General features: G+C 39.1%; 3 protein-coding genes across 10 annotated transcripts; 1 reads left to right on the top strand and 2 right to left on the bottom strand.

Moving 5' to 3' along the window:
- The first annotated feature begins 336 nt into the window (after nucleotides 1-336).
- Nucleotides 337-5,706, top strand: CREBZF (CREB/ATF bZIP transcription factor). Of its 4 annotated transcripts, none has more exons than XM_068976271.1 (3): nucleotides 337-1,913; nucleotides 3,005-3,073; nucleotides 4,836-5,706. In XM_068976271.1, the coding sequence occupies exon 1, from the start codon at nucleotides 550-552 to the stop codon at nucleotides 1,624-1,626; it is 1,077 nt and encodes a 358-aa protein (XP_068832372.1). In that variant the 5' UTR covers nucleotides 337-549; the 3' UTR covers nucleotides 1,627-1,913; nucleotides 3,005-3,073; nucleotides 4,836-5,706. The 4 variants fall into 4 exon arrangements, with proteins under 4 accessions (XP_068832372.1, XP_068832371.1, XP_068832370.1 ...); XM_068976270.1 differs by having other exon boundaries at nucleotides 3,005-3,804; XM_068976269.1 differs by adding an exon at nucleotides 2,192-2,275 and having other exon boundaries at nucleotides 3,005-5,706.
- A 4,174-nt stretch (nucleotides 5,707-9,880) lies between these two features.
- Nucleotides 9,881-18,628, bottom strand: TMEM126A (transmembrane protein 126A). Of its 5 annotated transcripts, none has more exons than XM_068978306.1 (5): nucleotides 18,522-18,628; nucleotides 15,574-15,672; nucleotides 11,849-12,042; nucleotides 10,644-10,758; nucleotides 9,881-10,102 (listed from the first exon to the last, which is right to left on the bottom strand). In XM_068978306.1, the coding sequence occupies exons 2-5, from the start codon at nucleotides 15,663-15,665 to the stop codon at nucleotides 9,910-9,912; spliced, it is 594 nt and encodes a 197-aa protein (XP_068834407.1). In that variant the 5' UTR covers nucleotides 15,666-15,672; nucleotides 18,522-18,628; the 3' UTR covers nucleotides 9,881-9,909. The 5 variants fall into 5 exon arrangements, with proteins under 5 accessions (XP_068834407.1, XP_068834408.1, XP_068834410.1 ...); XM_068978307.1 differs by having other exon boundaries at nucleotides 15,574-15,707; nucleotides 18,522-18,602; XM_068978309.1 differs by having other exon boundaries at nucleotides 18,527-18,596.
- Nucleotides 18,629-38,072: 19,444 nt separating this feature from the next.
- On the bottom strand, nucleotides 38,073-44,187 carry TMEM126B (transmembrane protein 126B). The gene is made up of 5 exons (XM_068978691.1): nucleotides 44,107-44,187; nucleotides 41,039-41,160; nucleotides 39,804-39,997; nucleotides 38,618-38,729; nucleotides 38,073-38,335 (listed from the first exon to the last, which is right to left on the bottom strand). The coding sequence occupies exons 1-5, from the start codon at nucleotides 44,185-44,187 to the stop codon at nucleotides 38,152-38,154; spliced, it is 693 nt and encodes a 230-aa protein (XP_068834792.1). The 3' UTR covers nucleotides 38,073-38,151.
- Between the last annotated feature and the right edge of the window lie 16,761 nt (nucleotides 44,188-60,948).

The following is a 60,948-nucleotide window of genomic DNA, read 5'->3' as shown; positions in this document are numbered from 1 at the left end:
AAAAGGATTTGATCAGCAGTCTTAAATTCCAGGATAACTTTGATTATTCATAGATGTGGTATCGATCAGTTCTGAGCGAGAGTTGCTTCACTGCAGGTGGAAGCTAGAATACAGAGGACAGAGAAGCGAGGGCCGAGAGGGTAGACCACCGTTCCAATAAAGCCCTGGTTTGTTGTTATTTTTGCCGCGGTTACTATGACATCACTGCAGATCTGGAAATACGCCTGGTCTACCGAACTCTCGCGATACTAGAGGCCAGTGGAGCGCGAAATGCGGTGGGAGGGGCTGGAGCGAGATCTACTGACTTCCGGCCAGGCCGTTGTCTGGGTGGCGCGGTCGAGTCATCGTTGGGCCTCGCTGCTTCCAGCTCCCTTCCCTACCCCCCGCCCCGGCGCGGGGGGTCGACTAGCCAAGCGGGGGCGGGAGGCGACGCGGACCTTCCCCTTTCTTTCGTTCTGGCCTGCTCCCCAGCTACCCGTTCTGGGTTCCTGGGACCCGCGAGGCCCGATCTGAGGGCCCGGGGCCTACGTGGGCCCGCCGCCGGGCCCCATGAGGCATAGCCTGACTAAACTGCTGGCGGCTTCGTGCAGCGACTCCCCGACGCGTAGTGAGAGCCCGGCGCCCGTCGCGACCTGCTCGCTGCCCCCGGACCTGACCGGGGCGGCGGAGGACGAGGGGACGGCGGCGGCCGTATCTCCCGGCCGCAGACAGCCGCGCGGCGACGAGGGCGAGTCGGAGGGCGGGAGGGGGGGCCGCGGCGGCGTGGCCGCGCGCGCGCCCTCGCCTGAGGAGATGGAGGAGGAGGCGATGGCCAGCGTCCCCGGGGAGGAGACGGAGGACATGGACTTTCTGTCCGGCCTGGAACTGGCGGACCTGCTGGACCCCCGGCAGCCGGACTGGCACCTGGAGCCCGGGCTCAGCTCGCCGGGGCCCCTCTCTTCGTCCGGCGGAGGCTCGGATAGCGGTGGCCTGTGGAGAGGCGACGACGACGACGAGGCCGCGGCTGCCGAGATGCAGCGCTTTTCGGACCTGCTGCAGAGGCTGTTAAACGGCATCGGAGCTTGCAGCAGCGGCAGTGACAGTGGCGGCGGCGAAAAGAGGCGGAGAAAGTCCCCGGGAGGCGGCGGCGGCGGAGGCGGCGGCAGCGGCGGCGGCAACGACAGCAACCAGGCGGCGACAAAGAGTCCCCGGAAGGCGGCGGCGGCGGCTGCCCGCCTCAACCGGCTGAAGAAGAAGGAATACGTGATGGGTCTGGAGAGCCGAGTGCGGGGGCTGGCCGCCGAGAACCAGGAGCTGCGGGCCGAGAACCGGGAGCTGGGCAAGCGCGTGCAGGCACTGCAGGAGGAGAGTCGCTACCTTCGGGCCGTCTTAGCCAACGAGACCGGACTGGCTCGCCTGCTGAGCCGGCTGAGCGGCGTGGGACTGCGGCTGACCACCTCGCTCTTCAGGGACTCGCCCGCCGGGGACCACGACTACGCTCTGCCCGTGGGGAAGCAGCAGCCGGACCCGTTGGAAGACCAGGACGACTCGGCCGGAGGAGTGTGTCTGCATGTGGACAAGGATAAGGTGTCGGTGGAGTTCTGCTCGGCGTGCGCCCGGAAGGCGTCGTCTTCTCTTAAAATGTAGGGTCAAGTAATCCGCTCTTTATCCGCGTTTATCCCCCTTCAACTCCCTTACATCATGTAAAACACCTTAGTGGGACATCGTCACTGGACACATTTCAGAGGAGGAAAAAAAAAGTAATATTGAATCTTTAAGTGTTTAGCTAAAAGCATGAATGTGACACTGTAACCAACTCCTAATGATAACATGTGACTATTAAATCTCTCTGACAGTTTCTTTTTTAGGTGATTTCCTTCCTGCCAGGCTCCGTTGTAGGGGTTACAGAACAGTCGTTCCCGCCTCACCACCTGGTAAGGACCCATCTCTTCACGTAACGCTCATGCTCTGCTGCTTAGTCTACTTTAATGGGCAACATCTCAATTTGTGCGTGTGTGTGATTTTTTTTTTGTTTGTTTGTTTGTTGTTTTCTTTTTCGGAAGTTGGGAGGGGAATCTAATTTGGGCCCTGTCCACCCTGGAAACAGACTTGTGCTGGTCAATAATGTACTCAAGATGCTTCTTCTGGTTGAAATAGCTGTTAATGTGTCCCCTTGTTCAGACTTGCGTGTACCTAGCTCTTCTGTCCCCAGTGTGGACATGGCCTTGGATGACATCGGTTCCAACTGTACACTGAAAGCTGCTAATAGAGATACAGTTTGGAGACAGTGACACAGGTGAAGTTGAATGGAACTTCCGAGTTGTACAAGGTGCAAATTGGAATTCCAATTTTAGAGCAACTTTTCAGAGGTTGACAATAAGTACTTGGGGCATGCACAAATGTGATAGTTACTTTGCTGGAGATGACAGAAATCTCTTAAATATAAGAATGCCTTTCAGTTTTAATAGATCTAGACATACAGTCTATTCAGATTAATAGATTTTTATATTTCACCATTAGAGAAGTTGGAAATTAACATGCATACCAGACTCCTGTGTTAGTTACTTGAAGGAGGAATAAGAATGGTTAATGAAATGTTTCTTTGAGGACCAGCACAGTGATTACCCTATCACTGAGTATGAAGAAATTGTTGAACACCTTTATTTTTGTTGTATTAAATTTTTAGGTTAAATTTATGTATGATTAGATATTGAAGGTTATGAAATGTGAATGAAAACGTGTAAAGTGAGGCTTCACAAAGAATCTTACTCTCCATATTTCAAAGGTATTTGTCCTATTTAAAAATGACTTTTAATGTTGAGTGATTCTGGCTACTTAATGACACGATTGACACTTTTCCAAAGTTGGGACATAGTCTTCCTTTGAAGTACTCTGTCATCCGATTGTATATAGATTTAGCCATGATGTCCTTCAATGTAAGGGACATGAAGAAATTCTTTGTGAAACATCACTGTTTGATAAAGTATATACGTATTTAGCATCCTTGTTTTTCTTTGTGCTAAAGTGGATACAGCTGTTGGGGCAGAAGAGACGGGACCAGCTGCTGGCCACATTTCCTGCTTTATTTTAAAAGGTAGTATAAGAAATGAGGAAAAAGAGGTAATATCAGGGCTTCTGCTTTTATTTTAAAATGTTCATAATTAAAAAGTATTTTCCAGCAGTCCAAAGATGTAAGTTATCTTACACATAAAATGTTTTATTTTGTTGTTATTTGGTTATGAAAATGGAATCTTGTTCTTGCACAACTGTAAATGTTTTGTTGCTAGATAATACACTCTGAGACCTAACTTGGTCTCTGGTTTCCAGTGCATTACAGCATATTTTGTAAAATCATCTACTGCACTTGAGCATGAATACGGATAGTAGCCAAACTCACAACCTGGAGTGATGAACCTGCTTATACCTAAGTGCAGGAGCAAGCCCCTCACAATGCAGCTGCATGGATTTTTAGTGCCTACTGAATAATATATAATATATATAAACCAAAAGTAGTTGGAAAAATTATTTGAAATGACTAATTTGTGCTATCTTTATGGAATATGTTAAATGTAGCTTTTTGAAACAGAAGCCTTGAATTGAAATTTAATTAATACTTGAACATTTTGTATATATATATATATCTTTGTATATAATTTTGTGCAGTACCAATGACAAAAATATGGTGTCATAATAAAATCAGGTTTGTTGATCTTTCAGTTATGGGCTCAAAGAATTTATTCATCTCTAACATGACATTGGAAAACAATGGATGAAAATAGGAAAAATGATTGTTGTTAATGCTGTGGGTCTTAGGTTCTGGAAGCAGTAAGTGCGTTTTTCTAAAAATTATACCATTCCTTTGGAATATTTTCTTCCTAACGTCAATGATTTTCCTGCATTATTTGAAGTTTGGGGGCTGGGGAGAAACAGTCAAAGCTTTCTGAATTGGATGCTTTGAAATTCCAAGTATAGATTTTTAGAATGTCATTTTATAAATGGCAGTTTTTGGAAATACTTGATTAAGAACTTTTGAAAATGGAGATTAGTATCAACTATTTTAAAAGCTGCTTTGTTAGGTTCCTTATGTTTTAACTGTCTTTCTTAGTTTCCATTTCATTCTCTTTTTTTCAAATTTTGGTGACTTACAGTGATTTTGTCATTTTTTGCATCAACGTCATAGTCTTGTTTTTACATGGTATTGCATGTATTTAAGACCTATCTAACAGGGACTTTAAATAAATTTGGTCATATTTATGTGTAAACACATTTTACTGTAAATGTTTGGGTTTCTGAATTTACAACAGATATGTTTATTTCAGTATGTAGTAAACAATATCTTAAAGTGTCCTATTCACTACTTGTTAATTAAAAAAGTTATGATTAATATGAAACTGTTGTCTTACTATTATTAGAAAATTGTGTTCTGAATGATTAGTAGCTGGATAAAGGAGATTTCTGGAATATAATATGGATTGTTTAGAAATTTTCAGGTTTGGCTCTATTTACTGTAATGGATGAAAGAAGTTTAGTATTTGGGGAGTCTTTTTTTCTTTTCCTAATTGTGCCTCTATGGCAAAATGATACAGAAAGAACTAAAGATGTACCTTTTTATAGTTGTCTTCTGATTGTGACAGGAATTCATACATTAATTGAACTAACACATCATATTGACCTACTATTTCTATCATATTGACTTAATGTTTCTGCACTTCTTGACCAAACCTAACTAAAGAGTCCACGGTTGTTAAAATGTAGTCACACCTCTGATATAATCCAACAAAAAGTGTTCAAAATATTTTAAATATTTGTTCATTTAATAATCACTAAATTAATCTCTCTCTCTTCTCTTTAAACAGCTTAGCAGTGTCTGCAAAAACGAATCTTTTCCTACAACCTGTTAACTGACTGGACTGATGGTAACAAAGTAATTGTGGGAGCCATGTCGGTCAAAAATTTGGCATCTGCTGAAAAAAATGAATGCCATTTTCAAGTTCCCAAATTACTTCTATACTGATTTCACTTTCCAGATTTCACTTTCCAGAAATGGAGATATGAAAAGATTGTCTGGAATCCTTGAAAGACTTAATAGGAAAACATGAGACTAAGTTAATTTTGGAACAAAATTATACATTTTTTGTCTTTCATGGGAGGGATACTCAGTTCTTTGCATACCTTTTAAAAATTGTAACCATTGGAGAAGAGATTGATAGTATTTCATCAAGGAATATTAGATTCTTTTCATAATCAAGAGCACATTTTATGGAATTACATTTAGTCCAGTAGAATTACATAAATAGGCCATCAGTGATCACAAGGCTGAATCATGAGTTTGTATTTATTTCCTGGAACATGAGAGCTAATCTGAAGTATAGACAGACCTTGCTGAGTAGAATATAAGAGTTAATGTAAAGTCTTTAAAGAGTAGTCTTTTTAAATAGATGCATTGATTTGTCTGTATATCTTTGAAAAATTTATTATGATTAAATGTGTGGGTAGTTAATTGCAATTCAGGGTAATGCCAAGATGTGTGGATTCTGAGGTTTTGGCTTATTGAGCTTCTTCTGAGGACATATTAAAATTATTTTGAGGTTTCTAATGAATGGTATACTAGTTTCTACTGTTTTGTATTAAAATTTCTCCAGTGTGAAAGGCTTTTTAGCATTCTGGATGATGGGAGTGGTGTTTTTTTTTTTAAACAGAATATGGTGGTTTTACTTATTTGAAACATTTTTCGAATTCATTACAAGTGTGAAAAAACACTGAAAACTCTGATTGTTTTATTTCATTTTTGTTGGATTATGTTAATACATTGTTTCACCTGGTCTAGACCGGGTCATTTTATCTTCTTACTCATTTCAGAGGTGTGCAGATGGTAGAAGTGGGAGGGAGATAGGCTTTTATTTCTTCTCTCTCCAAAATGATTCATCATCATAATTATTCAGTTTGATTATTGTATGGTGATACACAAGATTGATTAAATTCACTCAGTTTCAGGTTTATTCAGAGTCTGAGGCCAGGCAGCAAAGAGCGTTCTCAGTTATACTTAGGTGATTGATGGATGCTCCTACATATTGAACAGTACAGCTGGTTGTGTCGTAACCAAAATCAGGTAGGCATCAACACTATTTGGTAACCATAAGTGCTGCTTTGATAGAGTGGATAATTCACTGATGAGTGACTGTTTTAAAATACTTAATTATCCAGTTCCGCATTTGGGAGGTATACTTTTTCACTAGTCACAGTTTTAAGCTAAGTAATCTGATGACAATTTAAAGTTGAATACGTTGTAAAATATTTTCAGGTGTTTGGTTTTCCTCCCTGGCTATCGACAGAGAAGTTTTTGAGATCTTCCCAAATGGTTACGTTTTTATATTTTACTGTGCTGTTTTTTGTTGAGAAACCAGATGGTTGCCATCTAAGCCAGGAATCAAAAAGGGGATGTCCTCTATTAGATACTTGTAAAGTGTTTGCTTAGCTAGCACAATATTTTGTACATATTTGAACTTGAATACCTCAATAATCTGCCTGTTACTCCCTGTTGTCTTATAATAAGACTGAGCTCAGAGCTCTAACCTAGACAGCAAGTGGTTATTGACATTCAGTTTTAAAGTGCAGAAAAATGAAACTGGAGATACTTTAAGTTTTATTCCAAAAGTAAATTACTTTATCATTAGCAACAAATCCTGTAAGGAAAACTATGTATTTTTTAAAAAAGGTTAATAGTTGCCCTTTTCATTGCTTTGGTTACTGATAATAGTGTTTTTATTCCTGTTTTTTTACCTTTCTCCAGTTTGTACGTTCAAGATTTCTTAGCCATTTTCCCCACTTTTTAAAAAGCAGGTCACAGTGCTTTATTAAAAATTTTCTAATTATATATATATATATATATATATATGTTTTTTTTTGCTGCGCTGCAGCCTTGTGGGATCTTAGATCCTCAACCAGGGATCCAACCTCAGGACCTCAGCAGTGAAAGCATGGCGTCTTAACCACAGGACTGCTTGAGAATTCCCAGTTCTTTTGTAGTTTGTTGACCCAAAATTTGTTGAAAATCTTTTGCTCAATTTTCAGTTAATCTGATTTAAAAATCTAGCCACTTGGTGTTATGAACATCTGTGTAGCTGTTAATATATACAAATTTGAATTTTATTGGTGGCTGAGAATCCTTTAGAATGTGCCATTAAGTTCTGTATCTCTCCTTTATAGTTCCTGGACCCTTTTGGCATCTAATGTACCAGTTTGGGGTTTACAAATTAATACCTTAAGTACAGTATAACATGAGCCTTCTTTTTTAAAGCCAAATAACTACACAGAACAAAGAAAAGTTTAAATAGGTTTTTTTTTTTTATTGTGACAGAACTGTTGAAATAAACTATTTTCCTCTCTGAGGCAGTGTTCTTTAGGTCTTAGCTAAAAAGGACTGTTTCTTTAAATTGTAATGCAGATCATAGAACGTTCTTGCTAATTTGCCCCTGATCAAAAATTTTGGTAAGGAAATTTGTAGCAACAGGCTTAAAATAACAGGTTCTTTGGCCTATGTTGCCTGTTTCTACTAATTGAGAAGATGATTTAAGAAAAATATGGTAGAGGACAGGCATAAGAAAGAAAATCATTTTTGGTTGCAGAAACCATTGTAAATTGTTGTATGTTTACAGATGGTGGTATGCTAGGGAGTAAGTACTGTGGAAATGTTTAAGTAAGGAAACAATTTGTACTGAATTATCAATATAGTTAAATCAGTGGGTTTTGAACTATCTAAGTTGATTACACCGTGCTGTTTTTAAGAAGTCTGATGCAGTAATTTGGGTTTCTTATTTTTGAAGTCAGGAATTTTATTGGGGTTTTCTATTGTGATGAGTAGAACCATGCTTTCAATAAAAGTGAGAATGCATATAAAATTATATAACTTTGGGTCAGAGCTTTATCTAGATATTTTATAAAATAAAGGGTTTGTTTCCTTTTTAGCCTTATATATATATATATATATTTTTTTTTTTTTTCCTCCTAGTTTTAAAAGCATATTCATTACAGAAAACTGGGAATATCCAGAAAGGAATCAAGATGAAAAGAAAAATCAGCCATAATTCTGTAACCCGGAGAATATCCATAGTAAAATATATTCTTTTGCTTCATAATTGGGATCATTTCTTACCAAATGTAGTTTGATAGGGGATTTTTTTTTTAACGTAATCTGTTTTTATTAGGTTTTTGACTTGGTTTTTACTTAGCCCTGCCACATGGCTTGCTGGTCCCTGGATTAATAAACCTGCACCTTCAGCAGTCAAAGCACTGGTGTTTGTGCATGCTAAGTCACTTTAGTCATGTTCAACTCTGTGACCCCATGGATTATAGCCTCCCAGGCTCCTCTGTCCATAAGATTCTCCAGGCAGGAATACTGTAGTGGGTTGCTTTGTCCTCAGGGGATCTTCCTGATCCAGGGATTGAACCCGCAGCTCTTGTGTTGCAGGTGGAGTCTTTACTGCTGAGCCACCAGGGAAGCTCCCCTAACTACTGGACTGCCAGGGAATTCCCTTGTATTTTATAAATTGAATTTTAAATCTTTGGCTGTACTGCTTTCTTTTCTTTACGGGACGCTGAAAGTCTATCCCACTCAAAGCTGCTTTTTTTAGGTGACAAGCTAAATGTTTTTATATAATTTTAAATAGCACAAGACTAACAGATGTATCACCGCATTTGAAAAGGAATAGTTAAGATGCTTGTGAATAATATTCTAGGGTGACACAGTAATTTAGTATGACCAGCTTGTTTCATAAGCAAGTGTTGATATAGATCTTCATTGTCTAATGCCGAGGATACTAGCTAGGTATGGCTAAACAAAATAAAAAATTCAGTTATTCAGGTGCACTAGTCACATTTTGGGTGCTCAGTAGCCACATATGGCTATTGCTAACGTTATCAGTCATATACAGTATAGAGATATTTCCTCATCATAGTTTTGTTGGCTAGTGATCTATCATTGTTTAGTTGCTAAGTCATGTCCGACTCTTGCAATCCCATGGGCTGTAGCCCGCCAGGCTACTCTGTCCATGGAATTTCCCAGACAGTAGTAGAGTGGCTTGTCATTGCCTCCTCCAGGGGATCTTCCTGACCCAGGGATCAAACCCACATCTCCTGCATTGGCAGGTAGATTCTTTACTGCTGAGCCACCAGGGAAGCTCAATGCTAATTTAGATGCTGTCAAGTAAAATGGTTTCAAGAACTGAGATGAAGTTTTAGGAAGGGAAAACAACTGGTCATTTCAAAAATATAATCTATCTTAGGAATTCAGGAATAGACTGATACTTCAAAAAACAAAACTAGAAATAGTAGGAAGAACATGGCTACTCTTTCAGGGCTTGATGTCAGGTGCTTTAACACTGAACTACCAGGGAAGCCTATCATTAGGACAGCTTGAGCTAAGCCTGAATAATCTTCTGGCAAGAATATTGGAATTGATCACTGTGAGGAATGAGTTTTTGTTTTTAGCTGACCAGGGTTTGAAGTGTGGCATCTTAACCAGTAAACTGCTAGAGAAGTCCCAGGAATGTTTTTAAATATGTTCTAAGAATCTATGAATAATACCTACAGAAAACAGTGAATTAAGAAAATGAATACCATTTCTGTAGTGTGTTGATACCTCTCCACCCCCTACCCGCCATTTTCATTCCTATTTGGATATGAGGTTTTTAATGAAAACTGCTGTATGTTTTTTTCCTGTGTTACAAACCAAAGTGCTTAATATAAAGGAGTAGAGCAAGTGAATGTGGGAGAAAGTATTGGGAAGACGAGGAAGTTAGGTTCTTATCTAAGTGGATAGTGTTGAATACTGTAGATCCCAGAAATGTACCTTTTGTACAAGTCTCTGTTTATTCATAATCAGATGTAGGTTATTTTTATAGTTTTATTTTTGTGTACAGATTTGCTTAACAATCACTCAATTTCTAGGCCAGGTTCTGGTAACTGAAGAGCCTTTATAAGTAGTTTATATTGTCTAGACCCGAGGTATGCAGCAAACCCAGTCTGGAGCAAAATGGGAAATAACATCTTTCTAAAGACAGGCTTAGAAATCCTAATCCAGTAATTGAAGATGTTTCCTTTCTCTGGTAGCAGGGCTGAATTATACCTGTAAGAAAACATTGAAACAGTTCACTAGAAGAGACAGTTGTATTAAGTGATAAATTTATGTACAACATATAGTAATTCCAGAAGTCTTAAAACTAGCTTAGGGTAAAGATTAAGGTAATAGCATTCTCTTCAATGTCTGTTAGTCCTAAAAACTAGCCTTTTGTTTTGTCCCTTTTTTTCCGCCATTTCACCTCTGGAAGCTCATAGGTTGTTTGGTACAAGACTTCATCAGAGAATAACTAAGTTATTTTGGCTTATAGCTACACATTTTCTGATAGAATTTTCTTTAGTACACAAACTCTTAAGAACGTTACGCATAGTCACAGTAGTACTGTTTGCAGCTTTATGTTTCGAACCTGAACCTCACACCCAAGAGGTTAGTGAGATAAATTTCCAGAAGTGTTTTCAGATTCTTGAAAAATATTCTTTGATTACTTGGAAAAAACAAGGCTTATTAATGCTTTCAAATCAAACAGGTAACATTCCCTAAAAAGTAGAGTGTACTTAAGTTTTTTACTAATTATGGAAAATAATCCTACCTAGCTGCTAGGCCACCATTCACAGGGATAGCCAAGAAAACAGGGTACAGGCCACCAAAAACAAGACCAACCAATCCGCCTCGTGTTACGGTGCATGTTTCACAATGCAGATCACCTAGGAAACAAATTAGTTCTGCAAATGGATATTCAAGCTAACACTTAAAGAACTCAAGGTCCCCTTATATGTATCACAGATGGGCAATTTTCAAGCAGTAATACAGCAAATGTATTTCTACAAGGCATGTTAAAAGGTATACATATGGATAATTAAAACGAGTAACTGATAAAACCATTTTAGGGAAAATTCCCTAATTTGTTTTCTATTTGAATATAATAGTTTGCACTGCCTCTAGTTTTCTTCATTTGTATTAGCAAACCTGGGCTAGTATTTTTGTCTTTAAGAAACTTTTTTACACCCATGGGAAATCTGTTTTAACAATTTAATTCATCTTAAATTTTTTACATTATATAGTCTGGTTTTATTTTTATAAAATTATTCATTTTCAAATTAGTACATGGTGCTAGAAATTTAACTTATGTTTTCACTCATTCTGTTCATTGTTTCCCTGCATATCAAAATTCTTTGCACAATGTTCTTGGGGATTCAAACAAAATACTCATCCAATTTAAACAAATTTGAAGTAGCACTTAAGAGAATTTAAATGGACTGCCTCCTTCCCTACTACCACCTGTGGTAATTTTTTTTTTGGAAGTCATAAATTTTATCTTTCATGATTTAGCTGTACTTGGAGTACTCAGCAAATACTGTGAACTGTCCAAAGGGAAATCAAGTCTCCATGTATTTGATAACTACTGTACATACACACATTTGGTGCTTTTTGATTTACTACATAAAGTCTTGTTCCCACAAAATGTTTTTTCCCTTTAAGAAACTCCTATAATGTTAAGGCAGTCAACATTTTTTAAAAAAGTTTCCAAGTATTTCTTACTAAGCACTGTGGGAAAGATAAGTTAGGTAGAGGAAAGTAGCATTACTGTGCATGTATCTATTTTACTTGTTTGGTAGAACATGCTAATATGAATTAATTGCTGCGTTACAGAGGCTAGCAAGGTTCAGTCTTACCCATCCGAATCTGACAGATGTACGCACGTCGTGACTACCTTAAATCATATAGCTACTTTAAGGATTGACATAAGGTGCAAACTGTATACCAAAGTGAACTTACTGGCGAAATAGAACTTACCTGTATTCAAAGGTAAACTTACAAAACCTTTGTAAGATACATTTGCTGTCAAAAATGGGATCACTGCCATTGGTAAGCCAGCAGCTATACGAGCCTGTGTCACATGTAAGATGCGTCGAAAAAGGCTATTTGCTATTAGGCCACAGAGAGCAGCATTAAGTCCAACATAAGTTGATCCATTTTCAAGCAGATTCCTGAATGGGTGAGAAAAAACAGTAACTTTTTGCTCTATCATGTACGTAAGCTCTCCAAGAACAATTCCGGCATATGTTACAGAACTTAATCAGGATTTTAGGATTATATTTATATCTTACAGCTCTGTAAAACAAACCTAAAATCATTGTTTTACATAGAGATTTTTATTCTGAAAGGTTCTGAATTTGGCAACACATTACATTAAGGATGCAGTGGAACAATTTGTTTTGTGATTTTGTAAAAGGTATTGGTATGGGAATTCCTCCTGCCCCGGGACCCCTACATAGCAGGGAAGAGCTTCTGAAGAGTCTGACTTAGATGCCTTTCTAGGCTCCTACAAAGCCCAGTACTTACTTCCTGTAGCACAACACATTATAAAGTGGTACTGTCTTATAGATTTACATGTTAGCCTTCCCAACTAGCCTGTAAACAACTTGAAGACTGGCTACAAAGATACAAGTACCTTGGTTTCAACAGCACCTGACACACAGAAGGCATTCAATAAGGTGGAATTGATGTTTCCTATTAATCTTGAAGCATTGGCGTCAGGGTTAGGGGGGTGGAACAATACTGACATTTAAGGAATCCTCTATGCTAGGCAATTCACAAGAACTCATTGAAATAAAAATGATGTTTTGGGATAGTAAATGGTAAAACTGGTTTTTAAGCATGGTATGTATAAGTTTTAAAGTGCACATTCTATCCATTCTTTAGTTTCAGGGGAAAAAACAACCCTAAAACTGCTGAATATTGAAATACTCCAATTCAGACTCTTCTGAGAGTTTTAACTACTGTTTTAACTCTTACACCACCTGCCTTGCCACCTATAACACAGGCATTTCAGTCTCTCAATTTTCTTATTACACTTAATTAGCCAGACTAACCCTCTCACTACTATGGTTAATTAACAATCTTAAGACAGCTTTTCTAGGAATTCCTAATTGAGCTTTCTACATTGTATATTACTTCTTTTACTGGTCACTTTGTAATCATAATGGTACTTGGCATTTCGTCACTGAGCACCTTACTGCATACAACACACTTGGCTATGAAGGTACAAAAATTGTCTACCTTCAGTGTTTTCATAGTTTATTACTGGAGACTGAAAGATGCATAAACTTGAAATTTAACAGAAGTGTACTAAAACAGTGAGGGCAGTTTAGAAACTTAGGGTACATAAGACTATTTGTGATGAGGGCCTGGAGAACTACCGAACAGTAACGACATAAAACATATGAATAGGAAAAAACCTGTATATTTTTGTGGGAGCTAAGGGAGTGGGAAACTTAAGCATTTCCTCTAAAATACTGTTATTTTCATAATAATACTGTGAAATACCTATTATCTTCATTTTTAGTCATGGGAACAAATACTAAGATAAATAACTTGCCTGTATATGTAGTTATTATATACATTATAATATGTTGATATATTAATGTTGCTGCTTCTAAGTTGCCTCAGTCATGTCTGACTCTATGACCCCATAGATGGCAGCCCACCAGGCTTCCCTGTCCCTGGGATTCTCCAGGCAAGAATGTTGGAATGGGTTGCAATTTCCTTCTCCAACGCATGAAAGTGGAAAGTGAGAATGAAGTCGCTCAGTTGTGTCCGGCTCTTAGTGACCCCGTAGACTGCAGTCCACCAGGCTCCTCCGTTCATGGGATTTTCCAGGCAAGAGTACTGGAGTGGGGTGCCACTGCCTTCTCCATATTAATGTTAAATATTGAAAATTACATAAATAAGTCCCTAAATATATCAAGGAGTGTAACTGGAATATGAATAGCAAAGTCTGTTGTCTCCCAACCAGATTTTAATTTCCTGTGGCTTAAAGTCATGTTGTTTAGTTAATAATTCAATAGAAAATTGTTATCTAGCAGCACCATACCTGGTCACTGTTCCCAAAAAGTTTCTAATACAAATTAGAAACGTGAACTCAGGATTTTTTTGGAAAGATAAAAAATAACTGGATTACATGAACAAATGAAATATAAGATCAGAAATAACAAGTGGCAATGAAATTTGTTACATGAAATTATTTTGTAGATTAGAAAGTGAAGTGTTTGATATTCAAGCCTAATACACTTAAGAACTTTTCAAATAACAAACCCATGCCTGGGAAATCCCATGGACAGAGGACCCTGGGGGACTACAGTCTATGGAATTGGAAAGAATTAGACATGACTTTATCGACTAAACAACAACTGATAATATAAGAAAGAAGGATTCAAACAGAACTAGGATACATAAAATAGAAACAGGAAAAATAGGGAACAAAGGAAAGATATGGAGGTGCTGCCATCTGCCCTTCTTAGGTGCCAGGGCCTGAACACAGTTTACTTCTAAACTAAATCTTGCTTTGCAGTTCTAGCTCACTTCCCCATTGCTTATTCTAATTTGGTGAAAGTCCCAATAGCACATCCCACTTCCTCCTCTTCAAGGCTGTCACATCTACCCTTCTTTGTGTTAGTCTTTGTGGCATTCCCTTCCTTACTGGCCTGGAAACATGGGTGCATATCTTTTATTTGCTTAAAAAGGTTTTTCTGTTTACCTCTGGAATACTGTATGTGTATATGGTGGTGGGGTAGGAGAGTTGGCTATACAGCTTAAAAAATCTTACTAAGTTCTTATTACTGGCCTTGGGTTTAGGTTCTCCCTTGTTTAGCTGGTGTCAGCAAGATTGGAATTTGTACAAGATAGTAAGATTGTACTTCCAAAATGTATTTCAAATCCATCCTGTTTTTCACTTCAAACTGCCACCACCATTCCCTGGGATTACTATGCTAGTTTTTCTACTGGTGGCCTTACTTCCTTTTCTCTCCTACCTGAAAGAAAACAACTGGAATGTTCTTTGGAAATGTTAGCTGGGTCATTCCCTGCTCAAAACTCTGTGTCTCCAACCTTATGCCCACTTCCCTTATACTTTAGTAACACTGGTTCCTCAAATACGACAGACTCTGCTGTCCTGTCGCCTGTGCACATGCACATGCCACTCCTCTGATTTTCAGTGTGAATGGAAGGTCAGGGTGGCTGCCTCCGAAGGAGACCTAAGAACTTTCTGTAGGGACCGCAAATCATTCACTGTTGTCTTCAAAGGTCAGCCTGTTTCCTATATAAATTAATAATATCTCAGTGATCTTTTAGCCATGATCCCATTTCTCTGAAATTTCTTGTCTAGCTATGTGTGTTACACGGCACTCTCAGACTGGTAAATACAATGAATTGAGTGTGGTAATGAACTGAGAAGACAGTTTTAAAATCTAAAATTTTGTTATTTAAATTAGTCCATAAATAAATACATTAGTCCCTACTCTAAGACAAATGGAAAAACCGAGAACTATTAGATGTCCAAAGAAACGAATTTTAGCCTTCAAGTAAAATGGCTAATCTCTCTGGGCCTTGTCTTTCGCATCAATGCAAGAAAAATCTCAGTTTCTTTCTGATAGTGTATGTTATTTATAGTCAAACTAAATTGAATCAATGATGAAAATCCACCTGATACAATTTTTTTTAAGTATAAGAGGGGATCTTACCTTTCTGCTTCTGGGAGTTGGTTAATTTTTCTGGCCATGATATCAATTAAGTTCTCCTTGATGATAGTACCATCTGGTTCATGATTTTCCATCTTGAGCCTTAAATTAAAATGTCATTTTTCAATAATGTGTATCTATAGAAAAACAGCAAAAGGGCTTATAAAAGCCTTCTGAAGACCATAAATATTTAGTTTAAAAAAAATTAGCTATAGCTTAATTTCATAATCATCAATTTGACTATGAAACTGATTAGCATAAACACCTCTGCCCCCAAACTGCCACAATTCTATATGAAACAGAAACCAGAACGTGGATGACAACACATGAAACTTTCAGAAAACACAGAACATTTTTGTGACCCTTAAAAATATTGTAAATCTGCAAAAAGCACTAACCATAAAATACATAGTTAATTTTTAACTAGTATTAACCAGTTAAAATGAACTCATTCATAGATACCATAAAGATAAGTCAGTGGTAGAGAAAATGTTTGTAATGTAACTGACAAAGGAGTCATTGTTGGTACTCAGAATATGTAAAGTACTAGAAATTAGTAAGAGAAAGGCAACCAACTCAATAGAAAAATTGACAAAAGGTGTTAACAGGCACTTCTCTTTGCAACCCTATGGCCTGTAGCCTGCCAGGCTGTTCTGTCCAAGGGATTCTCCAGGCAAGAATAGTGGAGTGGGTTGCTATTTCCTCCTCCCAGGGATCTTCCCTACCCAGGGGCTGACCCTGTGTCTCCCATGGTTCCTGCCTCCTAGGCATATTGTTTAATACTGCTGAGCCACCAGGGAACCTGAATTTGAAATTGTAACAGAGGAAAGCCAAACAGCCAATAAATATGAAAATATGCTTAACCACTATAATCAGGGAAATAGAAATTAAATTTCAATTACTGGTAAGAATGTGGGGTAAGGGAAACTCATGCTGCCGGAAGCATAAATTGTATCCAATTTGGGTACAACCAGGCTTACCTGGGGCTTCCCTTGTTGCTTAGGTGGTGAAGAATCCGCCTGTAATGCAGGAGACCTAAGTTGGGTGGCTGGGTTGGGAAGATCCCCTGGAGAAGGGAAAGGCTACCTACTCCAGTATTCTGGCCTGGAGAATTCCATGGACAGAGGAGACTGGTAGGCTATAGTCCGTGGGGTTGCAAAGAGTCGGACACGACTGAGCGACTTTCATTACAACCACTTTGGAAAAGAATTTGTTATTTAGTAGGTAGAAGACACTTGCAATTTCACCTCTACCTTAAAGCAGAGGTCAGCAAACTTCTCTAAAGGGCCAGATAGTATATTTTAGGCTTTGTGGGTCACATAATGGTCTTTGTTGCATACTTAGAAAAACAAAACAATTTTAAAAATTAAAAAATATAAAACTCATTCTGGCTGGCTGCAAAGAAACAAATGATAACCTTCCTCTGATCCACAGGCAGGTAGTCTGTTGACTTAGGCACTAGTTGAAGTGAGTAAGAGAGTAAGGGAATGGGTGAATGATGAATTTTATCCTGAAGATTTAGTTCATTAGATTTAGCCCATTATATTTCAGGGCAGCAGAGTTAAGAAAAGCAAAAGTGCAGAAAGAATGTAATACATTATTAAGTAATTTTCTTGGTTCACTATTCATTTGCTAGAATATTAATTTATAACACTAACAAATTTTACTGGGTAGCCATTAGATGCCTTGGGAAATGTTGAGTGCACTGAATTTCATAGCCTTCGTTAGGGCTTCGCTGATGGGTCAGTGGTAAAGAACCCACCTGCTAAGGCAGGAGATGTGGGTTTGATCCCTAGGTGGAGAAGATCCCCTGGAGGAGGAAGTGGCAACCCACTCCAATATTCTTCCCTGGGAATCCCATGAACAGAGGAGCCTGGCAGGCTACACAATGTAGCAACTAAACAACAAAGTTCAGTGCAGGCTTGGAAATTTATGTCTAGGTTTCCTGGACTCAAACTTTTTGAGGGCCTTGGTTACAATAACATGATAGGATCTCTGATCTACAGGAACGCTGAATAGTTTTGTGTTGGCGGGGTGGTGGAGAGAGAAAAACAATCAAGTTCAGTATATACAAGTTGTACAGTGTATATGTCTGAAATGTTTCTCCAAAAAGTCCTGCCAATGGCACCCCACTCCAGTACTCTTGCCTGGAAAAATCCCATGGATGAAGGAGCCTGGTAGGCTGCAGTCCATGGGGGTCGCTAAGTCGGACATGACTGAGCGACTTCACTTTCACCTTTGGCTTTCATGCACTGGAGAGGGAAATGGCAATCCACTCCAGTGTTCTTGCCTGGAGAATCCCAGGGACGGGGAAGCCTGGTGGGCTGCCGTCTATGGGGTCGTACAGAGTCGGACACGACTGAAATGACTTAGCAATAGCAATATCAATGCTATCACTAGTTTCCTGTTCTATGCTCTGCATACTGCTGAGGTTTCCGCTGTGAGCTAGCCATTTCTAAAGTGTGGCTATTAAAAGTCACCCTTAATTTGGTCCGCAGTAGGTCACTGTATGTATCCTGGTTATTAATAATATATCCACACCTAAGATAATCAATGTCACGTTTAAATATTACAAACATTTCGAAAGCCTTTTGCATTAGTTATCTAAGATAGCTCACGAGACAGACAATGAGGAAAGTGGGGCCGATGAAAATTAAATTAGGCCAAGGTCACCCGGTAAATTGGCAGTAAACCTGGGATTAAGTTCAAGCATGGGTTTCCAACCTCTTCCCCTCCCCCCCCCCCCCCCCCCCGCCAGATGCTTAATTTAAATATAAGATTTTTTCTTCTAGGGTGGAAAGGATAGGGATGGTCGGACCGATGGAACCGACTCCCCTCCTCTCCTTGTGACTCAGTCCTGGGATCTCATTACCACGCTGCGGCAGAACAGCGCGTCATCCGCTGGGCATCTCTCAGTCCCCGCCGGCGCCCCACTTCCCGAGCGCTGGTACCTTACGCGCTCCTCCGTGCAGCCGCGGCCTCCGCGGCTCTTCCCTGGCCCCGCGAGGGCTCACGCCACGCTCCGCTCGAGTCGCCCGGACGCGGCCATTTTGGGCGCCACGTGACCGGTCGGAGGCGGGCGCCGGGTCGGAGCCGGCGGCTGATTGGGTTTCCGGGGCCGAGGCTGCGCTCGGCCTTCTCGCAAGTGGGCGGCGCGGAGCCTCAGAGGCCAGAGGTTTGGGTAACGCGGAGGGTACCGGTTACAACCTGTCTCCGCTTCTCAGGATACGGTCTGCGGAAATTGTGAGATTTCAATGTGAAAACTGAGTGACCTGAAACCCGTCCCATTCGTTGAAACTCTTATTTGGTACGTTACTTAAAATTTCCTGGCCAATAGTTTACACGTCGTGTACTGACTCGAGGGATATATATATGAAATTGCACAGCCCTCGGCATACGAGATAGGTCGTCGGTTAAAACGAAGTCTAAAATTACTTGAGATTTCTTTGCTCCATCGATTTTCCGTTCTCCCGTGGATCTTGAGCTCCTGGTGCGGTTTGGTTGATCATGCCACCATAATCTGAGCGCCTGAAGAGCAGCAGGAGCTTGTTTTCCCTGTATTGTTTATGAAAGGAGGATTAGGTGAATGAGGCTAAAGAAAAACTAGAGAGCGAGAGTCTTGTGGCTCCATCAGTCAGGACAATTGAGGACGAAAGTCTTGAACCAAACTTCTGAAGACCTCTGGTTCCTGTCTCCTCGCATCCTCTTTCCTCACTTCCCAAACAGGAGGGGGGCTCTTTCCTCTATTAGAAAGCAGGAGGAGAAACAGTCTCATTGGTTATTTTGAAAAGCTGTGAGGATCCTGTTAGAGTTCTTGTAGAAGTTGTTGGGAAAATAATTGAGCTTTATCTAAGGAGAAAGTGGTATTCAAGATAAAGGCGGGGGTGGGGGGGTGGGGGGGGGGGGTGGGGGAGGGACTTCATAGGAAACCTGAGCAGAAGACCTCTCCCCACTCCCTTCGCTGAGAGGGCTTTCAGTTCAGACGCTCAGTCGTGTCCGACTCTTTCCGACCCCATGAATTGCAGCACGCCAGGCCTCCCTGTCCATCACCAACTCCCAGAGTTAACCCAAACTCATGTCTATCGAGTCGGTGATGCCATCCAGCCATCTCATCCTCTGTCGTCCCCTTCTCCTGTCCCCAATCCCTCCCAGCATCAGTGTCTTTTCCAGTGAGTCAGCTCTTCCCACGAGGTGGCCAAAGTATTAGAATTTCAGCTTCAGCATCAGTCCTTCCAATGTACACACAGGACTGATCTTTAGAATGGCCTGGTGGGATCTCTTTGCACTCCAAGGGACTCTCAAGAGTTTTCTCCAACACCACAGTTCAAAAGCATACATTCTTTGGCGCTCAGCTTTCTTCATAGTCCAACTCTGACATCCATACATGACCACAGGAAAAACCATAGCCTTGACTAGATGACCCCTGTTGGCAAAGTAATGTCTCTGCTTTTGAATATGCTATCTAGGTGGGTCATAACTTTCCTTCCAAGGAGTAAGCGTCTTTTAATTTCATGGTTGCAGTCACCATCTGCAGTGATTTTGGAGCCCAGAAAAATAAAGTCTGACACTGTTTCCACTGTTTCCCCATCTATTTCCCATGAAGTGATGGGACCGGATGCCATGATCTTCATTTTCTGAATGTTGAGCTTTAAGCCAACTTTTTCACTCTCCTCTTTCATCAAGAGGCTTTTCAGTTCCTCTTCACTTTCTGCCATAAGGGTGGTGTCATCTGCATATCTGAGGTTGATATTTCTCCCGGCAATCTTGATTCCAGCTTGTGCTTCTTCCAGCCCAGCGTTTCTCATGATGTACTCTGCATAGAAGTTAAGTAATCAGGGTGACAATATACAGCCTTGATGTACTCCTTTTCCTATTTGGAACCAGACTGTTGTTCCATGTCCAGTTCTAACTGTTGCTTCCTGATCTGCATATAGGTTTCTCAAGAGGCAGGTCAGGTGGTCTGGTATTGTCATCTCTTTCAGAATTTTCCACAGTTTCTTGTGATCCACACAGTCAAAGGCTTTGACATAGTCAATAAAGCAGAAATAGATGTTTTTCTGGAACTCTCTTCCTTTTTCGATGATCTAGTGGATGTTGGCAATTTGATCTCTGGTTCCTCTGCCTTTTCTAAAACCAGCTTGAACATCTTGAGAGGGCTTTATCTACTGTCAAACTGTCGCTTGTCAGTGAACCAGAAAATAAAAACAGGCCCTCATATATGGAGGTGAAAAGTGGGTGTGCATCCCAGCTGGAAAGTTTCCGAGGTAAATGAGAAAGTTTGGGAAAACCAGATTGTGTGTGTGTGTATGTGTGCATGCATGTGAGCGCGTTTTCCCTCTAACACTCTATACTCTTATTCCAGTGTCATTTTCAATTCTTTGAAGCTAATTTGAAATTAATAAGTGTGTGTGCTGTACAATATCTGAAGCAAGCCATTCTAGAGTAATAAAAGCAATTTTGTACATTGAGATTTTATTAAGAAACTGTTCTTTCAAGACAGGATGAAATGTCAAATTTATTAGATTTATTGTCTTAAATTGTTCATAGGTTTTCTTTTATTTTTCTCTAAAATTTGTAGTGAGGCCACATTGCTTTCTTATTGGTCATTGTAAAGTGGTTTGTAATTTTTTAAATCTTCTCAACTAGTTTCATATTTAATTGATTTGTTTGGTTTGCTTTTTTCTGTTTTCAGTTTGATTGTATTCTGCTCAGTTCTATATTTTTTCCTTTCTTATTCCTACCTGAGATTTTAATTGGTCCTCTTTTTGTGATTTCTTGAGGAGGAAGCTGAGATCATTGGTGTGAAATCTTTTTGTACTCCATATGTGAGTTTAATGCTATGAATTTCGCTCCAAGTACTGCCTTAATTCCCTGGTGGCTCAGTGGTAAAGAATCTGCCTGCTAATGTAGGAGACACGGGTTTGATCCTAAAATTGGGAAGATCCCTTGGAGAAGGAAATGGGAACTCACTCCGGTATTATTGCCTGGGAAATCCCGTAGACAGAGGAGCCTGGCAGGTTACAGTGCAGGGGCCCCAAAAGAGTTGGAGACAGCTTAGTGACTAAACAACAACAACAGATTTTGAAACACTGTTCACTCTTTTAGTTTAGTTCCAAACACTTTCTGTATTCTCTCTGCTATTTTCTTTGACCTGTGAATTTCTCAGAAGTGTGTTACTTTCCTAATAGTTCAATTTTTTGAGTACCTTTCTGTTATTGATTTCTAATTCTATTCCATTGTGGTCAGAGAATATACTTTGTATGACTTGATCCTTTTAAATTTATTGGTATTTATAGCCCAGATTCTGGTCCATCTGTGTAAATGTTTCATATGTGATTAAAAATAATGTATATGCTGCTGCTGTGCCAAATTTTCAAAAACATCAATACCATAAGTTGATTGATAATGAAGAATTCTTTATTCTTTCTGAATTTCAACCAACTTGTTCTATCAATTATTGAGAAAGGTTATTGAAATCTCTATTATAGGAATTGTTGTGTTTCTCCTTTCATTTCTATCAGCTCTTGCTTCATGTTTTTTTGAAGCTTCATTATTATATGAATAAAGCTTTATCTCTGTGTCATTTGAAATAACCTTAATAATTGGTAATATGCTTTGCTTTGCACTTTATTTAATATTAACATAGCCACTCCAATAACTTTTCTTTCTTGTTTTTTTGTTCATACCATGTGGCATGCAAGTTCTTAGTTCCACGACCACGAATTGAACCCTGTGCCCCCTGTGCTGGAAGCATGGAATCTAACCACTGGACTCCCAGGTAGGTCCTTCCAATAACTTTCTTTTGATTAGTGTCTAGTCAAGGCTATGGTTTCTCCAGTGGTCATGTCTGGATGTGAGAGTTGGACTGTGAAGAAAGCTGAGTGCTGAAGAATGGATGCTTTTGAACTGTGGTGCTGGAGAAGACTCTTGAGAGTCCCTTGGACTGCAAGGAGATCCAACCAGTCCATCCTAAAGGAGACAAGTCCTGGGTGTTCATTGGAAGGACTGATGCTAAGGCTGAAACTCCAATACTTTGGCCACCTCATGTGAAGAGTTGACTCATTGGAAAAGACCCTAATGCTGGGAGGGATTGGGGGCAGAAGAAGAAGGGGACCACAGAGGATGAGATGGCTGGATGGCATCGCCGACTCCATGGACATGAGTTTGGGTAAACACCAGGAGTTGGTGATGGATGGGGAGGCCTGGCGTGCTGCAATTCATGGGGTCGCAAAGAGTCGGATGCGACTGAGCAACTGAACTGAACTGAACATGACATAGTTTTTCCCATTGTTTCACTTTTAATCTATTCGTGTTTTTATGCTTAATGTAGGCTTCTTATAAATAGTATATAATTGGATATTGTTTTTTAAAAATCGAAATGGACAGTTTCTTTTAATGAAGAAGGTGTCTAGCCATTTATATTTAAAGTGATTTTTATATTCTAGGGTCATAAATCTATCGTTTTGCTGTTAATATTTGTTTTCTATTCATTTCATTTGTTCTACATTCCCCTTCACTTTCTTCTGCCTTTATTTTTTGAACTGAATATTTTAAAATTCTATTTTATTTCTCCATTGGCCTATTAGGTATAATTCTTTAACAAAATGGTAACAGTTGATTTAACATATACTGTCTACCTCTCTTTTAGTTTACACATGGTACCAGGAAAGTACCACAAGCTTTGTGGCTTAAAATAACAAACTTATTCACTCACTATTTTGGAGGCTAGAAATCTGAAATCAGTGTATTAGCCAGGTTAGCTCCTTCTGGAAGTGCTGAAGGACAGTCTGTTCTATGCTCCCTTCCTTCTGGTGGTTTCTAGCAATGCTTAGGGTCTCTTCACCTGTAGAAGTATTGCCGCAATCTCTGCTTTTATTTTCATATGGTGGTTCTCTTTGTGTCTTTGTGACTTACTGTGGCCTTTCCCTCTGTGTATGTCTGTGTACCCAAATTTCTCTTATTGTATAAGTGGACACCGTTGGTTAAGCATTCACCCTAATCCAGTATACCTCATTTTAACTTAAATCTTCAAAGATGCTAATTCCAAATAAGGATACATTCACAGGTACTGGGGACTAGAACTTGAAAATATATTTGGGTAGGGGGTCACAATTCAACTCACAACAACATCTTTAACTTGTCACAGTCCATCTTATCTGCCTCCTGAGAAATCTGTATGCACGTCAAAAAGCAACAGTTAGAACCGACATGGAACAACAGGCTGGTTCCAAACTGGGAAAGGAGTACGTCAAGGCTGTATATTGTCACCCTGCTTATTTAACTTCTATGCAGAGTACGTCATGAGAAACGCTGGGCTGGAAGAAGCACAAGCTGGAATCAAGATTGCCAGGAGAAATATGAATAACCTCATATATGCAGATAACACCACCTTTATGGCAGAAAGTGAAGAGGAACTTGCTGAAGAGCTTTTTGATGAAAGTGAAAAAGTTGACTTAAAACTCAACATTCAACAAATGAAGAACATGGCATCCGGTTCCATCACTTCATAGCAAATAGATGGGGAAACAATGGAAACTGTGAGAGACTTTATTTTTGGAGGCTCCAAAATCACTACAGATGGTGGCTGCAGCCATGAAATTAAAAGACGCTTGCTCCTTGGAAGAAAAGCTATGACCAACCTAGACAGCATATTAAAATATTAAAAAGCAAAGACATTACTTTGCTGACAAAGGTCCATCTAGTCAAAGCTATGGTTTTTCTAGTAGTCATGCATGGATTTGAGAGTTGGACTATAAAGAAAGCTGAGCGCCAAAGAATTGATGCTTTTGAACTGCGGTGCTGAGGAAGACTCTTGAGAGTCCCTTGGACAGGAAGGAGATCCAACCAGTCCATCCTAAAGGAGATCAGTCCTGAATATTCATTGGAAGGACTGATGCTGAAGCTGAAACACCAATACTTTGGCTACCTGATGTGGAGAACTGACTTATTGGAAAAGACCCTGATGCTGGGTAAGAATGAAGGCAGGAGGAGAAGGGTATGAGAGAGAATGAGATGGTTGGATGGCATCACTAACTCGATGGACAAGAGTTTGAATAAACTCTGGGAGTTGGTGATGGACAGGGAGGCCTGGCGTGCTGTAGTCCATGGGGTTGCTAGGAGTTGGACACGACTGAGCGACTGGACTGAACAGATCTTCAAGTGATATTTTACCACTATACAAGTGAGAATGTTACCATGGTATACTTTCATTTCTTCTCAGTCTTCGTGTTATTGTGGTCATACATTTGCTTCCATACATGTTATACACTACACACCACATAACCATTTTTTGATATCAGTAGTGATTTGTCTGTGAAATAACTTTAAAACTAAGAAAATTTATATTTATCCACATATTTTCAATCTCTAGTGTTTTTCTTTTTCTTTTTTTTAATAGATTCATTTACATCTGGTATCATTCTATCCAAAGTATTATCTTAGAAAGCAAATCTTTTGGTGGTGAAATCTTTTGCATTTTGCAAGTCTAAATAGTATCTGGCTCTAGTTTTAAAAATTGTGGTAAAAAACCATATCACTAAATTTACTATGTTTTTCACCTTAAAGTGTATAGTAGTGTTAAGTATGTTCACATTGTTAAGCAATATATCTCTAGAACTTTTTCATTTTGCAACCCTGAAACTCTGTACCCACTAGATGCTAATTACTCCTCTTCACTCCCCTCAGCCCTTGGTAACCACCTTTCTGCTTTCTGTTTCTATGAGTTAGACTACTTTATATACTTTATGGGAGCAGAATCATACATTATTTGTCATTTTGTGACTGATGTATTTTATTTAGGACAGTGTCCCTGAGTTTTATCCCTTTTATAGCATGTGACAGGATTTCTGTTGTTTTTTAAGAGTGAATAATATTACAATTTGGGCTTCCCTGGTGGCTCAGACAGTAAAGAATCTGCCTGCAATGTGAAAGGCCTAGGTTCGATCCCTGGGTTGGGAAGATCCCCTGGAGAAGGAAATGACAACCCACTCCAGTATTCTTTCCTGGGAAATCCCACGGACAGAGGAGCCTGGCAGGCTACAGTCCATGAGATCACGAAGAGTCAACACAACTGAGCTACTAACACTTTTAACTTCACTTTCAGTATTATAGTCTATGAATATATGTGTGTGTGTATACATATATCAAAATATCTTTTTTAAATTATTTATTTTGACTGTGTTGGGTCTTCGTTGCTGCATGTAGTTTGTTTGTTGTGGTGTGTGGGCTTCCCTAGTTGCTACTCATGGGCTTAGTTATGTGGGATCATGGCATCACCGACTCAATGCATGTGAATTTGAGCAAACTCTGGGAAACAGTGACGGACAGAGAAGCCTGGCTTGCTGCAGTCCATGAGGTTGCAAAGAGTTGGACATGACTTAGTGACTGAATGACAGCAATATGTCCCTGTACAGAGATCACCCTGGACCCCCTACACTGGGAGCTCAGAGTACTGGGCCACCAGGGAAGCCACTGCACCAGTCTCTTTATCCATTCTTCTCTTGGTGGGTGTTTGCACTGCTTCACTTGGTTGTTGTGAATAGTGTTGTCATGGATATTGGTGTCTAAATATATCTTCAACATCTTGCTCTGAAATCTCTTGAGCTATATACCTGGAAGTGATGTTGGTAAGAAAGTAAATCTTAAAAGTTCCCATTCCTAGAAAAAAAATTATACATGTACATGGTGATGGAGATTACCTAGACTTATTGAGGTAATCATTTTGAAATATATACATGTATTAAATCATTATGTTGTGTACCTGAAACTAATATGATGTTGTATGTCAACTGTGTCTTTTTTAAAAAGCTTTTTAGCCGAAATATAGTTTACAATGTTTCAGATGTACAGTGAAGTAATTCAGTTATACATATATATTAAATACATACATGCTCTTTTTCAGATACTTTTCTACTGTGGTTTATTACAAGGTATTGACTGTGACTCCTTGTGCTCTGCCATAGCTCTTCATTGTCTGTCTGTCTTATATATAGTAGTGTGTATCTGTTAATCCCGAATTCCTAATTAATTCCTCCCCTTCTTCCCTCCTCGGTAACCATAAGTTTTTATGTCTGTGAGTCTATTTCAGTTTTATAAATAAGTTCTTTGGATCATTTTTTTGGATTCCACGTAGAAGTGATATCATATGATATTTGTCTGTTTCTGACTTTACTTAGTATGATAATAATGATACTATCAATTTTGTTGTAATGAAAAAAGAAACAAAAATGTAAATACATGATTAAAACTTTGTCTTTTACCTTAAAATATAAATACATAGGAGTTTCTGTGTACAAAGAGGGAAAAAAATAAAGACTGTTTTTGTCAGCTGTGGTGAATGTGACTTGTATGTAACTCGCCATACAAAGGGTGGAGCGTCAGAGGAGCGGTAAGTCTTGCAGTTGGATATATTCAGCAAGGACATGCAGGAAGGTCCATGGTGCTTTGCCTCTACCAACAGTGACGTGAATTGGTTCAAGTACAGTAAAAGGGGTTTGGTTTATACTAAACAAAGTGAATGTATTTGGATTGAAATTTGAGTGACTTTAGTTATACCTATTGATGAAACAGACTTAAGTTTAATTTAGTGTAATATATACTGACAGAATATATTTGAGTAATGTACACATATATATTGAATAATCTTGAAAAAAGAGTACTGTGTTTAATTTCCATATTTTTGTGGTTTTCCTATTTTTCTTCTACCATTCATTTCTAGTTTCATTTCATTGTAGCCAGAGGAGATACTCTGTATAATTTCAGTCTTAATTGTGTAAAAGCTTGTTTTGTAGTTTAACATGTTATCTGTCCTGAGAATGTTTTAATATTTTGATTCTCATCTCATTTTCCTTTGTATAAATTATAAAGGTATTTTCTTTGTGATTACCATTGCAATGACATGAAACATCTTAAAATTATAACAATTTATTTTAAACGGATACTTCAGTTTCCTGTAAAATCTCTCCTCCTCTATATCTCTGCCTTTCTCATTACAGGCACACCTTGGAGATTGTGATTTTTGTTCTAGACCACCTTAATAAAGCAAATATCACAGTAAAGCAAATCATACAAATTGTTTGGTTTACCAGTGCATATTAAAGTTACATTTACACTGTATATAGTCTATTATAAAGTGTGCAATAGTATTATGTCTTTAAAAACAATGTACATGTCTTAAAAATACCTTATTGCTGAAAAATGCTAACCATCATCTGAGTCTTCAGTGAATCATAATCTTTTTCAGGTAAATGGTTTGAAATATTGCAAAAATTACTAAACTGTGACAGACACGAAGAGAGTAAATACTGTTGGAAAAATGGTGTCTGACTGGTTGCTACAAATCTTCAATTTGTACAAAACAAAGTATCTACAAAGCACAATAAAGCAATAAAATGAGGTATGCTTATATATGTTATTGATGATATAGTTACTTCTTTTATATTACATGCCATTAACAAATTTACAACACTTTTTATGCTTTTGTATCTTAAATTCTATATTAGATTGTATAGTGATTTACACATATACATTATCACACTACAGAATACTTACCTTTACCAGGGAGTTTTATACTTTTGTATGGTTTTGTGTTGTTGCTTATAGTCCTTTTGCTTTAACTGGAAGGATTCCCTTCAGCATTTTGTAGGGCAGGTCTAGTGGTAAGGAACGCCCTCAACTTTGGTTTTTGTAGGAAATTATTTCTCCTTTGTTTTTTGAAGAACAGTTTTCCAAGTTATACTATTCTTGGTTGGCATTTTTTTCTTTCAATACTTTAAATATATCATCTTACTCCTTTCCAGCCTACAGAGTTTTCACTGAGAAATCTCTTAGAATCTACTAGTAGCTTCTTTGTACATAACAAGTTGCTTTTCCTTGGCTGTTTTTAAGATCCTTTGCCTGTGACTTTTGACAATTTGATTATAATGTCTGTAGATTTGCAAACTGGCCCCCACACAAGGAGGGCAAGGAGAGACTGATGAATGAAGCAGACCACTTCATCTTGGTGGGGGGCAGTTTTATTAAGCAAGGGAATTTAGATACAGGGCTTATCTTGGACAGCTGCAAGGTGAGTAGATCTCCACATCACCTGTCAGAATCTCTAAGTTTACAGAGTGGCCTTAACTGGGTTCAGTCATATATATGCTATCTGGATGGTCTCAACAACACTGCTGTCTCAAGGCTGTGTCCTCGTAAATGGTTCCTATGTTCTAAGGACAGAGAGTGAAAGAGAAGCTGTTTTGCCCTGATCCAGTGTTCTGGTCAACCAGTGGTCATATCTTCTTGATTTTCTCTTTCAGCAACATCTCTCATTGCAAATCCCTTTAGATTTTTCCTTACTGGAGTTTCTTGAATATCTTGAATTTGTATGTCCACTTCCCTCCTCAGATTTGGTAAGATTTTGACCATTATTTCTTCTTTCTTTCTTCTCCTGCTAGGATTCACATGATGCATATATGGTTCCATTTGATAATGACCCCAGAGTGTTTTATGCTGTCTTCATTTTTCATCATTCATTTTTTTTCTTGTCTCTTCTGCAGTAAAAACAAACAAAGAAAAAACTAAACAACTTTTGCAGTCAAATGCTTTACCCCTGAGCTATATGCCACCCCCCCAAAAAAAAAAAAAAAAAACTTTTGGAAGTTATGTCTTCCACTGATTATTTCTTCTGATTTCTTGCCTTTGCTTTTGAGTCTCTTTAGTGAATTTTTCAATCTAAATATTTACAGCATTCTTAAGTTCTAGAATTTCTGTTGGTTCTTCTTCATAGTTTCCTTCCTTTGTTGATTTTCTCATTTTGTTCATTGCATAATTTCCTGATTTCAGTTAGGTGTCCATGTTCTCTTTTAATTCATCGAGTATCCTTGTCACAATTTTTATTTTTTTGGTAATTAATACATTTCTGTTTGTTTCATTAGGGTTAGTTTCTGGAGATTTAATTTCTTCCTTTAAATGTGCCTCTTTTCTTGTTTCTTTGTATGGCTTGTTACTTTTCGTTGGGACTTTAGCATTTGAAAAGTCAGGCATCACTCCTGGATTTTTCATTCTGCAACTGTATAGGGAGAAGTTTTTCCACGTAGCCTGGCTAGTGATTCTGGAGGCCACTCAAATATTTTCTGGGGATACATACTCTCTGTGCTTTAAGAAGTTTGCTAATTCTTCTTGAAAACTCCTGCTGGAGGGTCTCTTTGATACTGTGGCCTCTTTGGTGCTGTAGTAAGCTGCAGCTTTGGATCTCTACCTAGTCTGTCTGATAATGGAGACTGGTGCACACTGATGGTTGAGTTCTTAGACATCCCTAATCTGGCCCCTTCATTTCTGTTGGTATTTGGATTCAAGTGAGATGGAGAATGGTCCCTCAGGCCCTTAAAAGTCTGAGTGATGGACATAAATTCTACTTGTTTCCCTCACCAGGAAGAGTATGCAAATTGAGGTTTTCCTCCTAATGGTACCACACTGTGTGGGCAGTAAGGGTTCTGGCAAGAGAAAGTGCAGTGAATTTTCCTGCCAACTTTGAGACAGTTGGCTTGGTGTGCACCTGGGGTGCAGGATCTTTTTTAAAAAGCTCATTTTATTCATGTATAGTTGATTTATATATATATTGTTGTACAGTTGCTAAGTCATGTCTGACTCTTTGTGACCCCATGGACTGCAGCATGCCAGGCTTCCCTGTCTTTCACTTTCTCACAGGGTTTGCTGATACTCAGTGATGCCATCCAACCACCTTATTCTCTGTCACCCTCTTCTCTTCCTGCCTTCAATCTTCCCCAGGATCAGGTTCTTTTCTAGTGAATCAGCTCTTTGTATCAGGTGGCCAAAGTATTGGAGCTTTAGCTTTAGCATCAGTCCTTCCAATGAATACTTAGTGTTGATTTCCTTTAGAATTGACTGGTTTGATCTTTTTGCAGTCCAAGGGACTCTCTAGAGTCTTATCCAACACCACAATTCAAAAGCATCAGTTCTTCAGTGCTCAGCCTTCTTTATGGTCCAACTCTCACATGTGTACATGACTACTTGAAAAATCATAGCTTTGACTATTGAGAACCTTTGTCAGCAAAGTGATGTCTCTGCTTTTTAATACACTGTTTAGATTTGTCATAGCTTTCCTTCCAAGGAGCAAGCATCTTTTAATTTCATGGCTGCAGTCACCATCTGCAGTGATTTTGGAGTCCAAAAAAATAAACCCTGTCACCATTTCCACTTTTCCCCCATCTCTTTGCTGTGAAAAGTTAGGACCAGATGCCGTGATCTTAGTTTTTTGAATGTTGAGTTTAAGTGAACTTTTTCACTGTTGTTTCACCCTCATCAAGAGGCTCTTTAGTTCCTCTTCAATTTCTGCCATTAGAGTGGTGTCATCTGCATATCTGAGGTTGTTGATATTTCTCCCAGCAATCTTGATTCCAGCTTGTGAGTCTTCCAGCCCAGCATTTCACATGATGTACTCTGCATAGAAGTTAAATAAGCAGGGTGATAATATATAGCCTTGATGTACTCCTTTCCCAATTTGAATCAGTCTGTTGTTCCATGTCCAGTTCTAACTGTTGCTTCTTGACCTGTATACAGGTTTCTTAGGAGACAGGTAAGGTGGTCTGGTATTGTCATCTCTTTAAGAATTTTCCCCAGTTTGTTGAGATCCACCCAGTCAAAGTCTTTAGCATATTCAATGAAGCAGAAGTAGATGTTTTTCTGGAATTCCCTTTCTTTCCCTGTGATCCAATGAATGTTGGATGTTTGATCTCTGGTTCCTCTGCCTTTTCTAAGGCAGTTTGTACATCCAGAAGCTCTCGGTTCACATACTGTTGAAGCCTAGCTTGAAGGCTTTTGAGCATTACCTTGCTACCATGTGAAATGAGTGCAGTTGCATGGTAGTTTGAACATTCTTTGACATTTTGCTTCTTTGGGATTGGAGTGAAAACTGATCTTTTCCAGTCCTGTGGTCACTGCTAAGTTTTCCAAATTTGCTGGCATATTGAATGTAGCACTTTAACAACATCATCTTTTAGGAAATGAAATAGCTCAGCTGGAATTCCATCACCTCCAGTAGCTTTTTGGTAGTAATGTTTCCTCAGGCACTTCACTTCACACTCCAGGAAGTCTGCCTCTAGGTGAGTGACCACACTGTTGTGGTTATCCAGGTCATTAAAACCTTTTTTGTGTAGTTCTTCTGTGTATTCTTGCCACCTCTTCTTAATCTCTTCTGCTTCTGTTAGGTCCTTGCCACTTCTGTCCTTTATCATGCCCATCCTTGCCTGAAATGTTCCCTTGATATCTCCAATTTTTTGGAAGATATCTCTAGTCTTTCCCATTCTATTGTTTTCCTATATTTCTTTGCATTGTTCACTTAAGATGACTTTCTTATCTCTCCTTGATATTCTTTGGAACTCCACATTCTGTTGATCTCTTCTTTTCTCAGCTATTAGTAAAGCCTCCTCAGACAACCACTTTGCCTTCTAAATTCTTTTTCATATTCTTTTCCATTATGGTTTATCACAGGATATTGAATATATAGTTTCCTGTGCTCTTCTGTAGCACCATATTGTTTATCCATTCTGTATTTAATAGTTTGTATCTGCTAATCCCAAACTCTCACTTTATCCCTCCCCAAACCCCAGATCCTTGGCACCTACCAGTTTATTGTCTGTGAGTGTGTTTCATAGGTAGGTTCATTTGTGGCATATTTTAAATTAAGCGTATAAGTGACATCATATATTTGTCTCTGTCTGACTCACTTCACTTAGTGTGATAATCTCTTAGGTCCATCCATGTTGCTGCAGTGGCATTATTTCATTCTTTTTTACGGCTGAGTAGGAGTCCATTGTATATATGTATCACATCTTGTTTACCCATTCATCTGTGAATGGACATTTAGGTTGTTTAATTAATCCTTACAGTATCCTCAAGACATAAATATTACTCTCATTTTACAGATGAATAGTAGGAAAATTAAACAAATTTAGTTGTTTTACAAGTCCTTCTTCAAATGTTGGGACACTATTCCTTCTCTCCTCAGAAATAAACTGGGATTTTCAAGTTTCCCCTGATAGTGTGTCATTCAGTTGGCAGTGGGTCTTATGGCAATACTGTTTCTCAGCTTTTCCTACATATTTTGTTGTGTACATTTTCTTGTTTGCCTGATATGTAGGAATTGCTCAGCTAGTTTTCTAGATTTCTTTTTTAAAATTAATTTTTATTGGCTGTAGTTGCTTTGCAATGTTGTGTTAGTTTCTGCTCGTCAATCAGTTATACATATACATATATCCCCTCTTTTTTAGATTTCCTTCCCATTTAGGTTACTACAGAGCATTGAGTAGAGTTCTCTGTTGTAGACCAGGTTCTCATTAGTTATCTATTTAAACATAGTAGTGTATATATGTCAATCCCAATCTCCCAATTCATCCTACCCCCTCTGTCCACCTTGGTATGTTCTCTACATCTTTGTCTCTATTTCTGCTTGGCAGATAAGTTCATCTCTACCATGTTTCTAGATTCCTCATATAAGCATTAATAAATGATATTTGTTTTTCTCTAACTTACTTCACTGTGTATGACAGTTGCTAGGTCTGTCCAGGTTCTCTGCAAATTGCACAGTTTCTTTTTATCACTGAGTAATACTCCATTGTATCTATGTACAGCATCTTCTTTATCCATTCCTCTATTGATGGACATTTTGGTTGCTTCCATGTCCTGGCTATTGTAAATTGTACCGCAATGCATATTGGGGTGCATGTATCTTCTTGAATTATGGTTTTCTCTGGATATATGCCCCGAGTGGGATTGCAGGCTCATATGCTAGTTCTAGTTTTAGTTTTTCGAGGAACCTCCATACTGTTCTCCATAGTGGGTGTACCAATTTACATTCCCACTAACAGTGTAAGAGGGTTCTCTTTTCTTCACACCCTCTACAGCATTTATTGTTTGTAGATTTTTTGATAATGACCGTTCAGACTGATGTGAGCTGATACCTCATTGTAGTTTTGATTTGCAGTTCTGTAATAATTAGTGATATTGAACATCTTTTCATGTGTTTGTTGGCCGCTGGATTTCTTTCAGAGGGATTTGCTCATGTGTAGCTGTAGATTCAGTGTGTTTATGGTGGGAGATGAGTGTAGGGGCCTGTTGTGTCACCATTTTGATCTGGAAATCATTGAATCTGGTTTTATAGATTTTATCAAATTTGGAAAGTTTTGGCCATTACTATTTCAAACTTTTTTTTTATCACTTCTTTGTCTTCAATTATAGATATATAAGTCTACTCACTAATACTGTGCTAGTTTTTTTCAGTTTTATTTTGAAGTTGCTATTGTTATATCTTTTAAGTTCACTACTCTTCTGCTATGTCTAATCTTGGGGAGGCTTTTAGGGGGCCTTGTTACTTTAGTGAAGCTGGTGGTGGTCAGGGCTACCAAGATTCAATTATTCATACTTATTAATGATAGTGTGACTTTGAAGAGGAGAAGATGTTGAAAGTAGAGGAATATGCATTATGTATATTTGGAACAATTTTTTTTTTTTTAATGAGGCCTAGAAAAGTAAGTGATCAGGTTCTGTGAAATTCAACCACATCTGTAGAATATAATTTCCTTATTATTAGATTACTGCTTAAGCTTGGAAATTAAAATGCTCAATAGTTTATACATGCCAATATAATTGTTCAAAAGCAGGAAGAAAATCAATATTATACAATACACTGCAAGCAATACAGTGTGATACAGTAAACACAAAACAGGATAATCACATGGCTAATAAGGCAGTTGGAGGAAATGGAGGGGAAAAATCCAAGAGAGAAGGTAAGAGCTTATAGTTGGGACCATATCTTAGTCATTGTTATATGACTCAGGGAAAATATCAGGGAAAACAGACAAATGTAAACACATTTATTGAGCACCTTCTATAGGCCAGGTATGGTGTGGTTCCATTTTTATAACCTTACTCCAAAGCAGTCAGAAAGTTTAGGTAAATTGCCCAACACGTGGTATACAATGTTTTTCATACACTATGTCTTAATATTAGCCAAATAAATGAATATGTATTCAAACGGAAGTTAGAAATTTTCTTTGCTGTGCTTCTTTCTAATATTTTCTAGAAAAATGGTAAACTGAGAACTACAGGCTAGGGAAAGGACTGTATTAGTTGGTGTGCGGTAATGGTAGTAACATCCTGTGAGTTGGCCACAATTTTGATTTACATGTATTAACTCATTTAGTCCTGACAACACTATGAGGTAAGTAGTCTTTATTTCTCATTTTACAGATGAGGAAACTGAGGTGCAGAGAGGTAAAATAGCTTATTCAAAGTCATCCCATTGGTGCATAGTAAGGCTAGGATCTGAACTTTGAGAAGGGAGGTCCAGGCTGTACGTCACACCTCTGAACTATCTTGCCTCTAGAGACTTGCTGCCTCTCTTCACTGTGGTTCACCTAGTTTTACCTTTGGGCTCAGGCTCAGATCAAGATTTCCCTAATTCCCCTTTATGGCCTCTTACAGAGACTTTGACAAGTACTGCTTCCCAAAGCCAAAGGAAAATATTGACATACTTCCCTACCTTTTCTATTGTATAAAAGGCAAATTGAAGTCATGGAGTAAGGGACAAATCTCTTCTGTTTTCAGTTGGCAAGGGAAGTGAACATATAAGTCAATCTCACTATTTCCCAGATGACTGTCTTGGCATCTGAAGAAACAAAATACCCAGAATTTACAGAGAATTTATTTGATTTACAAATCAAATGGGTCAAAGACTTGAATAGAAAACTCACAAAAGAAGAGGCCAGTACCTTTATTTCATAATCAAATTTAGCTAGATTCACTTTTATGTTTTTCTTTTTTCCTCAAGATTGGGAAACTTTAAAAAGATTGATGTAGCTGAAACTGGAGGGGGACAGTCAGGATGTGAGAGGGGTGAGAGATGGTGGAAAGGTAGTGGGATTGATGGATTATAGATTCTGGTAAAGCCGGAGTAATGTGGTGTGAGAAGCAAAAGATGGGAAGGACAGGAAGTAGTGATCAGAATATGGAGTTTTATAACTGAGAATGTGAAGTGCTTGAATTTATTGATAATGATAAGGTCTAGAGAAACATAATTCGATAAAAATACACGCCACGTTATGTAGGACTTCCCAGGTGGTGCTAGTGGTAAAGACCCTGTCTGCCAGTGCAGGAGACCTAAGAGACGTGGCTTTGATCCCTGGGTTGGGAAGATCCCCTGGAGGAAGGCATGGCAATCCACTCTAGTATTCTTGCCTGGAGAATGCCATGGACAGAGGAGCTTGGCAGGCTACAGTCCGTGGAGTCGCAGAGTCAGACACAACTGAAGTGATCTAGCATGCACATGTGTATGTAACTAAAAATTTCCTAGTTGCCAGATTAAAAAAAGCAGCAGATAAAATCAATTTTAATGTATTTATTTAACCCAGTGTATCCAAAAGAGTAACATTTCAACATGCAATCAGGATTGAGATATCTTACATAGTAAATCTTTAAAACTTAATGTGTATTTTACATACAATGTATCTCACTTTAGACTAGTCACATTTCAAATGCTCAGCAGCCACAAACAACTAATGACTATTATATATTGGATGGCACAGGTTTAGAGTATGACCATGGGAATAAGTGGTATGATAGAGACGAAGGTGTTGAAAGAAGGGTCACCTTTGTGAATACTGGAATCACTAAGAATGTTTTTTAGGCACTAAAAAGCACATATTAGACTTAGATGAAATGAGTTGGAGAGCTCTCTAAGATATACAGTGAAGTGAAAATTAATTTCTATTATATGTATGGATAATACCACTTATTTAAAAATATGTAAATTATAAAAGAAGACTATTAATGAAAGAGTCATGCTAACTTAGTTATCTCTGGAGAATGGAGTAGAAATAGGATGGAGTGGATGTAAAGGGGACTTTCATGTCTTTTTATTCTTCTGGATCATTTGAATATCTCACAATGAGGTTTTCATGTACTTGTTGCTTAATAATTTTTGAGTTAATATTAAATATTAATACCATTGATGTAGTCATCTACTTGACTTGGTTCCCTTTCCCTCCTTTCACCTGCCTTTTCCTCAGTTTCAAGTATCATGAGTTATTCTGAGAATATAAGTTGAATGGCTTACTGGCCGTGTTTTTTTTTTTTTAATTAGCAGGAGTGTATGTGTTTCAGATTGTTACATTTAATGCTGTAAAGAACCTCGTTAAGATTTCCATTTCTGCTCTAGGTTGCTTGGGGCCTCAGATGACCAAATCCTTAAATCTCAAGATGAACATGATTAAGACAGAGAAAAAGCTATGAGATTCCATTGCATGTCTTGTTTATCAGTGTTCATTTCTGGTACTAAGTTTCCTTAATTAAATGTGTAGATCAGGAGTGCTAATAGCAGACTTAAAGCAGCCTGCTGTGACCTCCTTGTTTAGATTAATCTTCTTAAGGGCAAGGACTGAATCTTTGTATCCCTGGTACCTGTATTAATTAATAGAAAATAGGTACTCAATAAATGTTCTTTCTTTCAAAAATATTTATTTGGCTGTGCTGGGGCTTAGTTGCTGCACATAGGATCTTTAATCTTCATTGGAGCAAGCAGGATCTTTAGTTATGGCATGTGAACTCTTTATAAGTTCCAGCATGTGGGATCTAGTTCCCTGCTGCTGCTGCTAAGTCGCTTCAGTCGTGTCCGACTCTGTGTGACCCCATAGATGGCAGCCCACCAGGCTCCCCCATCCCTGGGATTCTCCAGGCAAGAACACTGGAGATGGTTGCCATTTCCTTCTCCAATGCATGAAAGTGAAAAGTGAAAGTAAAGTCGCTCAGTTGTGTCTGACTCTTAGCGACCCCATGGACTGCAGCCCACCAGGCTCCTCCGTCCATGGGATTTTCGAGGCAAGAGTGCCCTGACCAGGGATCAAACCCAGACCATGAAATATTCCAAAGGTTGTCTGCCCTGGGAGCATGGAGTCTTAAAAGTCCCTAGACCACCAGGGAAGTCCCAATAAATGTTCTTTAAATAGCATAGTGAAGATGATTTGTTAATGATTAAAGAGCTACTAAGTATACTGAACTAGGGTTTAGAGGAATGGGCTGTTACTTTATTTCTATATTGATTTCTTGTGAACTTTCAACTTTCCCTTCAAAATTTAGGACAAAGTCACTTTTCCCCATAGCCTTCCCTTCTGCACAAGTATTTAACAGCTACATCCTCAATATGCTCACACAATTAGAGGTATACCTCTCAAACCCTCTCATGCTGTGTGTTCACATTTCTAATTGTGAGTTTCTTCTGGGTAAGGACCATTTCTTATTAAAAGTAACACAATGCCTGAGACCTAGCAGGTGCTCCATAAATGTTTATGAATAAATAAATATATAAATGTATAGATTAGACCTTGGGGCCTCAAAGCCTATTTCCACATATAATAATGAAACAGAGACAAAACATACATTTATTTACTATTTATTGAGCACCTGCTGTATACCGGGCAAAAGGAAAAGAGACAAACTGTCTATCCAGAATTATTTTTTAACTCTTTCGGCAATGCCTGAGTCCTTATAAAAAAGTTCATTCAGCTGATTTAGTGTCCATTCATTCTTCAGTTAATCTTCATGTACAGTTTTCTCAAGTGTACTTTCAAATATTGCATAGTGCTGCAGACCATGAAATATTCCAAAGGTTGTCTGAAGGATGAGAGGGATCACCATTGCTTTTATCTCTCTATGACAAAGCAGCAGCCAATAAAGTAAAACCCTTCCTTTTGGTGGCAGGGGAACAGTATGATACCTAAAAAGGAAAAAGAGTTAAGGACTTTGTCTGGATGTAAATTCTATGGAACATTTGTTGATTTCTCCTAAACTGATCATTTCTGTTCTAGATCTTTCATGTAGAAAGCAAAAAGGGTTAAAATTAGCTATTTGAAATATGAAACCATGATATTTTAATTAAAATGTGTCACTGGCAGCCAAAGAATAAGGAGAATTTATTAACATTAAAAAAAAAAAACGAAGTAAGGAGGTAGGGAAGGGAGGAGGAGAAGGAAGAGAAGGAACAAGACGATGGACTCACTTGAATGCTAGACGCCCATTTTTAGAAAAAGCCAAAGCAGTGGGATATAAAACACCACATGCTATGCCAATCAGTGAACTTCTAAGAACACAATTTTCCTGGCTTATGTTACCTGGAAAACAAAAGTAAATTTGGCTATTAAGAGTCTTGGGTTCTTATACTGTACTTAGTTGCATTGTCCTCAACACAGCGAAATAGTTGAAAGAATGCTAGAAATTCAGTGTATGGCACAATATACTGAATGCATCAAAATTTTTAAATGTTTTTATTATTACTTTATATAAGGGTAAGTTTACCTCTTACTTATACAGCTGGTACAAAAGCAATTTCACAATGAAGAATATTAAACTAGCAGACCAGATATCTGGATTCCAGATTAGTACATTTATATTATCTGTATGTCAGTCATGTGCTAGGGATACAGTGTAACACAAGAGACCCAACCACTGATCTTCAGGTCAAGTATACTAAGAAAGAAATACATTAGACAAATATTTAAACAAATATCTTAAACGTGCATATGCTTTGAAGGTAAAATGAATAGAGAATGTATGGAGAAACTTAACCTGAGGGAATCAGATTTCCCTGGAGATGAGGTATTTAAGCAGGTACCTGATGAACAGGGATCACGGGTTCCATTAAATACTAGCTGTGAAACTTAAAGTACGGGAAGTAACTCAGGAAGTTCTTAAAGTTCCTCAGGAAGTAACATTAGATGCCCATAATATACCAGATACTATGCCAGGCATTCAGCATACATTATCTTAATTTTTAAAACAATCCTGAGGTAAGTACTATTAGTCCTAATTCATAGATATAAAACAACTGAGTCTCTTAAAACAAGTAAGTCTCTTAAATGACTTGCCCAGTGTCACAAAACTTAAGTGAAATATGTAGTATACCAAAGCCTGCTTTTTTTCTAGTATATTATGTTGCTTCTTAGTGTACCTGAACATGTCTCAGCTTAGTATCTTACCTGTTAAAAAAAAAGCCACAATACTATTTTCCCTGTCTGATTAGGAAGATTCTTGTGGCGTTTAAACAGGATAATATATGTGAAGGTACTTTTGTTACTGGTAAAGAAATATACACATGCAAGGGATTATTATCAGCAGTAGCAACAGTATATGTTAATAAGTAATTTTACTTAGACATAAACACGATATGCTAATGAATTTAAAATTACCTGAACACAAAGCATCTGTTACAAGAAGCTTATAAGAAACTATGGTAGACAAAAATGGAAGTGCAGTCAATGATGCATATGTCTTCAAAACATCATGTGTGACCTTTAAGCGATGTCTGAAAATGAAGTTTGTCAACATTCCAGAGAAAGCAGCTGTTGTTCCAAAAGTCAGTGTTCCATATATATTTAAAGTCCTAATTGGAAAAACAGAGTGAAAGTTAAGTTCAACATAATACTCTTCTAACAGATATATCCTTTCCTATGTAGTCATTCGTTATTAACATATTTATGCAACATCACATTTTTCTTAAGCATTTACTCTGTGAAAGGTATTTTGTTTGTGCTAAGGATGGAGCAGTGAATAAAGCGGGGAAAAGAAAAAAATTCCACTCCTCATGGAAACTGCATTCTAATAAGAGGATAATATAATTCTCTTTCTGAGAATAGTGTGGGTTCTAAGATGGAGCTCTTTTAAAGAGAAATAAATTTTGGCCAAAAATAAGTATCAGTACTTCCAATGTAGCCAAATTTTATGAGCTAGCTAAATCCAAGAATACTGTTCTTTCTACTGTAAGAATTAATTTGCTTAAGGTCATCTGAAAAAAGTTGTTGACATTTGGTTAGGTCTAGAAAATAACTGTTTCTTAAGTAGTCCAGATACATGTAAAGTATATCCAAAACTTCAAAGAAATTTGAAAGATATAGTTTTGCTTACTCTGACTCATACCTAAATCCAGAAATGTTGGACAATTCAGATTAACGTCCATTGATTTTATTCTTGAGCTCTATTAATCTAAAAGTCAGAATGGTAATGTGAGACTATATGTACATCATGGAATCCTGTATTCCTTTTTGCTGAGTTCAGCAGTGTGGCTGAGGTAAGAAATTTTAAACTGAATTTAATTATAACTGATAATCAGTTAATGTAAGTAGTCCTCAAAATGGTGTTCTCTTGATTACCTTTAATTAAAATATGCTTATTGCACAGATAACATTTCAACAATTTTAGAAACAAAGGAATTTCAAGAGACGAAAGAAATTATCCAGTCTCAGTATTCTAACAAACGTCTATTTTCATCTGCTCATGTTTCCCTCCAGTTATTTTTTTTTTTTTTAAAAGCTTTCTTCATAACCAACTCAGTACAGTTAATAGGATCTTAGATACCTAGAAACCATTGCAATACAGAAGATCTACAAATAAAGTTATTGACTTTCAGTCTGGGTGTGTCTCTTACTTTTCTTCTCTAAGGCATTCAATTTTTTTTTCTATGATTTCGATGACTACTGGTTTTCTGAGTTTTGCATCTCCTAGAGAAGGCCTGGACTGACCATGTGTGTATGTTGGTATCTTGATGTCCTGGAAAACACAAAATTCAGAACCATAATAGCTAATGATGTTAATATTAAATCTTATAAATTCTAGATTCAGATTAAAAACCGTTTAGACTCTAGTAAAGTATCAAGTACTGTCATCTGCTTTCACATCCTTTGTTAATGACTTGTTCATTGTTTGGCGGACAGTGGTTTTTTGATTCACGTAATAACTTTGAGAAATTGGTAGGAAAATGGTCATCTCTACTTTTATGGATGAGACAAACAAGGTTCAGAGAGGTTGACTTGCCTTAGGACTTGATGTAGAAGGATTAAGTTACTCAGCTATTTTTGTTTTCCTTACAGTTTTCCCTGAAGGTAGCCAGGCCCGTTGTAGTTCTCCACACTGTAGCTTTTTCAGAGCTGAAAGTAAACAGTAGGTACCTGTTGACAACCATTTTTATCCTCTGTCTCATGAAAGCCCGAGTTTTGGAGATTATGCTGGGTTTGCTGGAGAGGTAGAAGCAGGAATTTCCTTGGAAACCAGCGAGAGAGAACATCAGGAGGAGGGACACCTTCCAGACTAGGAAGAGGCAGTGGATGGCTACCTTGGATTATATAAGTTATATATCTAGCTCGTGAGGAGCACCTGGAGTGGAAGTAGGGCCTCTGCTGGAAACTGCTATATGGTAATATCAGGGGGCCTGGTCCTAAGGCACTGCACTCCAAGGTTGGAAAGTTCCTGTCTCCCAAGTGTGATGCATAAATAGTCAGCTGCTAATATCAAGGGACCATGAGGTATGGCCAGTAGCATCTTAACAGAAGGTGAAAGTTGCTCAGTCATGTCTGACTCTCTGCGACCCCATGAACTATACAGTCCATGGAATTCTCCAGGCAAGAACACGGGAGTGTGTTGCCATGCCCTCTTCCAGAGGATCTTCCCAACCCAGGGATCAAACCCAGGTCTCTCGCATTGCAGGTCGATTCTTTACTGTCTGAGCCACCAGGGAAGCACAAGAATACTGGAGTGGGTAGCCTATCCCTTCTCCAGCAGACGTTCCTAACCCACAAATCGAACCGAGGTCCTCTGCATTGTAGGCAGATTCTTTACCAACTAAGCTATCAGGGAAGCCATCTTAACAGAAACCAGTGATTAAAAACAACAACAACAACTAGGCTTTCAGAAAGGATCCTTTCTAAATATTTTGCTCTGGGTAAGACTCAGATTTTTATGAAAAGTCTTAATAGTATTTGTTACATCATTTGGCATACTGGCATTATGGGATTCCAGATTAGCTAGTAAATAGATTTTAAAAATCTATGTCCTTCACAATTTATATGAATCCCTATGTTAACAACATTTGTGGTCAAGGGCAGACTCATAGGTCTCAAATTTCAGGAGTCCTGGGCAAGAGAATCAGAGTGGATTAAACATAAAGGACATAGAAGAGACTTAGTAAGATTCTAAACCTTTCATATGCACAAGAATCACATGAGAGTGTACCTGACATGCTGTCTCTTGAGCTCCCTATTGAAATATCTGGGTTCAGCAGGAGTAAAGTCTAGAAATCTGCACCAGTGATTCTGATGCTGGTAGGTAAACGGACACACGTTGAACATCACTGTAATATTCACTTCTTGAATAGTGATATGTGCCAACCCTAACCTAACTAATGAAAGGTCGATTCAAATATTACATCAACATCCTGAGGGCAACTGGATGAGATGGTTGGATGGCATCACTGATTCAATGGACATGAACTTGGGCAAACTGGGAGATGGTAAGGGACAGGGAGGCCCTGTGTGCTGCAGTCCATGGGGTTGCAAAGAGTCCGACATGACTTGACCACTGAACGACAACAATCAATGTTGTGAAGGTATGGGCTCTCTTGAATATTTGTGTGGTATTAAACAAAGAGTAATAATGGACCAGTTTCTTTCCCTATCAGTGAAGAACTATAATCGAGCCAGTTTTTTTCTTTAAATTGCCTGGGAAGACAGGAAAAAAAAAAAGCAAAATATTTTATAAATTCCGATTTCTCACAAGCTAGATTTAATCTTTTGCCTCTCTCTGACATCTAAATGGCAAATGGAAGAAACAAGATAGCAATATAGAAAGGAGATTCTATAATCCATCTAATATACATGAAGGCAGATGTCAGTAACATAATTAATCAGAAACTTGGGAAAACTTTTTGTTTCCCTGTCATCCAATTCACTGAAGTCCCGTATTACTCACAAAGAAAACTTTCAGGCAATGCCGTGTACCAACTTCCTATCTCGTCTACACCTCAGTATACAGTAAACACAAACATCCAGAATTATGACCCTAAAATACTGAAACAGGACAGCAAATGTTTACTGCATACCTAGTTTTCCTCAGGCACTGTTATTAAAGCAGAGAAATATACTGGTAACTTCCTAACAGAATTTTTTACAAGTACTGAAATGTACAGATTTTGCTATAACGCACATTTCATCTAAAAAGTAACCAGTTCAGGCCACTCAACTGGTCACCACGATTCAATTACACCAGTAATACTGCATCGTGCAAGTTTATAACTTTCAAAGTATCTTACGGTTTTGTAGTGCTTTTATGTGTGTTATTTCACTTGACTTTGAGAATTTTATTCATCAATCATTCATCATTTACTCAAACATTCACCTGGTATTTGAGGTCCCCCAGTTAAGCAAGATGTAGTCTTGTCCTCAGAACCCACAACCAGGGCAGAAGTCAGGATAGAATGGCAGGGGGTTTAAAGTACAAAGCTCCCGAGGCAAGAAAAAACAGGCTCCCTCATTCAGGACTAGGTCTCCTACTTTCTCCCCACCTCTTTTCACAGCAACTGGGGATTTAAACGTGCCTTGCATGGAGTTGGGAACTGTCCTGTTTAGACTTTCAGATCCCTTTTATGTGCATCATTTCAGAAGAGTGTGCCAGCACCTGAGGTCGCAGAAATCACGGGCCTCAGAACCCTGGGTCTCCGCCTACCTTAGGCACTTCCGCAGCTCCCCCCGGTACCACACCGGCAACCCGCACGTCGTCTCCAGCCTCACGCCCGAGCGCCGCCATCTTGGCGACTCACGTGACTGGCGGTGGGCGGGGACGCAGGGCTCTCCGGTCCGGAAGGGTCGCGGGCTCACGCCTAGCGCCCGCAGACCCGGCCCAGTCAAAAGCCGCGCCCTCTGTCCTGGCTGTGATTGGGCGCGGTATCTGGAGGCGCTCATTGGCCTCGAGGAGGGCCGGACGCCCGTGGGTCCGCCCCCCGCCAGGCCCTCATCCCCGGCTTCTGCTATTTGTGAGCCTGGCTCCCTCGTTCTCGCAACCCGAGGGAAACGTGGGCCAGTCCTCGCGCACGAATGTGGTTGCGCGTGTTTCTCCTCAGGACACCTCCGTTAGCTGTGCCCGAGCTGCCCGCCCCCTTCACTTCTTCAGGGTGCTCGCCCCTCTGGCCCAGCCTGTGTGTTAAGGCTGCAGCTTCGCGGGCACTTCCTCCCTAGAGCCCCCAACCGGCCGCCGGAGCAGCCCAGAGTAGCCTCCTCCTCTCACAGCCGTCAGCGTCTCCTCTTCAGTCTTTAGTCCCCTCACATGCCATCCGTTCACCCCGCTTGGGAAGGGGCCGGAGAGAAATTTGCCCCTCCACTCCCCTAGAAGACCCCCCCTTGCCAGCCGATGTTTCGAGTTGGGGGTGAGGGGGCCGCTGCGCGAAGGCCTGGCCCCCTTTTGTGCACGTTCAGTGCCCGGCAGTGTCTCCCAGACCAGCAACCCCCGACCCTCCCGTCTCCGCGTCTTAGAGAAGCCAGAATCGCGAGTTATATAATTTCTAGTGCTGCTGTTTCTCCTGCCTGAGGAAACACTTCATCGCGTGGAGGGGTGCGGGACGTTTCTGTGCTCATCTCTATAACGGGGTGTGGGCAGAGGGGTGGCCGTCGGTAGCAGAGGGATTTCTGGTCTTTTCTGCGAAAGGAAGGTGGGTAGTTTGGAGAGAGAGACAGAGAAAAAGGGTGGATGTGGAAGCCACGCAGCCGAACTCTCTCCCATTTAGGAAACCGCGAACCGTTTGCCCAGCTTATGCTCACATGCCTAATACTCCTACAGCGTCTCAGAAAACACCTTTGAGGGAAGGTCTGACTTGTCTCGAGCAGTCTCAGTGTTTTTCCTCGCCGGATAGGGAGCTGCCTGGATGCGAAGAGATGGCATGATTTGACTGACTCCAGTGTGAAGAAATCTTCGCCAACTCATCCTGCATCAAGTGCCCATTGAGTAGCACTGTCACTTTAATGTCTCCATGCCAAGGGATTGCTTTCCTTCTTTTCAGTCCTCTCGGTTAATACATGGGAGGATCAGAATCAGAGGGGCATTAAGGATCAAGCCTGAGGGGCTTGGAGAGCACAGAAGAAAAAAAAAAGTGACAGCAAGCTGGATCCTGTCTCACTGAGGGGGTGAGATCCGGAACTTCGGGTCCAGTAAATAGAAAAGGGCCTTTCAGTCTGGGTTCTGCCCCCAGAAAACTGTCCAAACTCACCCCACCTTTTTAAGAGACCATTAAAGAGGTTTTAAAAAGTATTTTGGAGAGGTGAGAGTTTTAAATTTTTCTCTAAAGAATTTGAGGGTCTTTATCATCAACCAGTTCATCTTTGATCATGTGTTGAATAATGAGACAGCTGTGTAAATTTGTTTTGTGCCTTAATTGAGTTAGTCATTGAACTCCAGAGAGATTGCTGCCTAAAGAGGAGTTTTAATAATGTTTTCTGTGCTTACAATAATTTTCTTTTTAAACAGAATAACTATTTTAGAAGCATTGAAAAACTTGAAAAACTCAAAAGCTATTTTTCTTTAAACTCCTTGGGCACTGTCAAAGTTTGTGGGAAAAAATACAACATTTTTTCTTTATTTGAAAGAGAAGACAGCCTGGATTTCAAACAACCAAGAGGTTTGCAACAGTTACCTGGGCCTTGGCCTCCATCCAGCTGGATCAAGTTGAGATCTGAAAAGAGCTCTTGAATCCTGTGGCATTGGAAAGACCCAAGAATGCCAGTCAAGAAGAAAGGTGGGCTATGAGGTTTCCTGTATATGTTTGTCCTTTTTCTTGGTTCTGGTATTTGCAGTTTAAATTGTATTCCATTTGAGAGTAAAGTTTTACTTGGGGTGTAGTTCTTATAATAATGTCTTTTCTGTGGTGCATCATTCAGTAATACTGTTTTGCTAAAAGAAAGTGAAGTAGGGCTGTCCTATTTAATTATAGACATTTGTGGTTTCCAAATCAGGTGGTCTAAATCACCATTTTGTAATCAGCGTAAATTTGATACCATAGATTTGGGACTTTCACTTGTTTTCTTAGCTTGTTAAAGGTGACTTTTACATGGTCTTTAAAAAAGAAACCTGCGCAGTGCAGCTCTTCTTTATGGCTTAAATATTTATCAAGTGAATTGCATAGTTGTAAAAGATAACAAAGTTGCTTGCAGTGTACATAATTGTAGATTATCTTTTGATTAAGAGTAGATTTTATGTTTGGATTTACTCTGGTGTAAGTCTTCCCTTTTGTGGTAAATCACAACTTTGGCAACTGCTGTTTGTGCATTATCCAATAACATTACTGGCAAATTCTCCAAATAAGGTTAACGCTGGACTCCTCCCTCACTTGATCAAGATCTGGTGAGTTGCTGAAGTATCGTATATATACCTTGGGATTCTCTTTAGCCTAGATCTACCCCAGGTGAACCTTATTTCTAAGGATCCTTGTGAACCTAGGTTTTTTTTTTTTTTTTTTTTGACGTGGTATAGAAGACCAAATCGACTATAAAATAGTTTTTTTTTTTAAGAGTTTAAAACTAAAATTTGTGTCAACACTTTTGAACTCCACTGTAGTAGACTAGTGTAGATCCAAATGTTGACTGGTTATGGGAGTTCCTGCAGTCTAAAACTAAAGCTTAGGAAGAAGGTTAAGGTACAACCTGGCTCTGTATGATGTTTAATCATTCCTGTGGATTTGGAAGGTGCTTTGAGGATTCTTTATCCAACTGCTGTCTCTGGAGATGGGCAATGATATATAATACCTGTGAAACACCTAGACATCTAGTACACTGGGATTTTAAGACTGGGCCTGTTTCCTCCTCCTGCTCTCCTCCATAATTACTGAGAGAAGTAAACTCTCCACGAAGTATTGGAGCTACTTTTGCCCAGACCTGACATCATTGGTTTATTTGGAACAAGGATGGTTTGGGGAATGTAGCCAATAAATGGTATGTCTCTTTGACTTATTTGGCATGCAGGGTATTTTTATTCTTTCTACCATTTATTGTGCTGTAGTTAGTGTTCCTTTTGGATTTGTTTTAAACTAGTAATTGAATTAAACACTGTGTGTGTGTGTGTGGTGTGTGTGTGCGTGTGTGTAGAGAATGAGGGGGTGAAAAGGTATCTGGCAAGAGAGATGAAGGGCACTATGTTCTAGGTAAAACTTAACTAATCAGGGTGAACTTAAGGTTTCTAAACCCAGCAGACTGAGTTTGTTAAAAGTTCCTGCCTTTAAAAGAAGTTATAAAAATTGTTGATACGTTATTGAAAACTGTACTTTAGGAGAAATAATTTATTTCCTTCCTCCTCTCTTCTTTCCTCCCTTTCTCTTCTCTTAAAACTGTTAGTACTAAGATATATATTTTAAAATATTATAGACCACTAACCAAACAAGTTATGACACGTACATTATATTTTTAATTAGCTAAGCTTACTGTCTGTACTGTTCTATAACATACATAAAACAGATACTTGAAAGTATAACCTAGATTTATTCTGGAGGGAGCACAGTACTCTCATCTTAAATCTCTTTTTCTTTCTTCATTGTTGTTGCATGTAGATAGGATGGAAGAGTTGGCTTCATGTAATTTTAAGCAATAACTATCCTCATAGGACCATATGTTTATACATTGTTGAATATATTCTTACTACAATAAGAAAATTTCATAAGACAGATTTCTCACTTGTGAAATATTTTGTATGTTATTGTGAAAATAGAGAGTGGTTTCTCTGATTGGTAACGTGAACCATGGTGGGAAGTGGGAATGGGTGTGATATCTCATTAAGTATATTTTTCTTTTCTTTTCTTTTTTTTTTTTCCCCATTCCCTGACCAGGGATTGTACCCATGCCTCTGCAGTAGAAGCATTCTTAACTCCTGGGCCACCAGGGAAGCCCCTAAGTACATTTCTAGCTGCTATTCTTGACTGTTCTTAGATAAGCCAAAGCTACTGAATCTCAAACCCCTATATTCACTGCTAGTTTGTTTTATGACATTACTTAACTGCATCTTCCACTCACTTGCTTCACATTTTTATAGATTTCAGTTTTATCAACAGAACATGTCATTTCTTCTTCAGAGAGATTTTTCTCTGAACAGTTGCTTTTCATTCAGAATTCTTTTTTCTGTAGTAGTAATTTGATTTGCTCCCAGCTAAGCCTTTTTGATATCTTTGACCTATTTTAAATTCTGAAAATTCAGGGCTGATCCAAGATAAGTATCAGCATTCTCTGATATGATGCAAGATCATGATGTATAGTAAGGGGCTATTTCAGCAAGACTTATGAATTGATCTGATTTCATGTTAGATTGATGCAAGAAATAAAAGTTAATGATAGCTGTGTTATCCCCTGTTTGCAGAACACTGCTTTTTAATGATAACATATGTTTCAACAGAATTTTTTAGTACATTGCAGTACATTTTTTCAGCAATTTTTTGTTCTTTTTATTGTCATTAAACGTGGGAAAAAAATCAGTGCTTTTAAATAGTTTGAAGCCGATGCTTATTTTATTTCTCTGTTTTTAAAATATTGTGCTATTCTGTGCTTCTTTTAAATTGGTATAGAAGTCTATCTGATGTTATTAATATACATGACATTTTATTTCCTTTGATGACTTCTTTTGCAACTGTTCTTAGTGATGTAATGGAGTATGTATGCTATCTAGTGAAACTTAAACATGATCATTTTCATAATTCATTGTTTAGACATTGTTCTTTTTAAAGGAAGTTGAAGAATGTTGTGTAATTGGAATCCCAAGACATGATATTGCCATGTGCCATTCTTGAAATTGAGATTGTTGTTTCCTGGGCTTACACTCTTTCCAATTGGTTGACTATATACTTCATAAAAGTGTCATTTCTGTTTTTCTTCTTTCCCCTCCTTCTGGGAAGGAAACTTATAACTCTTAAGTTTATTGTTTCCTCAGTTAAAATTTTCTTACTTGTTTCCTGCACTTCATGGCTTAACTTCTTTTTTGTAGGATCTCACTATTTTATGTTTGCCTTTCATTATCTGGGTATGGACTTCCCTGGTAGTTCAGTGGTAGAAAATCTGCCTGCCAATGCCAGAGATGGGGGTTTGATCCCTGGGTCAGGAAGATCCCTTGGAGAAGGAAATGGCAACCCACTCCAGTATTCTTATCTCGGAAAGCCCATGGACAGAGGAGCCTGGTGGGCTACAGTCCATGGGGTTGCAAAAGAGTTGGACATGACTTAGCAACTAAACAACAATAATAATCTGGGCATACTCTTTTTCCATCTGTAGCTTTTCTTCAATTATTAAAATAATTTCATCAGATTCTCTAAAAAGGGGAAAATATGTAAGTAAATTTATTGGCTCTGAGTAGCTATTTTATCTCTTTTATATATACTTCACCAAGTTTTTGTTTGAATTTTTGTGTTTGCCATACCAGGGTTATATCCAGATGCTTTTTCCATTTCAGTAAAACTTGATGCTTTTTCTTTTTCCAAGCTAGTAGAATTCAAGAGTTAAGCCCCAAATCTTCCCAGGGATGGGAAAAGGCAGTTTTCAGACTTTTGTAATTTCTGTAAATTAAAATAAGATAACGTCCTGAAGATTTTCTTAAATTTGAAATCCTTCAAAAGGATCATCTTGAGCTTGGTTGAGAGAGTTATTAAAAGTCATGAACCCACAGACTCTTGATGTTGGAAAATAATTATCAATCCAGGAGGCATCTTGGAATGATAAGAGATCATTCTGGAGAGAAAAATAGAAGAATATTCTTTGTATTAAAGTACTCATTGGGAGTATATTATGAAGCAAACAGTAGGCGTGGTGCTAAAATTATTGTTCATTGAATTTATTTTGTAGTTCTTATGTATAGGGAAAGTTGCAAATGATATGCTAATAAATTGATATCATATACTATTTGAACTGTTAGGTTTTTGGGAAACTGTCCAAGTGCTCCATTCATGATAGAATATTTGATCTTTCTTTTAGGCCTTTGATTGGTTACATCTTTGGATAGAAAAGTCTAATCAATGAGAAGATGTACACAAAATATTGGACTTTTAAAACATTGAATTCAGATGTTTCGCTCATTTATGCCTTTGCCAAACAATTAATTCCTCACTCTTCTATAACAATACATTCCATAAACTGTAAGAATGTTCGTTCATCTTATTTAATTATATACTCATTATATTCTCTTATTTCTTAATATTTACCATGTAGCCACACAAGAGGCTACAAAACAGATATGTTTTTAGTATAATGCTGAGGTGCAAAAAATCTTTTTTTTTTTTAAGTGGGGCAAGAGGACGTGTCCCCCAGCTATAATTCCTGCTCAGGAATTTGTAGCACCAAGGCACGAGGGCTCTGTATCCTCAATGTAGGTTGCTTTCTCAGCAAAGGATCATGAGTTTTACCTCAGTCATTCTGAATTCCAGGTAGTAAGCTTTCTGCATAGGTTTAGTTTTTAGTTTTTCAAAGCTATTTCAAGAATTATGGCCCGATACCTCCATTATGAAACATTTCTCCTGACCTCGTTTGTTTTAGGATTGAAGATTCAAGTGGAAATGATGTATTATAAAGTAGAAAATCCTGTGAAAATAAATTATTAAGTTAAAACTTCCAAAGATTATGAGTAAGATTGTGTATCCTATTTCTCCTGATGGCACATCTTACCAGCCATTAAGGCCCTAAGTCTGTTAGTGCAAGGCTCTGAGGGGTCTGTAGGGTATCTGTCATTTTGGAGAGCTATGACATCTTTATCAATGAATGTGTGGTGAGACCTGAAATAAGCCTGTTAAGTCCTGTTCTATTTAAAATACCATATAGATAATAAACTAAAAATTTATTTTAGAAGGTAAACTTGTGTACATATTTAAGGAAATAGCTTTCCTTCCATTTAATTATTCAATCATTTATCCATTCAATGGAGATTTATTGAGTGCCTATTAATAGGCACAGGCACTGTGCTCCGTGTATGTTCTGCAGTGGCAAATGGTATTCAGTCTGACTTTATGATGCTTAAAATTTATTAGGGGACAGATAGGGAAAGAGACAATTTCAGTGTTGCATTTCATGTTCATTTCTTTGAACCATGTCCTCCATCATCATCAGTTGCAGTGATGTTGTGGGAGAAACCTAGACCTGGCTTAGAAGACCTGGCTTCCAAAAGAAGGGACAAGATTAGATAATCATTGACCAGGACTCTCATTCTGTAGATTTAGGTGTGTAAGAAATATCTTCATTTTCCACAGTTAAGCTTTGTTTCTGACTCTTAATTCCTAAGTTATGGAAGAATCACTCCAATCCTTTTTGAGGTTTTCTGTCTTTCGTGGGCTTATGGTAGGCCTCCATCTGGCATGAGGTCTACTCTGGTCATTGATCATCTGAGTGTAACAGTTTACCTCTGAGTCATGAGTTGTTTTGTCTAGATAGTTCTTTCTTTTCTAGCAACAATTGCTACTTCCAAGACATGGATTTAACATTCCCCATCCCTCCCCAGCCCCCACAGAATTTCTGTGTTTCTGTTTGCCTAGCTGCATAATGTTGCTTTTCCTCTCTGGGGTCTTTCTGCCTCTCAGGCAGTGCTGCCAGGAAACAGCCTAGATACCTGCGGCCTTGGGTTCCAAAAACTTCTCTTACTTTTCAGCTGAGAAAATCTTTTCCTAGACTAGGGAGGGGCTGGAAGATATTCCTCTCTCTGCATGTACCTGAGAATCTCTCTTTAATCTTTGAAACAAACTCTTTTATTCAGAGGGTTTAGGCTTTTGGAAAGCAAAACTGGAATAACTATAAAATTCCTTCAGTTTTCTGTTCTAGTACATACCTCTCCTGAGGCAATACAACACAAAATCAGTTACCAGCTTGAAGGATAAGAAAGGAAATGGGAACATGTAGAGAGAGAAGGCAATGGCACCCTCTCCAGTACTCTTGCCTGGAAAATCCCATGGACGGAGGAGCCTGGTGGGCTGCAGTCCACGGGGTCGCTAAGAGTCGGACACGACTGAGCGACTTCACTTTCACTTTTCACTTTCATGCATTGGAGAAGGAAATGGCAACCCACTTCAGTATTCTTGCTTGGAGAATCCCAGGGATGGGGGAGCCTGGCGGGCTGCCGTCTATGGGGTCACACAGAGTTGGACACAACTGAAGTGACTTAGCAGCAGCAGCAGAGAGAGAAAAGATTAAGATATCAAAGTACCAATCTCCCATATGTGCTTCTTCACATGCTGCCTTATGACAGTGCCACCAGGTGACCTTGTGAAAATCATATCTTTCTGAACCTCAGTTTCCTTTTCTGAAACAACATTAGTAATATGTTGTTTCTTTTCCTCATAAAATAAGATAATGTATATGAACTTTACTTTTATAAAATAAAGTTAGTGATAGAATTAGGACGGGAAGCTTATCCATTGTTCTTTGCACTGTATGAGTATGGTGTTCTTAGATCCACTGAGTGGTGTCATGGTGCAGAGGAGGAAAGCTCTGGGAGTGGAGGAGAGCCCTGGGATGGAATCCTACCTTTTCCATCAGCTGGATATGTTATCTAAAAATCAACAGGCTGAGCTTCAAACTTCTCATCTTAAGTTATAACTGCCACAAATAATACCCAAGGGGCTTCCCAGATGGTGCAATGGTGAAGACTCTGCCTGTCAATACAGAGATGCAAGCAACATGAGTTTGATCCCTGGGTCGGGAAGATCCCCTGAAAAAGGAAGTGGCACTCATTCCAGTGTTCTTGCCTGGAAAGTTCCATGGACAGAGGAGCCTGGGGAGCTGCAGTTCATGGGGTCGCAAAGTCAGACACGATTGAGCAACTGAACACACACAGAGTAATACTCCACTCTTAGGATTCTTGAGACAGTCAAATAAAGATACCTAGCCATGTGAAAATTGTTTTGAGAATAGGGAGGTGCTACAAGGTGCTTTTTTGAGATTGCATCCAAGTACTGCATTTTGGACTTTTTTGTTGACCATAATGGGTACTCAATTTCTTCTAAGGGATTCCTGCCCACAGTAGTAGATATAATGGTCATCTGAGTTAAATTCACCCATTCCAGTCCATTTTAGTTTGCTGATTCCTAGAATATCGATGTTCTCTCTTGCCATCTGCTGTATGACCACTTCTTCCAATTTGCCTTGATTCATGGACCTAACATTCCAGGTTCCTATGCAACATTGCTCTTTACAGCATCAGACCTTGCTTCTATCATCAGTCACATCCACAGCTGGGTATTGTTTTTGCTTTGGCTCCATCCCTTCATTCTTTCTGGAGTTATTTCTTCACTGATCCCCTGTAGCATATTGGGCACCTACCGACCTGGGGAGTTTCTCTTTCAGTATCCTATCATTTTGCCTTTTCATACTGTTCATGGGATTCTCAAGGCAAGAATACTGAAGTGGTTTGCCATTCCCTTCTCCAGTAGACCACATTCTGTCAGACCTCTCCACCGTGACACATCCATCTTGGGTGGCCCCCCATGGCATGGCTTAGTTTCATTGAGTTAGACAAGGCTGTGGTCCGTGTGATCAGATTGGCTAGTTTTCTGTGATTATGGTTTCAGTGTGTCTGCCTTCTGATGCCCTCTTGCAACATCTACCGTCTTACTTGGGTTTCTCTTACCTTGGACGAGGGGTAAACTTCACGGCTGCTCCAGCAAAGCGCAGCCGATTCTCCTTACCTTGGATGAGTCGCCCGTCCTGACCTTGAACATGGAGTAGCTCCTCTTAGCCCTTCTGCGCCCACTCAGCTGCCGCTCCTTGGACGTGGGGTTGCTCCTCTCCGCCACCCCTGACCTCGGATGTGGGGTTGCTCCTCTGTTCGTTTCCAAGGCAAACCATTCAATATCATGGTAATCCAAGCCTATGCCCCAACCAGTAACTCTGAAGAAGCTGAAGTTGAACAGTCTTATGAAGACCTACAAGACCTTTTAGAACTAACACCCAAAAAAGATGTCCTTTTCATTATAGGGGACTGGAATGCAAAAGTAGGAAGTCAAGAAACACCTGGGATAACAGGCAAATTTGGCTTTGGAATATGGAATGAAGCAGAGCAAAGGGTAATAGAGTTTTGCCAAGAGAACGCACTGGTCATAGCAAACACCCTCTTCCAACAACACAGGAGAAGACTCTACACATGGACATCACGAGATGGTCAACACCGAAATCAGATTGATTATATTCTTTGCAGCCAAAGATGGAGAAGGTCTATACAGTCAGCAAAAACAAGACTAGGAGCTGACTGTGGCTCAGATCATGAACTGTTTATTGCCAAATTCAGACTTAAATTGAAGAAAGTAGGGAAAACCACTAGATCATTCAGGTATGACCTAAATCAAATCCCTTATGATTATACAGTTGAAGTGAGAAATATATTTAAGGGCCTAGATCTGAAAGAGTGCCTGATGAACTATGGGTGGAGGTTTGTGACATTATACAGGAGACAGGGATCAAGAACATCCCCATGGAAAAGAAATGCAAAGAGGCAAAATGGCTGTCTGGGGAGGCCTTAAAAATAGCTGTGAAAAGAAGAGAAGCGAAAAATAAAGGAGAAAAGGAAAGATATACACATCTGAATGCAGAGTTCCAAAGAATAGCAAGGAGAGATAAGAAAGCCTTCTTCAGCAATCAGTGCAAAGAAGTAGAAGAAAACAACAGAATGGGAAAGACTAGAGATCTCTTCAAGAAAATTAAAGATACCAAGAGAACATTTCATGCAAAGATGGGCTCGATAAAGGACAGAAATGGTATGGACCTAACAGAAGTAGAAGAGGTGGCAAGAATACACAGAAGAACTGTACAAAAAAGATCTTCATGACCCACATAATCACGATGATGTGATCACTCACCTAGAGCCAGACAACCTGGAATGTGAAGTCAAGTGGACCTTTAGAAAGCATCACTACAGACAAAGCTAGTGGAGGTGATGGAATTCCAGTGGAGCTATTTCAAATCCTAAAAGATGATGCTGTGAAAGTGCTGCACTCAATATGCCAGAAAATTTGGAAAACTCAGCAGTGGCCACAGGACTGGAAAAGGTCAGTTTTCATTCCAATCCCAAAGAAAGGCAATGCCAAAGAATGCTCAAATTACTGCACAATTGCACTCATCTCACATGCTAGTAAAGTAATGCTCAGAATTCTCCAAGCCAGGCTTCAGCAATACGTGAACCGTGAACTTCCTGATGATCAAGCTGGTATTAGAAAAGACAGAGGGACCAGAGATCAAATTACCAACATCCGCTGGATCATTGAAAAAGCAAGAGAGTTCCAGAAAAATATCTATTTCTGCTTTATTGACTATGCCAAAGCCTTTGACTGTGTGGATCACAAGAAACTGTGGAAAATTCTTCAAGAGATGGGAATACCAGACCACCTGCCTCTTGAGAAACCTGTATGCAGGTCAGGAAGCAACAGTTAGAACTGGACATGGAACAACAGACTGGTTCCAAATAGGAAAAGGAGTATGTCAAGGCTGTATATTGTCACCCTGGTTATTTAGCTTATATGCAGAGTACATCATGAGAAACGCTGGGCTGAAAGAAGCACAAGCTGTAATGAAGATTGCCAGGAGAAATATCAATAATCTCAGATATGCAGATGACACTACCCTTATGGCAGAAAGTGAAGAGGAACTCAAAAGCCTCTTGATGAAAGTGAAAGAGGAGAGTGAAAAAGTTGGCTTAAAGCTCAACATTTAGAAAACTAAGATCATGGCATCTGGTCCCATCACTTCATGGCAAATAGATGGGGAAACAGTGGAAACAGCGTCAGACTTTGTTTTTAATGGGCTCTAAAATCACTGCAGATGGTGACTGCAGCCATGAAATTAAAAGATGCTTACTCCTTGGAAGAAAAGTTATGACCAGCCTAGACAGCATATTCAAAAACAGAGACATTACTTTGCCAACAAAGGTCTGTCTAGTCAAGGCTATGGTTTTTCCTGTGGTCATGTATGGATATGAGAGTTGGACTGTGAAGAAAGCTGAGCACCAAAGAATGTATGCTTTTGAACTGTGGTGTTGGAGAAGACTCTTGAGAGTCCCTTGGAGTGCAAGGAGATCCAACCAGTCCATCCTAAAGGAGATCAGGCCTGGGTGTTCATTGGAAGGACTGATGCTGAAGCTGAAATTCTAATACTTTGGCCACCTCATGCGAAGAGTTGACTCATTGGAAAAGACTCTGATGCTGGGAAAGACTGAAAGCGGGAGGAGAAGGGAACGACAGAGGATGAGATGGCTGGATGGCATCACCTACTCGATGGACATGAGTTTGGGTGAACTCTGGGTGTTGGTGATGGACAGGGAGGCCTGGCGTGCTGCGATTCATGGGATCTCAAAGTGTTGGACACGAGAGAACAACTGAACTGACTGACAGATGCTTAGCAGAATGCCTTTTCTTTTTGTTCCAAGGAAAAGGAAAGCTGTGTTCAGAGTCAGAATCTCTTTCCATAAGTTTTCTGAGTCAACTCCTGGTCAGCTCCTGGAGTAAGCCTGCCCAGATGTGGCAGGTACATATCTGGTTACAGAAAAGAAGTGCCACAATATGCTTTCTACTTTTTGATAGACTAGGATGATGTTCTTATGAGTTATTTCTTCCCTTTCAATGTTGCTAAAGTAACTTAAACCATTCAGTATTTACAAAATGATTGCAGTCTTTTGATCTGTATTACGTCTGGCCATACATTTCCCCCACAATTTAAACTCCATGTGTTTTCTATTTTTTCATCTTTTTTTTCCCCTAGTTTGTTACAACTGGAACAAGGCATTTTTTAGTATTCCGCTGAAGATACAGTTTGCTGTCTTTTCTATTTGTTACTATTTTAAGCTTATACTTTTCTCATTTTCTCTTCAGTAATTCTATAGAAAAGCTGAAAGAATGACTTACCTGAAAGGTGGCAACATAAATTCACCATTTTAGTTTAATACCTTTTTGTGTCAGTAGGGGAGAGTCTCATCAACAGATACTTGTTGAAGTATATTTAAAAAAAATTAGGGGGAGGAATAAAGTATAATTACAGAAAATTACAGAAAAAAGGACAATTACAGAAAAAAGAAATACTGTGATCCTTTTGTAGTAAGTTGAGTTTCAGTATGGCATAATACTTGAAAGTATGGGCTTTGGTGCCAGATGGACCATGGTTTATGTCCTGGTTCCAGCACTTACTGGTTGTGTCACCTTGGAATAAATGAAGTTACTTCATTTCTCAGTTTATTTCCTCATCTGAGGAATGTGTATTTCTTGGGGTACTTGGGAAGATTAAATAAGGTGATCCATGCAGAATACTTAGCATTACTCAACAAATGGTAGCTAATTTTATTAGTAATAAAATGATACGTTTGTTTTTATCACCTTGGACTTTATATTTTAATATTAAAGCATCTTTTTAAAGGCCTAGTATCAGGATAACTTTTCTTCGGCATCCATCATTTTAGTGTTTTCACATGAGTATTCATCATTTTATTAGTTTCATGTGAGTATTTTTTATATGGGGCTTCCCTGGTGAGTCAGTGGTAAAGAATCTGCCTGCCAATGCAGAAGACTCAAATTCTATCCATGGATTGGGAAGCTCCCTTGGAGAAAGAAATGGCAACCCACTCCCAGTGTTCTTGCCTGGGAAATTCCATGGACAGAGGAGCCTGGGGCTATAGTCCATGGGGTTGCAAAGAGTTGGACATGACCTAGCTACCAAAAACAACAACAGATCCTTAATTTACAAAATAACAAAAATGATAATGTTAACAGTAAGAATTAAGCATATATACTTCCCCAAAGAAGAATATATGTGTCCACACACACTTTTATTTGAGGGACTTCCCTGGTGGTTCAGTGGTTAAGACTCTAAGCTTGCAGTGCATGGGACACAGGTTCAGTCCCTGGTCAGGGAACTAAAATCCTGTATGCTGCATGGCTTGGCCACAAAAATTCTTTTTTTCTAATTTGATGTTTATAATGTCATATAAGTAATGATCAAAAAGTGTTCAATGATGTGTATATTCACTTCAGATGGCGTGAGAGGGGGGAAACTGTCATCATTCTTTCTTGTTTCAATTGATACATAGCATATTGTAGTTAAAATGATCTTTATAAAACTTTACAAATGGTCGTGCTCATCTTTATTAAAAATTTTTCCATGGCTTCTTATTCATTCTTCAGGAAAAGGCCAAACAGTATGATCTGTATGGTATCAATTTACTTCTCTGTTCTCTTGGCATCTGGTACCTCATCATAGCATGACCATACTCTATTTTAATCTTTTACTTTGTTTAAATTTTCTACTTAATTATCTTTACCTTCAGACAGAAGACATCCCTGAGAGGGTAAAATATTTATCTTTTTTAGTGTTGAGCAACCAAAGTCTAGAGCATCATAAGATAAATATTTGATTAATGAATGAAAGAACTTAGTATCTCTATTAGATTGTAAAGGTAAGAGCATTTAAATTTATGTTATAAGTATAATTTTATATTAATAAACACATGTAAAAATAGAGATTCAACTTATAACCCTAGATTCTAAAATTCAGTGATAAAATTATGTCTGATTGGTCAAGTTTTTTTTTTTTTTTCCCCCATAGAGATATGCTCAACTGTTTCTGGAGGATTAAGGGTGAAACTATGGAGAGAACACTCAGAATGAAAAGCTTTAGGATTAGGCTCCAAATTTGTTACTCAGTAGTTCTGTGATCTTGGGCAAGTCACTTACGAATTTCAGTTTCATGCCTGCGTGTGTGTTTATCCTTCAGTTGTGTCTGAATCTTTGTGACCCCATAAATTATAGCCTGCCAGGCTCCTCTGTCCATGGAGTTCTCCAGGCAAGATTACTGGAGTGGGTTGCCATGCCCTTCTCCAGGGGATCTTCCTGACCTAGGGATTGAACCTAGGTCTCCTGCATGGCAGGCAGATTCTTTACCATCTGAGCCACCAGGAAAGCCCCAGTTTCATGTATAAAAGGCAATATAACTTCTCAGTGGTGGGAATCAGATAATGCATGGGAAAGTTCTTTCTAAACTGTGAATTTGAAAGACTCTCACTCATGTCCGGCTCTTTGCGAACCCATGAACTATACAGTCTGTGGAATTCTCCAGGCCAGAATACTGAAGTGGGCAGCCTTTCCCTTTTCTAGGGAATCTTTCCAACCCAGGTCTCCCGTGTTGCAGTTGGATTGTATTTGAAGGAATTTCAAGATTTGAAATGATTTGTGTGTCTAGTTCGGAGAAGGCAATGGCACCCCACTCCAGTACTCTTGCCGGGAAAATCCTATGGATGGGAGAGCCTGGTAGGCTACAGTCCATGGGGTCGCTAAGAGTCGGATACGACTGAGCGACTTCACTTTCACTTTTCACTTTCATGCATTGCTACTGCTGCTACTGCTGCTAAGTCACTTCAGTCGTGTCCGACTCTGTGCGACCCCATAGATGGCAGCCCATTAGGCTCCTCTGTCCCTGGGATTCTCCAGGCAAGAACACTGGAGTGTGTTGCCATTTCCTTCTCCAATGTGTGAAAGTGAAAAGTGAAAGTGAAGTCACTCAGTCGTGCCCGACTCTTAGCGACCTCATGGACTGCAGCCTACCAGGCTTCTCCGTCCATGGGATTTTCCAAGCAAGAGTACTGGAGTGGGTTGCCATTGCCTTCTCCGTTCCATGCATTGGAGAAGGAAATGGCAACCCTCTCCAGTGTTCTTGCCTGGAGAATCCCAGGGACGGGGGAGCCTGGTGGGCTGCTGTCCATGGGGTCGCACAGAGTCGGACACGACTGAAGTGACTTAGCAGCAGTGTGTCTAGTTTACCATTTCCTCTATTATACTTAGATCTTAGTTTTCTGAACAATACCATCACATGTTCTATACGTTTTCTTAGTTGTGGCAAATAATTTTATTATCTTTTTCCTATCTAAAAATTCATGTTAGCAATATTGCTGTTTCAAATTAAATCACCTGTCCCAAATTATAACTTTTTGGCAATGCTGTTCTTAAACCAAAGACAAAAGAGTTGAACCCTAATTAACAGACACGTGATTACCTACACTTCCAATTATGTAACATTCACAATATTCACTTTGGATTGTATATTTCATCTGAAATTTTTATTTTAAAAAATGATTTCCCCGTTATTTCTTTCTGTATCTGCCTTCAGGTATTCCAAGTTTAGTTTTGTCCTTTCAGTAGACTCTGGAGTCATATGAATATAGATTTTCTTTAACAGAGAAGATAATTGAGATATTGTATTGGCAGTTCAGGTGAAAAAATGTCTCCATTTATACGTGGTTTAATTTGAACAGCAGTCAAGATATTAGTCCCAACTTACTTGGATAATTCTCAACTTTCCACTTTATTCAACATCTGGTTAGGGATCTTTGACTTATACAACAAGATCCTTGTTATCTTTTGTTTTCTTTATTTATCATCTTTGTATAGTTATATAGTTTTCTATTATCTTCACATTCAAGCTTTTGTTAATCAGAAACAAGAATTTAATCAGAAATGGAATTAACACCAGATGGTGATCATTGATGTCAAAAAGAAACTTGAAAAGGCAACCACAATTCCATCATTAGATGCTGGCATGCAAA

This window comes from Capricornis sumatraensis, chromosome 8 (assembly GCF_032405125.1).
Source record: "Capricornis sumatraensis isolate serow.1 chromosome 8, serow.2, whole genome shotgun sequence".
Taxonomy (NCBI): domain Eukaryota; kingdom Metazoa; phylum Chordata; class Mammalia; order Artiodactyla; family Bovidae; genus Capricornis; species Capricornis sumatraensis.
The sequence above is the reverse complement of the archived record's forward strand: the minus strand, read 5'-3'. Positions and strand labels throughout refer to the sequence as shown.

What these genes read in the sequence shown, in the direction of transcription:
- TMEM126B (XM_068978691.1), bottom strand. Translation starts at nt 44,187, where the DNA reads ATGGCGGCGCTCGGGCGTGAGGCTGGAGACGACGTGCGGGTTGCCGGT. An exon ending in GAATGCCTTAGAGAAGAAAA is followed by an intron (nt 39,998 to 41,038) that starts GTAAGAGACACA and finishes TTTTCCAATTAG; the next exon opens with GACTTTAAATATATATGGAA. An exon ending in AATGGGCGTCTAGCATTCAA is followed by an intron (nt 38,336 to 38,617) that starts GTGAGTCCATCG and finishes TTTCCTTTTTAG; the next exon opens with GTATCATACTGTTCCCCTGC.
- TMEM126A (XM_068978305.1), bottom strand. Translation starts at nt 18,468, where the DNA reads ATGACGCGCTGTTCTGCCGCAGCGTG. An exon ending in CGCTGTTCTGCCGCAGCGTG is followed by an intron (nt 15,673 to 18,442) that starts GTAATGAGATCC and finishes TTTTAATTTAAG; the next exon opens with GCTCAAGATGGAAAATCATG. An exon ending in CAACTCCCAGAAGCAGAAAG is followed by an intron (nt 12,043 to 15,573) that starts GTAAGATCCCCT and finishes TCACCCATTCAG; the next exon opens with GAATCTGCTTGAAAATGGAT.
- CREBZF (XM_068976271.1), top strand. Translation starts at nt 550, where the DNA reads ATGAGGCATAGCCTGACTAAACTGCTGGCGGCTTCGTGCAGCGACTCC.